We start from the raw sequence: 54,402 nt of genomic DNA on the forward strand, positions 1-54,402 counted from the left end.
TTCATTTGAGGGCTATGCATGTTAGCCTCCACTGATGCAAGTTACCCTTTCTCACGGTAGTGGTCCATTCAGACGTACAGTCGAGAAAAGTTGAAATGCGCCTAATTTTTTTAAAGTGCATAGTACTTTTTCATGATGCAATCTTTTCTCCAAGCTAAAAGGATTGAATCCATTAAGATGATCGCAGCACAGACAATGAAGAGACGTGCCTTCAGGAAGCTAGACTTTTGAGTTTATAGCTATATACTTTCACTTTATGGTGTTTCTGTATGACTGTCTGTGTACCTAGTCTAACCACCGTTAAATGCCTTCGGGAAGGTCCCTCCTAACTTGGAAAGCCAGAATTGGAGCTATTTCACCAAACCACTGGAGCGTAAGTTATTTTAGGCTATCACAACTGCATGAAAAAGTTGAACGTGCGCATGTAAAGTTAAACGAATGTAATTGTAAACAAACTTTTTTCAGGTTTTTGAAAAAGATTTACCACACTGAAAAAACAGTGAAAACACTCTAAGTGAGGTAAATCTATTTTGAAGACCAAAAGAAAAAGTTTGTTTACATCTAGACAGGAAACCCGCCTATCGCTTCACTGTGGAAACCTCCAAAATGTCGAATTCCTTGTTCACTTTGTAAGATAGGGAAATTTTAGCTAGTGTTTCCTGGCTAGTTTACATCCTATTTTACATATTTATACAGTATTCAACTTTTTTGTACTTTATCTTGTTTTAGGGACTTTTAAGGACTTTCTCGAGTTACGACCATATGATGCGATGGTATTTAAAGCTCAAGAAGCTCTATAAACAATAAAGGTAGCTATTAATAAAATAACAGACAAAAAAATCACTGTTTGAACAAAAATATCAAATGTACATTTGAAAAATTGAGCAAATTTCTTTAAAGATTCCAGAAAGAAAATTGAAATCATTGCTGAAGTGAACTTCTGACTAAATTACAGTAGTTAGTATTCAGTTTCAAAGACAAGAAACAAAATTTGACATACAAAACACTTTTCCAGTCAAATAATGAGCTCATCATCATAACCAGTCTGCCATTTTGTTTGTTTTGATTTGCACAAGTAATATTGTAATTCGTGTTATATCATACACTGTTATAATTATTTTTGCGGAACGACCGTTTTCAGGGCGCGAAGCGCCCGAAAGGGAGTTTTTTTTTTTTTTTTTTTCTTGTTCTCTTTTGCCACCAATAATCTGGTATATATCAGTATATATAATAAGTCTCTGAAGGTAAATATTTACATTTAAAAAAAAAGAAGAGAAAAATCCTAAATATATCTAGAAAAAAAAAAAATAAGTTTTCGTTTTTTAAAGTGCGTGCGAACAGAATAGTGATCAGTAGACCACTAAGGGCGAAAAGCGGGCTCTGGGAAGAAACAACACTCCGTTACGGGCCTATCCGCAGGTGAGGGTTGTTTCTCCCGAGATTACGTTCCGTCCGGACTGTAGGAATCTCCCTCTAGATAAACAAAAACACAGTAGAACCTAACCGATTGAGAGTGTAGCATCCTTTCTCTAGATCTGGGCGTGTGGCGTAAAAAATTTGTATATGCACGAAATTTTCAAAAAAAATCGTAGGGTGACATATCGACTTTGCTTCGTGTTGGATGGGATCAATTTTCTGTAGCACTATTAAAAGTATCTGTTTTGTAAAAATATTTATTGCAATAGAATATGATTGATATCAAAAGTATTATAATCTAAGATCTTTTATGAAAATTGCAACTTTTGTACAAATAATAGTAATAGTACCAAAACTTTATCTCCTTTGCTTTTTTCCCGCTTCTTCCAGATGTCTGGGCCCAGTCTTTTTTTCTGCGTTTCATTTTCAAAACAACAAAGATGGCCCTGAAAACCAACGAATCTCTTCGGTTTTTGAGGTGCACGCATTAACTTTTGGACTGATTATGGCCCATTGAAAGGTAAATCTTAATTTTTTTTCACCTTTATAGTTTCAACGACCTTTGGAATGTTACATTAGTACTTTTTCTTTGTGTTGACTTTTTTGTATTAAATTGGATTTCATCTCACAAAACAAATGTTTTTTTCTCGGCCATGTGTTTTTCTTCATGGATATCATATGGCCATGTTTTCTTTCCACAGGCTTATTTTACTGTATGAACAGATTGTGATTGATGGAGAATAATAAAATGGTACTGCTGAATATAAATTGTGCCAGTTCCATGTTATTCCGTGCAATGTTTACGAGACAAAAGAGAAGACTGTACTGGAAAGCAGAATCAAAATGATAATTACTAGTTGCTATTTTCGTCATTGAAGATTTCTTCAATATTTATTCGATAATGGAATCATTTTGATTTGGCTTGATTGATTGTTGATTCCATTATCGCTTGCCGACTCTTGAGAGATTTTTGTTTAACATTGCATTGGAGCTTGATCATCATCAATTAGAATAATGCCGGTTTATATGTGTACGATAAAGTGATAACAAAAGCATGATTGATGACTGTAGCCCAAAAGACAACTTAAATGATAAAAGTACCTATATGTTACTTTTGATGCTAGCTCGAATATATTTTCAAACAAGATATCTTTCGCAAAAAAGTGTTTTTTACTGGCGAATCAACTTATATTTTCATAAACTCTTTGACGTGAGATTGTAGATAACGCTTGTTATTATTACCGCCTAATAAATAGTAATGGCATTGCTTTAATATACTTATATGAATTATAGAAGTTTTCGAATTTTATTTTGCAAGGCAAGGTTCTTGAAAAAATTAGTTTGGACTGGTTTGGATTGATTTTATAAAATTGTTTTTGAATTGCTCAAAACCCGGCGTATTTAATTTTTGAGCCTCGTATTGTTCTTATAAAATTCTTATAAAAAAGAGTTGAGTTGGAAAACATTATCAATAAAAGTTTGACTTATAAAAATAATTTGTTAGTGTCGAAATTTCTTCGCTTTGCGAAAACGGAACGGTCGTTCCGCAACCCCTTTTATGTTGATTTCATGTATTTTCTTTGAGTGGCTTTATTTTTGGTGCTATAATATGGGGCATTTTAGACAGATTAAAAGCTGAAAATTGAACTGCCGGCGCAGACCATGGTTGCGCCTCCTTTGTTCAAAACACCTTAACATTTCAAATTACAAAAAAACAAATTCCAAGTTTATTGACTAAAAGATTCCGGGCGTTACTTTCAACCATACTGCTCTTACAGTTTAATATTTTCACTTAATAATGGAGGGCGCAAATAAGGACAAAAAATACCAGGGGCGCCAATTTCATAGTTTGCACCCCCAGAAAATTAAGCCAGGTCGCTACCATTGAGTTTCAAGCCCGAAGGGCTAGAGGTCAATCTCTAACCTTTCTCAGGCAAGAAAAATTGAAGCCTTAAAATATGCGCCGTATTTTTGATGACGGATTGAATCTAGCAATTCCTTTGTTTTCGAGTGATATATTTTTCAAAATGAAGCGGTAAATTTTAGTTTCAATCTGTCATTTGTGTAAAAACCAGGCGGGTCGCTCAAGGCCGCGCAACTTTGGTAGGATTTGTTGGCTTCAAATCCTACCAAGGAGATTGACCTCTAGCCCTTCGGGCTTGAAACTCAATGGTCGCTACTGGGGAAAATAAACCGTATTTTTTTCCAAATCTTACAGAAGCTCAGAGAAAACCACTTGATGATTCTTGTCTTAACCCTGTTATACTTTAACTTAACAGGGCTAAACTATCTCCCTTACCTTATTTTGACATAAAAAACTGTCATACAAAAAAATAATACTCTTTGTACCGCATCTGTATGAATTCTTTTTCGTGTAAAAATGTTTCTAGTAGGGGGGGGGTGCGAAAAAATATTGGCCTTATGAGGGGGGGTTCGAAAAATTTTTCCAGGTTAGGGGAGGAGGTGCGAAATTTTTTTTGGATTTCTCAAAATATCCTCCACCCCCCCTCTAGTAGATACTTTATGACCGCTCCCTAAGGTAGTATTTGCTCTTCATCTTTGATTCTTTCTATAGTGATTAGATTGACACATATGCGCGATAAAATTTTTATTATTGGTCTTCAGAGGTTAATATATTCTTTGAAAACTTAACCTCTGATACTCAGGGTAAAAAGCCTAGGTTGAATAGGGTTAACCCTTTGAGCATTTTGATGGATGGGGTAAGGCCCAAATCGAACTTTTTTGAAAACTAACTTGAAAGCAAATTGACTTGAAATTTTGCAAGTGTGCACCAAATATGAAAATTTTGACGTTATCACTTACGTGACCAAATTGAAATTTTGCACAGTCTATCCTTTAACCAAGAACATACACGAACAACTTTGATAAGTCTAAAAGAACAAATACATTTGCAAAATGATATTGCACTGCCAAACATATTAACAAATTTTATTAAAAAATCAAAATTTATTTCAAAGTAGAAGCTTTTCGGCTACGCCATTGCCAGTACAAACATAGAATGGTAAGATGAAAGCCGAGTTGAATATACATCCCCGATGGCTGGGCACTCACATGGTCCCACGACATGTGCCGCCCCTAAGGGAAGGTTTTTCAAGACACTCGAAATGTACAGGGTGTACTTTTGATAGAGTGTACTAAGGGTCCCCTTTTGGCTGGATACACCGTAAGGGTGTGTTTTGTGGACAATGATACATCAATAATGTTGAAGTATAACGGTTTGCTGAATTGCTAGTCTAATAATAGTATCCTTTTGACTCACACCAATTTTTCATTTTTCATTTGTCTGGCACACCGTGTGAATGGTCATCTTCGGCTGGCTTCAGCAAACTACACTGTAAGGATCAGAAACGTTCGATAAGGTCAGAGAAAGTAAAATGCACTGTAAGGATTCCTTTTCACTGCTCAAGAGCTGCACTATAAGGGTCTGATTTTGAGAGCCAATTTTTTGGTAGACTAGCATAAGCGCCTCCCTTTCATTGGACAATGGAACGCAGGGAAAAAGTACTAGTCTAATTTTTTGGAGGCACGTGCCGTCGTTTAGAAATTGAGTGCGCAAGCCCCCGCGGGTATACATCACCGAGAAAATAGGTTTAGAAAGGCATCAAAAGAAAACAGAAACTTATTTCATGGTGTAAAAAGTTCACGGTTTTTCAAAACGAAAGTTACAGTAAAAATTAAAACATTATAAAGTAGTAAGCAGAGGGTAATAACTAATAGAAAATAACAAAAAAAAAAGCCCGCGGTAAATAATTTTGCGAGTTCATCTTATAAATATTGTTGGTAATGAAAATTGTAATATTCATAACTTAAAGTTTGTTAGTTTTGGGGAAATATGAATTCCTATTCACGGACATGTCCGACATACAGAATTTAATATTGCTCACTTATAGAGAATGACAAGATATACGACAAAAATTGTTTGGTTTCTACCTATCAAAGAATTTCGCTATACAAATCTAGTATATAACAAGTTAAAGAAACAATATGAAATAAAAAATGGACTACTTGATGACCTTTTCATAAATTACGTCACGAACATCACTTGCCTCGTATTCAAACAATTACAATGGTGATTATGTCCCTTGAGAATTAAATGATTCTTTTATGAATTTTATGAATTCTTTTATGGATTCTTTTATGAGTAGGAAGTAATTTCAATAAAATCCACTGGGAGTTAATCACCATGGCAATAATTTCAAAACGAGGCATTTTTGTTAAGAATTGAAAACAATGTAAGCTGAATGAAAAATTATTCTCACCCTGAGAAAAGCAGTATCCTCAAAAGACTCAGAGATAAAAACCGCTAATTTGTAAGAGGTACACTAAAAAAAAAAGACGAAAAAAAAAACTGAAAAAAGGACTAAAATTTTTCATTGTAAAATTGGATTCATCAAAATAATATATTATAAACAACTGGCCGATGAAACGTGGGCGAGTCAACGTCCCACAATGCACCGTTTTCATCGCCTCCAAGAATATCCCAGGACCCATAATCCTTTTCTAGTCAACATGACGTCATCATTTTCATAATATTTTACCGAGCTCCGATCACGTGATTTATTGGTAAAAGTGATGTGTGGATACGATGCAAAATATAAATTCTTTCAAAAAATGTTTCCAACGTCTGCTGCGATGGACTCGAGTCGAGGTAAAGTCTATTGTCGATTTTTGATTACTATCAACAAAATTTCGCTTTAAAAAAATCCACCTTTTGCTTTTTTCTTTTTATCTTTGTCGGCGACTCTGTAGAGAGACAAATAACAAAACAATGTCAAAAAAACGTTCCGGTTAATTCTAACTAGTCTATTACTTCTGAAATTCACCAGCCATGATTATATCATTTCTCCTATCGGAAAACTAATTCAGGGGGCTGAATGACGTACTTTAGCCGGAATAATTTTTGCAAGATTTAATTTATTTCCGCGAATTTTTGCCTTTTTCTTGAAAATAAGATTAGCGAAATCGCATAAGATCACCGACTCGCGATATTATATTCACGAAAAGCTTTAAGATAAGGTTTTCGGCTAAAAAGACCCTCTGAATTTGTCAGGGCCATTTACAAATGATTTTCGCCATTAGGTCAACGCAAAATATTTGAAGACGCTGATTTGCAGAAATGAATCGTAAAATTAAATCTCGCATAATCTAATCCGATGAAAGTCACATTGGCACATGTCATGAATTTCAATCGAAATAATCATGCAATAAAATAAAAATTAATCTCTCGATCACTCTACTCGACACACCGACACGAAAAAGGAGTTTTACAAAATGAGGATAACCCAGTCACTTTAATTAATAGAACGAACTAGGAGATTTAAAAGGATAATCAGAGAGATATTTGGCCTACAGAAACTCAAATGTTCCCGAGTAAAACCTCCAAATATTTTTAGCTAGCAAATTTCCAACGTTGAGTTATGACAATTTGAAATCTCTTAACATAGGTTATTACACAAAAAGATTTGGAGGTCTTGCTCAGAACTTTTAAGGGAATACCCATGCAGAGAATATTACAAACCATCTGATTATCCCTTTAACCCTTTAACACTGCCGTTCGTATTTTTTAAGGTTCGACCTATTTGCCACGGAAAAAAAAGAAGGTTCGACCCATTTGCCAGATGTAGGCATATGCCGACAAAAGCGACCACAGAGTTTACCATCACATTTAGCTTTATTTTCTGAAAGATATCAGACATATAAGTGATACGTGTTTACTTTGAGTTGAAAAATGTATAATTATGAAAAACATTATTTACGTATATTTTTTTTATTATTCAACTGTGCTATTTAATGAAATCTAGTTCAAAATCTTACTTTCAAAAAACTTAAAGAAAAAACCTCTGGCAAATAGGTCGAGATCTCTATTATCGGCAGATTCGATACGAGGTACCAACATTTTCTTAAATTCCAAGGTACTAAATCTTGTGCCTCCTATTTGTGATATTCATGACGTAATCTTTTAAATTCAAAATCATTGGCAAACATCAGGTCTTGTTTGGGTGCTTCTATATAAAGCATTACGTCATAAATATCACGGATAACTTGTAAAACTCCTTTTTCTAATGAACATACTCAAGAGAACAAAATGCAATTATAAATTACGTGCAGGTAGTGCATAATCGTGCAATTTGATTGGCTGATCAGTTTTGTTGTCCAAGAGAAAATTGTCAGTTTTAGAGTCTTTCCAGAAATAGCTCTAAAACTGTCTTGGACAACAACTACCACCAATATTCCATGTAAATCTACAGAAAAAATCTCGTGCACTAGAAAAAAAGTGCGCATGCAATGTTAGATTTTATTTTTGCAAGAAAAGATACCATGAAAGAAATTGGTTATGATTTTGTTTAGCTTTTTTTTGTTAATCTTTTTTAGTTTTTGATGGTGTTTTTGAAACATACATGCCTGGCATGGGAAAATGTTCGAATGTGTTTGATGGTTGGTCGTACGAGTAGTCAACGACACTTTCTCTAGAAATACGAAGAAACATAAAAAATAAAATGAAAAAAAAAACACTTCTGAGATTTACTCGTGGTACCATGAAGTGATCTTTCGTCTTAAGATTGCCTCAGAAATTCGGCTGAACTTTACGTTAAATAGTCCTTTTAATAGACTACATTTATGAAGCAAAAGCTTGTGTCGTTTTTGAAGTAACGCAGTTAAAAATTTGTTCTAAACGGGGTTTATCAAAAGGTGTTCTCTACCTTTACATCGTAGTATGATGGGAGATACGTAAACACAGGTTTAAACGTTTCAGAAAAAGCTTAATAAATCGTGAGATAATTGATAGCCCATTAAAAGACTGTTCAGGATCTGCCGACTTGAAAAGACCACTTCATTGATATCAATTCTAGTACGTGCACATATACGCATGTATGAATGGATTGTATGTTTTTAATGATGGACTGTTTGTGAGATATTTTGTTGTTTCTTTTTGTTAGTATTTGTGTGTTGTTGATTATATTTTGTGCAGTGGAGTGCTATGGAAAAGCATTTTGTTCTCCCGCTGGTTACCCCTGTTTTGTAGCTTTCTCTTCGGAAAGAGACTTTCAAAAGAAATATATTCGCTCTCGGGAAAAAGAAACGTTTATCGAATGAGGCATCTACTGGATTTTAAAATCATTTTTCTGGAAGTCTCGTTCTAGTACATTCCTCTAAGTCAAGACTCGTACGTGATTTTTTTAGAGCTAGAGTAAAGTTAAAGCTACAAAGCATTGTTGTTTTTTTATTTACAATTTCGATTGCAGCTAAACGCACGTTGATATATTTGTTTACCCAGTAAACTATGGTACGGTTTTCATGAATAAGCAAACATAGCGCATGCGCAACAACAATCGAAATCGTACGATACAGGGGGTAACCAGACCACTCAGACAGTCGTCTCACTTACTTCTGTAAAGAAGATCTACTACTGGACCTGCTACTATCCAAGTTATGTGCTGATTGGCTGTTGTCGAACTGGTTGCGTTCTTCTTCGAACTTCCTACGTTTATCTTCTAATTCTTTTTTCGTTTGTTCCAATGTTTTCATGGTGACGTCAAATTTACGGTTGAACTGAAAACAGGAGTCAAAAAAAAAAAGAAATAGATTTGAAAGAATCATTCATTAACCATCAAGATCTTGTTTAATTTGCTCATTTCTATCTCTAACATCTTTATTTATCATCACGTTTCTTTTGGTAGGCAACTAGGGCTGTTTGAAGAACTTTAAATCGTGGAAGGTATAAAAAACGCCAAGAGAGTTTCATTACATATAAGAAAAACTATTTTCAGAAGCTAAGAACATCTACTATAAAAAAATGACTGCAAAAACATTTTCTTACCTCGGCTTCTGAATCTTTGAGTTTCTTTTTCTTTTCTTTGACTTTCATTTCGAAGACTTGTTCCATCTCTTGTTCCATCTTCTTCAGTTTTTTCTCTTGATCTTCGCGCTCTCGTTCGATCTGTTCCATGGGATTGATGTTCAGCGCAGCGCTTGAAAGAGAAAAGTTGCGTTATAGATAGGTAATGAAAATTAGCAAATGAGTTTTACTTTACGTATGAGAAGGCTCGAGTTAAGAATTTGACTTTAGATTTGAGTAGTACTCAGAAAATTAATCATACTCTCGGACTAAATTTTGGCTCATCCGAAACAAAACTTTTTGTCTGAGTGATAATCATAAATTCACTGAATTGATTTATACTATGCTTATATTGAAGTGACACGGAGTTCTATGCTACTGCATACCTTGTGATGGAGTTACCGCCTCCAGTAAGTACCGATAACCGTTCGCTGCGGAAGTTCTCATAATGTACGTCATTGGTGACGTCAATTAAGTCTTGCATATGAGTTCGGATGAGTAAGTTCCTCAGTGCAATGAAATCACAATGTTCGATATTTTCAACTGAAACAGAATGAAATAAAAACGTTCAAAACTTTAGCAGCTATAGCGGTGGTAGCCATTTATACTGTTTCAGTATTACCTTTGAGACTCTACAAGCTCAAGTATTATAATGGCATATTTAAATTAAACAAAAATAAAAAACATCTCACGATTGCTAAAAGCATGAACATCTAAATTGGATAAATAAGGTAGTTATGCCAGTTCTTTTGCTCAGCAAACAAGTTATTGAAACAAAACATTCACCTGATCAAAGATATCACTTACCTTCGACGATACCCCATGGATATTTACGTCCGCGGATTTTTTTACCGCCGACTTCTAATACTGTATTGCTTCCAACCACTGCGAATGGGATACGCTACAAGAAAAGAGATACATAATAAGGTAATCTGCTTAGTTGATTGGAAGTCAAAGTCATGACTCTAACAGACGTTTGCCTGGTTTGTTGAAGATCTTTGCGAAGATTGTAGGAATATTGCAATAAGATAAAATATGAATGTATGACAATACCAATCTTATTTAGACGTTGATGTTGGCAGTCGATTTATGAAAAGAAATCATTGTACCAAAAAAGCTTTCAGGGGAGAAAGATGAGATTTGGAGAAAAAGATAAGAGTAAGCACACAAAAGATGAGAATTATATCATACGTAGCGACGAGCGATAATCATTATATTTACCCTTAGTGCAGCGAGGTCATTTTCGGACTCATCGTCACTAAGTGGAGGGAATCTGTAAATGTTGATCTGGTGGTCTTCGATTTCTTTTAAAATCTAAAAACAACAACGTAGAAAGTAGAACAAAATTACACATAACACTAGTTAAAGCCAGCAGTGCTTGCTTTCACCATGTGTTTTATCTCACCGTTGACTCAAACCAGAAAAGGCACAACAAAAAAAGTCATCGAATGAGCGAGAGGTAGCAAAGTGCATTGATGGCCAGATTTACTAAGTACAAATAATTGTTATCTATTTGAGATGAGTTGTTATGAGGGTCACTTACTTGTTGTTTGAACCTATTACATTCATCTCCGGTCAGCGTATCTGCTTTTGCGATGACTGGAACGATATTGACCTGAAAAGAAAAAGAGCGTTGATGTCAGGTAAGAGTGCCCAGATGAAAAGCAATGGTATGAAGAAGAAGTTCAGGGCATCGTGTGATTAGAGTGATACACAGTATGGTAAAAGAAGGCGAATTTCTTCAGATATTGGTTGGTTTATTGAAACATGAAATTTCAGAAAATATTCTAGGTTCGAAAGAATGTGGAGAATGATGGTGGTCAAGTCAAGCAACTCATTTTGAAAACGAATATAAGTAATTTAAAAAACCCCATGACATCATTTTTCCAGCCTTCTCAAGATTAACGTAAACATAGTATACTTACTTTATTATGTAATTTTTTCATAAATTCTACATCCAATGGCTTCAACCTGAAAAGAAATGCGAAGGTTAATTGAATGACAATCTGACTGGACACATCGGACGTTTTGCTACATCAAAGAAATGTACAAACATCTAAGCAGAAAGTTTTTTTAGCACAAGACGTCTTGCTGATCTGCAACCAGTTTTGCGAGTGTCAACATTCAGTTCAGTAATAAATCTATCCGCAGACACGTGTTTCGTCCTTCTCAGGACTCGTCATTGCTGCTCGGGTAAGCGAGCATAGACTGCTCTGTTGTCACCGGAGAGCTCAAAACACTAAGTGTAAAGCTAAGTTCAATAATTGAATTTTCACTTCCTCGCAAGACGGAAAAGAGAGTATATTTCCTATGAACTGGACGAAATGTTCATGGTTAATAATCATGTTTAGAAAAGAACAAACAGTAAGCGTGATACCAGCTGACAATTTGAAATAAAACAATATAAAAGATAATCCAAAAAAATTTTACCATCATTATCTTTTATATTGTAAGCATGATGAAAACAAACTTTGTTGGAACTTACCCATGGCCGGTAGGTGCGATGAAATATAAACAACAATGAACACGCGTATCCTGTACGGTCGTCCTGTTTACGCGTGATTCTGCATTCAAATAATCTTCGAATTTCGCTTCGATATTTTGTATCACCGAATTCCAACTGTAAGAAGAAAAATTTGAGGATCTAGAAATTATGTTTACTGTTATTGTTAGTATTCTACCAAAATAATTTCGAACTATGAATTGGTTAAACACTGAAGAGCTGATAAAACTTTCTCGATCCAGGCTACTATGTTATTTTGAAAAGCAGTGATTTTTCTTAGCAAAGAAAGAAAAGGAATAGTAGGAACTAGAACATGGGAAGAGATTATGATGAAGTCATCATTAACTCAAGCCAAGAAATCTCGTGGAGTGGGAAAAAATTTAAAGAACTTAAATCATCGATAGAGTCTATAAAAAGTTAAAATGACTTAGTCTTTTTCTCACCATCAAATGGTTATCGATAAAATTTCTATATTTAGATTACAAATTCGTCAAACAAAAAACGAGTTGTGTTATGTATCTTATTTCGTCTGTTGGGGAACTTCACACCCAAATATAGGAGAAATTTTGTTCTCAAACCAATATCATTATGTAAGACTTAAACCGATACTATATGGTAAGCGACCTCAAAGAAATATGATGTGAGAAAAGACCCTTTAATTATAAGCATGCCGTAAGCTATTTTATGTGTTAAAATTTGAAGTCATTTTTAAAGTATTTGTGGTTTAATATTATTAATCAGTTGTGATGTAATATCTCTCGTCATTCATTGAAGGATCAATCAGCATCAACGTATTGAGACTAAAGAGTTGGAAGGGTGTGAGTGTCGGAGGGTAAAGTGAAGAGTTAGCATCGATTTTCTCTCTTCAAATACATAAATATAATATAATATAGTTTTTCTTTATTCAAGAAAACGACTTTTCAAACCGGCATGAACTTATAAGTCCTGACTATCAAAAGTAAAGTCATAAGCAGCGAATTTAAAAATCACTTAGCAGCAAACTGAAGTCGGTCTGTTGTTATTAAGAAAGACGAGTATTAAAAGAAAGTTCAAACATCACTATATGCCTACTGCACTAATGTAATGATCATAAGATTGATAATTCTACCTTTCATCTTCAATAAAAACTTGTGGTCAAAGCAAAAATTTTCGTCTTAGACGGACGAACTTTTAACAACATGCAGTATTTCAGTAGTAAGAAGTCGTCCAATGAAATACCAATACCAGTTTGAAATGTCATCAAAAAGGACTGACAAGGGAGGAGGGACATGAAGAAACCCATTATCTTACCAGTCAGTGTTATCAATATTATCACCGAATCCTGGCGTGTCCACCACCGTTAACTGTAGACGAACGCCTCCTTCTTTTAATTCAAACGTCGACGCGTTGACCTAAAGATAATCGAGAAAAGAATTTGCAGTGAAAGGGGTTGATACTATTCACGTTTCACTGAAACTCCTAAGGGGCCGTTATTTTATTCATTGATAATTTTGTTACATTATAATGTCATTTCATAACTACATCAAAAAGCGCACTAGGTCGGAAGGAACATCACTTTAAGAACTAGCCATGATTAATTTCCTCTCTATTTACTCTCTGAGAAATAGTGTTCTAATTGTGCTAAACAGTTCGAGTTATATGAATCTTTAATTTGATTCTTTCGTTTAAAAATTAGAGACTTTGTTTTAAACACAAATATCACACGGTCTAAAAAACATTTGGTACTTAGAACATAGAACTTTTCGTCTCTAGAGAGTTGTAATATGATCGTATCAATCATCGATAGAAGACATAATGTATATCCCATACCACGAATTGCTCGCCCTTATTTGACATACAAATAAGATTATAACTATGTGTTGACCGCTGCCTTAAATACAGACTTTTCTTTCATGTAATGCTAAATAAAATGTTTCAAGTCCTCTAACATTGTCTGTTTATGCAATCCCATTATATCTTTGATGCAGAAACACTGAAAACTTAGCCGGAGTTTGCTGATAGTATAGTTTTAATATTTGAAATTCTGAACTGGAAGCCCTGTCTTTTTCCGGGTGTTTCTGCATCAAACACTACGCCATGAATGATAAGGATAGCGGATGAGATGTTGGCTTTTCCACGAGCGTAAAGATAACAACAGTATCTCATCAAAATGACTAAAAACGTTTTAAAGATCAACTTACTGTCATAGTTTTACCAAATTTGGCAGCAGCATCTTCGTAGACGGTGCTCGTGTATATATCGGTGAGAAATAATGAATTGATCAGCGTTGATTTACCCAAACCGCTTTCACCTGTAATATAAAATAAAAGACAACTTTGAGGAACATGAAAACTTTCAAAAACCATTCATGAAGAAAAGGGAAGGGTCCGACATTTTGATAATCATATAAAAAACCTGCCAGGTTTAAATCAAGAAGCAGGCATCTTAGAAATTTCCTGTCTCCTTATTGAATTATCGACGGGCCACACAATCTTTTGTTTGATTAATTTAAAATCCAATGACCCATTTCATCAACAAGTTGAATTTTCAAAGAAATAACGTAATGTTGAAAGTTTTTTATATAATGCAGGAAAACAAAGATAGGAACAATATTTTAGGAATCCCCTAAAGATGCTTAAGTGTATAAAATTCAGAGCAATCGAAAAGTCAAAAGTGTCAATTGATTCAAAATTAATGTGTCAGAAATAAAGCAATGAGGTAAAGTTAGTCACGAAATAGGAGTTTAGATAGGCATCAGAAACAATGCGACGAGTGACCCATAGAATTTTTCATGTTTATCAAGTAAAAAGTAATAAAATATCTCCATAGTAATAACGATCAGATAAGCTGAATAACGTCTTTACACATTTATAGATTAACTTTCTGAAACTCCAAATAGTTTTGAAACATCAATATGAAAAAAGTCACTGCTGACAGCTCACAGAAGCTTTAGAAGACATAAAATACGTGGCTATAGTATTTATCAGGCTTTAGGCTGTCAACAGTTTGTCATCCAGGAAAATAAAGTTGAACCGAAGAAAAAAGCTCTCATTCTAAAATGACAGAATGTCAAAGACTTCTAAAACCATAATATCGAAAAGAGTTTTCTATTAATTCCAGGAAAACCCAAACAAAATCATGAAGTTAGCTTTCTTCATCCATCAAACTCAATGGTGTTTTATCCCCAAACATCATTATTATTTAGACGTCACTTTTCAAAAAGACAAAAACAATGTTCAGGAAAATAAGTGTTATGTCTCCTACCTACGACAAGCAAAGTGAACTTATAAACCTTCATTTCTCCTTTCGTATTATTTTCATCACATTATTTTATTTGGTAGAAAAATCATACTCTAAGTTCGTCTTCTTGACAGTTGACATTTCTATGTCAGCCAAAGTAAATTGAAATGTAATATTCTGATCAAAAATCTATTCTTTTTTTCTGTGAATAAAATTTCGCTAAAAAAGCTCTAGGGGTAGTGTTCAAGCTGTTTTATAGTGAAAGATAAATATATTGTGTATATATTGACATATTGTTTTGATGAGAATTAAAAGAACGCTATAATAAGTCCAGTTCAGTAAATAATCTACGGATAACGGATTAGATTTGAACTGTTTAAAACGAAATTGGAGCTAAAGAAAAATCTCTCAGTAGCCAACGGTTGTTCAATTATGAAAAATCTCACATTGGCTCACTTTCTCAGTCAGCATCTTTTGGATGTAAACAAATTTGATTTCATTCAATAAAAATTCTTAAAACAGTTAATTCATGTTTGATGACAGGGCAAAGCAAGTGTGATTACATTTTAAAATTGATTTTTATTGTCAATGAGCAAAATGTTTAGCAATGTAATGATATATTGATTATGATTTTGGAGTGAATTGATTTCGGGCTTTTCAAGGTACACTTTGCTAAAGTAACATTTATAATAAAAGAGACATTTTTATAATGAATAAAACATAATCTTAAATTCGTGTTGTCACGTTCTGCAGGATTACAAATTTTTTCTTTGTGACTTTATTAGAATTAATATCCGTTACAAGCCAATCTAATTACATAGCTGGAGCCATGTGAAAAATTTTCATTTTGTCATTTACTTTTGAAAGAGTGTGTACTCAGTTTCAGAGAAATTCATTCAGGAATTTTTGCTAATGACATTATTGACATAATTTTGTACTATTAAAAATGACTTGAAAAATTGGCTAGCACATTATGATGACAGAAATAGTTCAAGGAGCTGCAAGGAGAAAAAAAATCTCATTCCAATCCACTGCAGAATAATATAAGTCCCACTTCTCAATAAAATAACATTATTTTCGATTGACTAAATCAATACGATCATTTATATTTCAAACTTCAGATCAGGATCATAACTTCATGGAGAGTGTAAATATAAGAAAGTCAATGTCACTGTCAATGTCAAACTTGACTAGCATCAATACCTAATGGACATCAAATACCTAATGGACATCAAATACCTATTTCGAGAAAAAATGAAAATCTAAAAGAACGTAAAATAGAAAATAAAAACATTTTAAAAGACACATCCAGTAAAATCAACCAAAATGAATGAAAGAAAACAAAAAGATCTTACCAACAACCATTAACGTAAATTGGAATCCCTTTTTGACGCTTTTTCTGAACACTTGATTGGGGAGGTTTGCGAAACCAACATAGTTCTCCAAACCCTTCTTTGGTGTAGGCTGAAAAAAAAGACTCAATAAATTATGACAATGCTCAAAACTGAAAAATAAAAAGCAGTAATACTAATAAATGTTGTAAAAACATTCTAAAAACAAAACACAAAATGATACAATGTAAGTATCTGACTAAGGAAGTATAATGAATTCATACATACACTTGGATTTGGAGAAGGACTATTTGCAACTGATGTAACTTTTATGACAGGCATAGTTGACACTGCAACACCTTCAACTTCACTACTCATGATACGAATATTGATATTTGAAGCACGAAGAAAATTAAAACTTTTAAACTGTAACCACAATCTGATAGCATATACAAATCTCTATCGTAAAACTGATGTAGATGATAAAAACTTTTTGTGAGATGAAATAAAACTTTCTCTCGGTTTCGTAGTAGCTTGATGTCAAAAAACCTCAAATGTAATAGAGAATTTTAAAATTCTTTGTATAATTATTGAGGATGAGAGGTTAATAATTTTTACAATCTTATATTCACAAAGAAGGTGTTTCAAATAGGCTAGTGTGGAAAGGTTTTTTGAGAAACCAACATATCATTTAATTTGAGGTTAACATATTTGTTTGTTTGTTATGAAACAAGAAGTAAAATTTTCATGACTTAAAAGTGAATATTTTAGTTTTATTTATCAATGATAGAAATATACAAAAGTGTAGTTATATTTTTTACTATATTTTCCCATTTTAATTTACTAGATGTGAGATTCCTCAGGATTAGACAACGCTTGTTTATGGATTTGCAAACAAAGGAAAATAGATCCATACACAGACAAACACAAACTTAAGTTCTGACAAAGTTAAAAAGGTTTCTAAGTCTCAAAAGTGAAACTTGACACTGGTAATTTCATAATTCTTTATCAAAAAGGACAGTTTTCTTGAATGAACATGTTGAATCCAAACTTTTGAAAGTAGATTTATATAGTATATAATGGTGAAGACTAGAAATCTGGCCTCAAGGAAAGGAAGTGTTGAAACTACTAAATAAAATAAAAATGAAACATAAAGAGACTACTTAAAATTAAACAATGCGACTGGAAGGTTTCAATAAGAAAGTACAGTTGCTTGGTCTAGTCCAATAAGTTGTAAATGTAAAAGCTGGAATAAGGTGATAGAACTAAACAAAACAATTCAAGAAATTTTGTAAAAATAGCCTTGGGGGGTAGTGGGTTTACTGAGGGTGTGTGCAGCGAAAAAATTGGCTCTCAGAATTCATACCCTTACAGTGCATTTCTGCTATCTTAAAAAGCATACCCTTAACCGCTGCACATAGCCATAAGTCAATTTACCCCAGGCAAAAAAGTATTGTAAAGCCTTTCAATAATTGCTTATAATACTAACTAAACAATATCTATATAAATTAAACCAATTTGCAAATTTTCAATATTTTTATTGAAGAATCTTTTTGAATACTGTAACAACCTACTAACTAACCTACTGTCTGGGGTAGGAATAACAGTCAGTCAGTCGGTGTAATAAAAATAGATTTCTCAAAATCTATATACAGAAGGTCAAGATCTAAAAAAATATTTGAAGCAGAAGATTTTTTTTATTGTGACTTTTGTGCGATTTCCATTGTGGTATTTTAAATTGATAAGCTCTTCAGATTCACACTTTTCAAATTGTTCAGTTAAATATATCTGCAAAAAACCTATTAAGTCCATCCGCCATTTGCTTTGCAAATTCAATTTTATCATTTTTAGATTTTGAAAAAAACAAAGTCAGTCAGGCACGTAGAAGAAAAATGGGGGTGGCAATTGCTTAAAGAAGGGGGGCTAAGATACATATTGTAGATTACTTTCAAGCACTGTTATTAACTTTGGTCTGCATGAAAGGAAGCTTTCTGTTTGATTATTCTGAATCAAAAAGAAGAAAGAAGTTCATTATTTCTCTTTCTCTCTATGAGGCTATTTCACATATATTTGTTAGCTATTTTTGTCCAAGACCCTTGGAGGATATGCATTTTTAAAGGTTGAGGGATGTCAAGAGGCATCGTTTTAAAGAAGGGGGGTCAAACCCCTTTTTGCACTATGGTTACACTAACACTATAGACCTTTTGTAGAACGGTCGGTGAATTTATTCCTTGACATACTTTCTACGGAAATCTTTTCAGAGTTTTCAACCTTTTGACAGAAAAGGACGCCAGAAATTGCACCGACTCATAGTATGGCTTTTTCAGACTTCGGCTTTTCAGAATTGTAGGGTTATATAAAACCTGGTTATCCAGACTCAAAATTTTAGATATAAATTTTCTTATCTCCGACATGCAAAGTTTCTAAAATTTTAGAGTCTGGCGTCAAAAGTCTAATAAATACAGTTTGTATGACACAAACTGTGAGTGAAACCTTGTTGAAAGGGTTAATCAAAACTTTGGTAACCCAGGTAGAATCACATAATCAACTTCTTTAACAAGCTCCTAAAACTTTCAAAACTATTAAAAACATCAGCCACATTTATAAAAACTCTCAAACACTAGCGACTTTGTTTACAAATGAGCTTTGAGTTTTCACTTTGATTTGTTTTACTTTTTCTGCCATTTTATGGAAAATATGAAAAATACTGTGAAAATTCTGATTAGTGACTGGGTGCATATTGAGGAATTAGATGCACTTGCATATGCAGGGTCAAATATCCCTGTAGACACGAGTTAGTTGGACTAGACAGTAAACAAGAGACAAGATTATAAAAAATTGATTATTTTTTTTGAAATAATATATTTTGAATTAATTGTAATTCAACATAAAAACATACACGAAACATTTCTCAAAAATGCCAGAAATTTTTCAGCGATAGTTCTTGAGACAAACAATTGTTTTACTTGATTTCCAATAATCCAGAAATAACATCATTACTCAAGATTCATTCTCCCACTAATCAGATTAGCTGTGTATGATATATTAAAAACAACATCATAACATCATCGTTGGGATTTCATTTTGTCATAATTAATCCTGTGCACACATGTACGTAACGCAACTTATGCTTTTTTGTTATCAACAGCAAGATACATTTAACTGTAAAAAATATTACCCCAAGCCCCAAAAATCAATTTTTATTCATTGGGTTTGACAATGTTATCCATCAATACAAGGAAACAAAAGAGGTGTGTTGAAACAAAACAGAAATATTTATTTTACGACACAACACTTACTTACGATAAAAACAAAAACGGAGAGTGTATGAGGGATTTTGAAGTGATAGCATAGCCTTATTAGCTAAAATAACAATTTAAGTAGTAGGCCTCTTGTCTAGTCAGTTTACTACTATATTTTAGTTTCTTTATTCTTTTTACATACAATAAATTTATCAAAATATTTCTCTGGTGGCATTATCTTCATACATTTCATTCTATCTTTCAAAAAGATAGAGATTTCTAACAGGGAAAAATCAGCTATGCTTAAGGAAGTGCTAAAGATATTTTTCTAAACTAATTGTAATCAAATCATATCCTTTGTAGATAGTATTTAAAATCAAAATAAAGAGATGTTATCTGATAAAAAAAGCACACACCACATGAGCAGTCAACTTTACCTTGGTTTCTTCAGCCATTTTCATGGCTTTTGAAAGTAAAACGTGTTCAAAACTCTTTCAGACTCCTCAGGATGATATCCCAATAGGTAGATAAATGAACAACGAACTATTATAAAGGTCTTTTTAAAAATTTTCTAAATACATAAAATATGTTGTTATTTCTTCGGGCTACACCTCCTTCGAAGTTTATTATGATGTTTTTAACAGTTCTCCTCCATCTTTGAAACAACGATGCGCAGAAAAGTCGCGGAAAATGTTCTGTGCGCGCGTACAAAAATGGCGTCATTTTACAGTTTACTAAAAGATATCTGAACAAAGAGGAATTTTAGAGAAAAAGCAATTAAAGTATTCAAATATGACATCATCGTAACTTTTGAAAGGAAAAATTGGCATGTATTTCTTTTTCTGTAATTTAAACTGAACTTGCGAAAAGACAAACAAACGATTTATAACGCCTGCCTCTCACGCCCTTCTGATTTGGCGGAAAACGAAAGGCACTTCTCCGTAGAGCTTTTTCTTGAAAAGGCGCGACTTTCGTTCTTCGTGCCTCGCACCGCGATGATGACGTAGTATTTATGACGCCGATATAATATGACGTCACAGAAGCTGAAATTCTGTCGTTTATCTCTCCCTCCAGTCATCCGCTGGCGGAAAGCACCCGAGCACCCTTTAGGTTTCTACTCAAAAATTCTAAAACGACAGGCGTGCTGGCTTTACTTATGTTGAATTAAAAGGCTTGATATTCGGAGGAGGATAGATGCTAGATGCTTATACACAACGTATTTGCTCAGAAAAGAAAATATCATACCTGTCTTGAGACTATATTGTCTTCGTCATTCATGTCCCCATGCTCACCATCAGGTACATTTTCAGTACCCTCCTCTCTTTCATCATGGACATAATGGAGCTGTATAGTTTCATCTTTTGCTTCTTGGGTACTGGACCAACTTTCTCCACCCTCGGCAGCTTGTTGTTCTTGTCCTTCTTCAATTATTGTGCAAATTTCATTGGCTGAAGAGCTAGTGTCATCAGTACTAATTAGTCCTTTTTGTACTTGTTTCTCGTCAACATCATCATCAATTTCTGAATTGTTTTCAGTCCCTAAATTTTGCCCATTAAATTCATTTGGGTCTTGCTGCTCATTTGATTCTAAGCTTTTTGATTCTGGGCCGTTTGATACTGGGTCGTTTGATACCGGGCTGTTTGATACTGGTCCAATGTTCTGTTTCTCAGTATTGATAATGATAGATTCAATCTCTTGGTAATCATGTTCATCATCCTCACTCGATCCATTGTCACTGGAAATCTCGTCAACATTTGCAACATCCTCCTCATCAGAGTCAACCACAGTTTGGTGATCATACACGTCATCATCATCGAACCGAAATGCAACTCGTTTCTTCTCGATTCCACCAGGGGAAAGTGGTGAACCAATACTTTCAATGCTTTCAGATCTTGCCGATAATGCATCTCCAATACCACTATCATTCTCTTGGTCAAGTTCACTCAAGAGATCCTGAATCGCCAGACCTTTCTCTTTCAGCATAAGTTTATCTCCGTCATCTTCACTCTTTCGTCTTCTATTGTTTTTAGTTGAGAAAACATTCCCTTGATCAAGCTCAGAAAGCAGGTCTGAAATCTCAGTTTCCCGACTCTTTCGTGGTGAAGATGACATTGGTCGAGCATGCTTAGGGCTTTCATTGTTATTTTTTGTCTTCTGTGGTGACTCGTCACTGCTTTTAGTTGAATTTACATAATTCTCAAGGTCCCTTTGGTTCATCTGTTCATTATCATCATTTGCAGAGGATGAACGAGTGTATGGTTTTGAGGGAGTGTATGTTGTACTGGAAGTGTAAAGCCTTGGTTCGATCAAAGCCATTGCCAACAAATTATGTGTCTTCAAAAGAAAAACTATCCAAAAATATCAGATTTGAAAATCTCTAAAACTCAAGCAGCTGCCTCTTTCATCCGTGCAATAATTGAAAAAAACTCTATATTTACCCTTAACGTAGGACCCAATCCAAGTGAATTTGTATTCTAAATCAAACTTCAAGCATCAATTTTTCCAAAGGAGCTGGGATAAATTTTTATACTTCCAATCGTTACGCATGGGTGGTTCAATAATTATAGGTATGTCATTAAAACCCATTTAGCATAGAGACTTGTAACAGCGAAACCACTAAACAATCCATTAGTGCAATTTATACAATATTGTGTTTTGACGACAGTGTAACATCAGATTCTAATATTGATTGAAAGGTAAGTTACAATGAACAATGAAAGGTGAAAAAATGAAAATTGGATATTTGGGTATTGTATGTTTTGAAAATAGATATATATTCCAAAAATAGGCCAGTAACTCATGAAATGATATGAAACCAATATTTTGACGGTACTGCGCATAAAAATATAGCACATTTCTAGCCTGTATTTTCTAAAATATTATGTTCAGTCTGTCAATTCCATGTTCTGCTCTAATGGTATGTGGCAAAATATCATTAATCTGAAAAACTCTGTTTTCAACCATATTTCAGAACAATCGGATCGAGTACTTTTTGATTTAGGCAATATTGGTTTCTTCTGGTGTAGATTCTCATTCGGAGATTATCAGTATTGAAGAACTAGAATTTGCTTAAAGAATTACAAAACATCTGAAAAGGCATTTGAATTATCCAGTCTGACAAGGACTCTACGGCCTTGCATCCCTTCGTGGTGCATAACGAATCACTAGAACGGACCTTATTAGAACGTTGTGCTCAAAACTAATATTGAAGTAAAAACAACTTAATTTGCTCATATTATTTTCAATCCGGAGTTTTTGTGAGAACCACGTGAGCGACGCATTTTGAATGGAAATAGTGACTTCAAGTTTTTGACTTTCCGGCACAACAAGATTCTTGTTGTAGAATCTTCCGCGGGAGGACTATTTATCTCAGATGGTAAATTTCAAGTGCCTTCAGAGGTTTACCGTGCGCGTAAGCAAATTATAACCAGCTGTTATCAGGTTAACTAAGAGTTGTTGTTATTTGAAAGTGTTTTGTCCGATGTTTGGCATTTCACTTTCAGTAGCATAATTTGCCATGGAAAGCCGATAATGTGATGCAATACACACAATTAGTTCTTTTTACCACAAGGGAGGTATAAAAAGAACTATTTAATGATTCACAGCGTTTCAATAATTAAACCATTAATAGAGTTTACATAATACCTCATAAAATGCATCAAATTAAAATAAACTATTTCATCCAAAAGTTTGTAAACTCCAAAGCCTCAATTTTTAGTATTTTATGTAAACATCGTAAGCTTTAATCCCGACATTATGAGCTTTTAATGCTAATTAAGACCATTAAAATATGATATGGCTATAAGTGGATGAAAGAGAAGAGTCGTTATTCCATTCATTTTAACATACACACGGAAGCTGTATTGTAAAAAAAATGCCGATGATCCATAGAGGGTCGAATTATTCAGAGAAACCGGATAAGGAATATGCAGCATGGTTACTAAGAGAAGACTTGGAAAGTTAATTTAAAGGTTTTCTCCAGCGTCGCACACTACATTTAACATACGACTCGTTCTCTGCGTACTATCAACTTTGTGATGCTTACTGATATGTAGCGCCAGAAAATTCTCTCAACGTAAATAAATCCTGGAATGAACAAATCTCTGTTTATCAAACATCTTATCCTGGAATGCACGGGGACGAGATTGTGCGTACGGTTGACCCTTGGCTGCCATATGTCTCTTTTCCCCTTTCATAATGCTACTGTCTTTAGTTTATCAGGACAACCGTGAAGATAAAAATACTGTCATGATACTAGTGAAAACCTAGAGGCAATAAGACATCGGAAAGAATTATAAGGCATTTGTAACTTCATGGATCGGATATTTATAAGCATCTGACAAGCTGGAAGAGGTTTTTCAACACTGTATAATATAATTACAATAAAATAGACTATTCTTCGTGCTATCAAGTATAAACTACGGTTTTTATTGTTTTGGGTTGGTTGAAAATTCAGCTCAACTCTAACTAAAAATTTCTTAAATCACTACTCATAGCGAACTCAAACGGGAAATTCTATTTGTTTAGATAACAGAGAGATTCGAACTACAGAAAGTATTTTAAGAGAGTTTCTCCTTGACGGGGGCTGAAAACAAGTTCAAATTATAGAAAGATTCGAATGAGAGAGAGGTAACTGTACGAATAATTATGAAATATGTTAAACTTCAAGCTTACAGTGGCTGGTCCTCCGTCGACAACAGAGCTTCCTTCCGATCCATCGTCATATATCGAACTGTTTCCGTCATCTGAGGGGGACTGGGGAAGAATTTCACGAGGAGCACGTGGTGTGGTCGGTGAAGGTGATCCGATACTGTTCTGTAGAATGAAGAAAGAACAAGAAGAAATTGATAAGAGAAGATGAAATGTTCTAACCACGCAATATGACTTACGCCCCTAAAAATTCGTTTAAAAACAGACCAACCTGAAAACCAACCTGAAATTTCAACCATATTTGGAAGCTCCATTGGAAACTTATGTCTACACTGGGAAAAGCAAAATAACATTATGAATCCATTAGCCGAAAATGTTAATTCATGCTTAGGTAACCCTGAATCAGCCCTAATCAGTTTTGACTTCTCGATTATTGTATCAATTGACTTTGCACATCAGTAATTTCTGCATTTCGCCTGTTTCAGTAACCCCTGCTTCAACAGCCCTACTTCAATAACCCCACATTAGCGGTTTCTGCTCTAGAAACCCCACAACAGTAATCCTTCATCACTGCTTCAGTTACCCCTGCTTCAGTTACCCCTGCTTCAGTTACCCCTGCCTCAGTTACCCCTGCCTCAGTTACCCCTGCCTCAGTTACCCCTGCCTCAGTTACCCCTGCCTCAGTTACCCCTGCCTCAGTTACCCCTGCCTCAGTTACCCCTGCCTCAGTTACCCCTGCCTCAGTTACCCCTGCACAAGTAAGTCTGCTTCAGTGAGACCCATGCTTCATTAAAGCGGTGGTTTGATCGGTTAACTCGCATGCTCAATTCGACGCTAAAATATCAACAAAATCATCAGCTTACGAAAGAAGTAACCACAAAACTTTAGCACTGAGCAAATAAAAGTATTAACAGAGGCTTAGTAATCGACATTCAAACTATTCCTACTTTTCACGTTGTTTTGCTTAGCTTTGAACGTAAACAAACACTTCTAGGAGGAAAAAAGGTTCCACAATTCTGATCCTACTGATGCATTTTCCAAACGTCAATGAAACGTTCATTGTTTTTTTTTGACAGGGACGATTTGAGCAAATTAGCTTAATTGATCCGCTTACATGAAAATTATTTTCCCGCCAATCTTTCCCAAAAAGTTTAAGAAATTCTGAGAATAACTGATTAGTTAATTATTGTTGAAAAAAAGATGTAAAAGTGACATATCGTTGGAGAGATAATTCAAAGTGGAATCAATTTTTTTTCTTAAATTTTGAACCTGTTCCTGAAATCCTTTAAATACTTTCATAGGTTCATAGATCAAAAGGTAAAAGAAATACAGGCCTTCAAAGTATAGTCTAAAATAGCCAAAAATGGACAAGAATGACCCAATTAATGCACGAATCTTCTGCTTGGTCTCTTTTTCGACTTAAATTAATAAAATCTTCAAAATAATTGAACCATAGAGTCATCAGAGCTGCCAATAATTTACATACTTAAAGATCTAAAACAAAAATGTGCAAGATTTATCCTCAGAGTGGTTTTCAAAAGAAGTAAAAATCTATGCGGACCACTGGCATGTAAATTGATAATTCTCTCCGAAAATAACCCGTTTTTGACCCTAATGGTTAAATCATTAAGCCTACTAGTGTCTTATTCCATGAACCGAACCCATTACTGAGCAGTTTTAAAAACCCTTGAAGCAGATTCTAGTTTGAGCGACGGTGTATTGTACAGGTCTTAGTTTTGAGAAGAAACAAGTATTCAAGTAAAACTTTGGAAAATCTGACCATAGACCTTTTGATAGTCAGGATGTCATGTTGAATAATTAAAGTTAATAAATAAATAATCAAAATTAGTACACACAAAATAATTATGCATTTATGTGTCATTGTTTTAATGCTGCAGTTTTTTATAATTCAACATGACATCCTGACTCCTGATTAGCAAAATGTCTGTAAATATTTACTAAAGTTCCACCGTAGGTAAAATGCAAACCCTAAAATGTTCCCTGCAAGGGTCCAGATCAGAGGCCCTAATTTTCTCCCAACATACACCTCCTTCTCGGAGACCCACTGGGAACCCTTCCCAGATGCTTTCCCACTGGAAAAATTGGACAAAATACCATCCCCAGTGGAAAATTATACTTTAATTTGTAATTTTTGCAAAATATTGTGCTATTTTTCCCATATCCACTGACTTTTCTCGAAAAAAAATGGAATTCAAATCCCCTGTCATAAGCAAACATGGAAAAATCAATCCCCATCGAGTTTTGATCCCACCGGGTTTGTGAGAAGGGGGTGTTAATACAATCGTTTGCAAATCGAATGTCCCCATGGTGTCTTAGACAAGAGGATTTCTGCTCAAAGATTGAGTTTCAGAGAGAGTATTTAATCTATCAGTCATAAATGTTAGTAAATCAAAAGCCACAATTTACATCAAAACGTGTCATAAAGGATATTAAAAGTCAAATGTGAAAAGTTCGAACCTTATTTTTGCTTCTTTTTAAACTACCAACTGGAAAACCAAGCCGTTTCAAAGTGCCATGTCCTTCTTTTGAAGCCATTATATAATACCATACAAATATTACTACCTAACACTATAAAATTCTAAAAAACCAATAAAGGAAAGGGGTGTCCAGTTGATTTAAATCAAACAAAAACGTCAAAACAACCAGAATAAAAATGACGATATATCTTTCAACAACAAAAATGTTTTACTCCCCAAGATTTTTGTGAAACATAAAATGTCAATCTTTCTTGATCAAGAAAAACTCTTAAGATAACATTAAAAATCGTTTTTTGAATAAGCGACTGTGTTGTAAGGTACGTCAAAAATAACAAGGTTTGAAATATTCTCCTCTCGCCTCCAACAAATCGTTTCAGAAAGTCAAAACATCACTCTTAAAGAGGGAGAACAGTGTTCTGTAATGGTGTCATGTTTCATAAATTTTATTTCGCGCGTTTTTTGTCTTTCACGCAAAAATCGTTTAAAATATCATTAAACTGTTTCATTTATCCTTAATCGGGTTATCATAAAACTTTATGGCCTATATACCCTAGAGAGTGTTTAAAGCAAAAAGTTTTAAATAAAGTCGTTAAAGTGATTTGAAAATCCGCATAAATTCACAAGCTTTGAAGGATACTTTAAACGTGCATTGGAATTAAAAATTTTGAAATAACTTCAACATGAATACAATTTTTTTGAACAATTTTTTGTGGAAACAATGCAACACTTAACGAGTCGTTAACTATCAAAACATGGTTTGTCATCAAGGGACTCAAGAAAACAATGAAACCATCGTAGAAAGGACTTTGGATAAGAAGGGGGATGTGGCTCATGTTACACGATCGATGAAGGTATATCACTTCTTAATTAGTTGTAGAAACGGTATGGTTCCTCTGAGGTATCGATGTCTTTGTCGAAGTTTATAGCAGATATGTATCCAGTATTTCAAAGTTTTACCCAAAACAGGAGTTTGACACTTTATGTGTAAAATATGAGTAAAAGGTAGGTACAATTAAGGGTAGATCCGCTGGATTGCAAGATCGGGATTCAAGGATTGGGATTCGGATTATTCCCAAATTAACGTGAAGGCCACGCCCAATTTGTCAATAAGTTTTGCCCACATTTCATCATTGATGTGTCAACCTTCAAGATCTGGTGTTTTGATATTGATCGAAATAGATCGAGAGGACTGGGAACTAGCCAAACTTTGCCGTTTGAGTGTTTTGAAACTAAAAAATGAGGAATTACCCAAATTACCATTTTGACCCCGCCTATTTTGATAACAGTTTTTGTCAAGATCTTTTGGTTTGATGTCAATATCTTTTTTCGATTTTATACAAAGCTTTTTTCGAATCTTAAATCCGATTCCAAATCCTTCAATCCAGTCGATTTACCAAAGTTAATTCCGTCGCTTTCTTAACTTCTTTTTTAGGTATACAGAAAGAATCATCAGGGCATCATTAGAAAATAATGCTTTTAACCCTTTAAGTGCCACGGTCTTTTTTTAAAAGTTAAAAAAAAAAATCGCTAGTTTAGACTTTAGGCTTATATCTCCGGATCTAGAAGGAGTTAGAAGCTCATTCATAGCTCGTTGGATAGCTTAGAGTCTCCTCGACATTTGGAGGTTCTTGGATCACTCGTTGACCAAAAATGGTCAAAAAACGGTCAAAAGTAGATTTTTGTCACATTTTTGCATTTTTTTTTTACTTTTTGGCTTAAAATCTCGCTAGAAAGACTCACTTTTGAATTTTTTTTGCTTGACCAAAAAGCGCAATCCAATTTCTACGAGTTAGACTAAAAATGATGATTTCTAACTCAAACTGGGTGTTACAGGAGGGCTCCCACCTCCTTTAAAATATACTTTATATATACTGGAGTTTATCAAAGATAAACGAGTTTTAGTGTTTTGTTAAAAATACAATGCTTTTTTGGGCTATTTTCAAGTACCTACTGTCTCAAAAAAAAAGTCTTGTCAGCTTAGAGGAATTATTACTTTGAATCCTTACTAAAGTGGCACATTTTAACTCATAGTACATGATATTGAAATCAGCAGGAAAAGAGACGCGTAACATCTAAGACATAAATGAGCCGTCAGAAATTCAATCAATTTATGAGTGAAATGTGAGTCCAAATTTATAAAGAAGGCACACTTTATTATTATTATTATTATGATGTATACAAGCTCACAGGCCCGAGGTGGACCTCTACGAACCGATTTCTAATTACAATATTAATATGTCAAGTATCTTAGTTGGTGTTTTTCCCACGCTTTGTTTAGGCTTTCTTTAAACAATTTGATTGAGGTCGACTCGATGACAAATCGCGGTAGTGCATTCCATGTTGGGATCGATCTATAGTAGAAAGATTTCGTCTGGGCCCCACGAAAACCATCATCAGCAAAGTTTGGAACAAATTCATGATCATGGAATCTGGTTGGACGGGATTTTTTAACAAACTTGTTCCGAGTTGTCTGTGGGTCGTAAAAATGAATATGCTTATATATTTGCACCATATCACTGAAAAGCCTTCTGAACTCAAGAGATGGAAGCTTGAGTCTTTTTAAACGTTCTTCGTAGTGGAGATTACGATATTGAGGAATCAGTCTTGTCGCCCGTCTTTGAACACCTTCAATCAAGTTTATACTACGACGTAATTTTGGCTGCCATACTGATTGTGCATATTCCAAGTGAGGTCTGACAAAGGTGGTGTACAGAGTACAAAGTGCCGAAGGACTCAAGTCGTTAAAACTTCTTTTGATAACTCCAAGGATTGAATTTGCTTTGTTAACCTGTTTGGATATATGCTCCTCGAAAGTTAGTTCCGAATCGATCAAGATGCCGAGGTCTTTTTCTTCAAAAACATGTTCAAGTTCATTACCTCCAAGCTGGTATCTGTGTGCATGCTTGATGTTGGCGAATTTACCTATTGTTAAGACATGACATTTATCAGGATGGAACGTGAGTAACCAATCCTGAGACCACTTTTCCATTTCATCGATATCTCTTTGTACAACGATAGAGTCTTCTACCGAATCTATAGTCTTCACTATTTTCGTGTCATCAGCGAAGAGAAATGCATCCGAAACTACTTTGTCTGGCAAATCATTGATGTAAATGACAAATAGCAGAGGTCCAAGTACACTTCCTTGAGGAATCCCACTTACGACAGGGTTAGTTGTTGATTTGGCTGAGTTGACTTTGACCAGCTGCTTGCGATCTGACAAAAACGATGTTATCCAGTTTAGTAGACTTCCACCTACCCCGTAACATTCCAGTTTTTTCTTTAACCTCCTGTGAGGGACGGTGTCAAACGCTTTTGCAAAATCAAAATAGATGCAATCGACAACTTTGCCTTCTGCCATCGTTTCACAACATTGGTCAATGTAGTAAAGAAGTTGAGTGACTGTTGATCGCTTACCAATAAAACCGTACTGTTTTTCAGATAAAAGGTTTTCTTCCACAAGATGATCCATAATTGCTTTTCGTAGCACTGACTCCATCATTTTTCATACTATAGATGTTAAACTGACTGGACGGTAGTTTATGGCTAGGTTGTGAGCACCCTTGTTCTTGTAGATTGGCGTGACATGCGCCATCTTCCAGTCATCAGGTAATACGCTATCTTCTAATGTTTTGTTCATGATTATCTTCAGCGGTTCTGCAACGAAGTCAACTAGTTCCTTCAGCATCAACGGATGAATCTCATCTGGTCCAAATGATTTGCTGGGGTCAAGCTGCTTGATCTGTCTTATTATTGTTTCTAGAGAAATTTCAGGGATATCGACTTCAATTGATTTCTCACATGCGACCAAAATCGCTTCGGGTTGTTCTTTGCCGATCTGCTAATTTCTCGTTCATGGTTTCTACGCGTGCGTCTCATTATACTGTTGACTCGGTTTCGCGCCGAAACATATTTTGCTCTATTGAACTCCTTGTCAGCATCCGAAGAATTAATCCACTTCCTATGTAGGCGATCTTTTATCCTGATTTCATTTCGAATATCTTCCCCTATCGGAATATTTCCTTTTTTCTTCCAGAAGGAATTTCCAACTTCTTTTAGCGGGACGAATCGGCTCCTTAGATCGTTTAGATCAGTTTTGAACTGTTCCCAGAGCTCACATACTGTCTTTCCGTTTGATGTCGCGATAAAGTCTTGCGTCCAATTAGCCGCTTGAAGAAAGCGTCGCATTTCCTGGAAGTTAGCTGAATTGTAGGAATACTTTTGGCAACTTGGCTTCTGCTCAGCACAACACTTGAAGTCAAAGACAAGTACACTGTGGTCACCTTTTCCAAGTGGACTAAGATATTTGAGATTGTTGACTTGGTTATATTCACTGGTTAGAATGAGGTCTACTAGAGACGGATCGTCTGTTCCTCTACATCTCGTCGGCTCTTTGACGTATTGGTAAAGAAATGAATCTCGTAGTGCATCCAAGAATTTTTCTTCTTTACTGTCCTCATGGGGGGTTGTCCAGTTTTCCCAATTTATTGTTGGTAGATTAAAATCTCCAACTATACATTTGTGTGAATATCTCTTGTCTTGACTCAATGACTTCAACAGGCTGTTCAACATAGAATTGTTTTCGTGCGAGTTAGCTTGCTTCGTAGGGCTTCTGTATATACACGCAAATACAAGTTTGTCTTTCTTTGCTAGACGAATCTCGATAATACAGGTTTCTTCGAATTCAACAGGACTTTCGATGTCAGCAACTAGATGGTCTATTGATGAGTGTGCCAATATAACGATTCCTCGACCTTTGTTGTTATTGGTATTAGTGGAGTTAACAACTTTGTAGTCTTTCATTTCGTATTCGTGGATTTGCCATTTTTCACCATGTTTGGGTTTTACTTCACAAATTGCGATTAGGTGCGGTTTCTCGAGCTGATTTATCTTATTTAATATTCCTTTCTTTGCTTTCGTAAATTGATCGGCATTTGTTGATAGGATTCTTATTTCAGGTATAGTTCTTGGGGTAGGGTTTGCTTTATTGCTAGTTGATGCTTGTTTATAGTGGTTTGTTTCTATTGTTGTTTTTTGATTTTCAGCTTCTTTACAGCGAAACCGTTTTTTGTATCACCTCTGACTCGATAAATTTCAGTTTGAGATTTTTCCTCAGAGTTTAGCTTCTTTGCATCGTTCGATAATTCCTTATATACTTTCCGTTGTGCGGGTGTTAGGTCCTCTGTAATACTGATACCTTTGTAGTTTTCTAATCCCTTTAAACTTGTTAAATTTCCGATAACGGTCCATTTTTCTTGTTCATTTTTGAGTGATAACAACAAGGGTCGCTTTTTATTTCCATCTGCTACGCCTAATCTTCTGACACGCTGAATGTTAGCTCGGGCATGGGTATCCTTGATAAAATCTGATGCCCAACTTTTGTCATTTTCTTCATCTTTCTCTGGTAAACCATGAACGATGACATTTGGTGCACGTCTTCTCTTGTCTGCCTCTTCTGCTCCCTCTTCACGCCAGGCATCTTTGATAACTTCCTTTAGTGAGTCTTGATTTGGGGTAGCAAGATTAGTGGTGTTGGAGGAGGTAACGGAAGCATACGTTTTTTCTGAGAGTGCTTTACACTCTGTTTTGATTGTTTGTTCAATCATTTCTTTGATAGTCGGTTTGAGTGACTCGAGTTTCTCTTCAAACTTTTGCTCAACGTACTCTATGGTGTGGAAACCCGGATCTTCATTGAGATTTCTCTTTAGGTTCGCCAGTTCTTTCTTTTGGGATGCAATAGTAACTCTATCGACTTCGTTTTGCTTGAGAAGCCCCTTACAGGCTTCTAGCTCTCTTCGTAGGTTTTCGACTTCCTGTTCAAGTTTAAGAGATGATTGGGCTCGTCTTGAAGGGATGAGGGCTGAGAGTACAGGTTTAACTTCTACACAATTTTGGCAGGTGTACCTGTAATGAGTGCTTTTCGTCTTGTCGATGAACTGCTGTATCTGGTACGCGGGAAGCATCGTACATCTATAGTGAACACTCCTCTTGCACTTGACACAGGTCAAGCGGTCTTTGTCTTTATCAACGATATCGTCGGTGCATTGTTTTAGTGTGCAAACCAGCAATCGGCCACCACCTTCTTCTGGCCTTGATGGCATCATGATGCCGGCTTCCAAGCTCGGGTAAACCAGAAGGATTGGTGATTTTTATCGAAATTTGATGAATTTTAGTGAAGTTGTGCAGAAAAAAAATTTCAGATCCAGAAAAGCGTGTGTCTGCGAAAATAATTGACGTCAAATAAAATCACTCTTTATGATAAAGGGTTCAATTATGAATTAAGTCAAGGTATTCATTTTTTATTTGTAACACTCTACTCGAATTTCTATTACTGTTAAGCTCTTAAATCACCGATTAGATCGGAAAACAACATTTCATCATCAAATTTCTACAACTTAAAGCTGATTACATTATCTTGTACGGAAAAATTAGACATAAGGCTTAGATCTTAGGGCTTAGAACTCAAAAATGTTCCTATTAGTATGGTTGGTTTTTGGTGTCAATATTCATCAACAAAACTTTCATTCATCAAAAAGAATTTTCATTCATTAAAAATTATTTTTCATTCATCAAAAAAAAAATTTATTCATCAAAAATTATTTTTCATTCATCAAGCAAAATTTTTCATTAATCAGAGCTTTTTATTCATTAAACATTTTTCATTGATCAGAGAAATCGCCTATGTTTTAAGCAGCCTATTCTGTATGTAAATTCACATATAAACGACATTTATCTTATAATCTAGTGTTACGTGGTTATTACATGAAATGTTATATACAAGCATTATTATACAACGATACTACAAAGTTCCCACACCATGACCCAAGGAGGGGGTACTAGCCTGGTGGAGGCACTCAGGCGAAATTGGGAACGGGGACATGCCGCTGGTCAGGGTCCCTTTTTTAGGCTCTGAAGATATCTGATAGGGTACCAAATTTACTAATGTCAACATTAGTACCTGATGATAGGGTCGTCTTTTGGTTATTTTTTGACATTAGAAAAACTTTCAATCTTTTGTCTATATCTCATCATTTTTGCCACTTTTCAAGGTGAAAATGGGAAATTTTTTTTGATTTTCCTACCGACAGGGTCCCAAATTTACCAAACAATCATATTTAACAGGGTCCACTTTTCAAACTCCAACGGCACGTCGCCGTCGGCCGTCAAGGTCAGTGCCCCCCTCCCCGGGGGTACTAGGTTTACGAGATGAAGGGTATGTCCGGACGAAAGTTCGAAAATCGACCTTTAGAAAATTTGAATTTCGAAATTGTTGTCCATTTTTTAAAAGTTTTTTCCATCCTTAGTAGAGAGACTTTTCCCCAAAAATTTTAGCCAAAAATTGATTACGTGATCAGAGGTCAAAACGTTATCGTGATTTGAAAGATCTTTAAATCGTGATACGTGACGTGATTTGGACTTTTTTCAAAGAGATGCCTGATCATCCAAGTCCAAATTGAAGACCAAAAATTGCTTGATATCGTGATAAGAGTTATCGCTTGGGGAGCCTCTATGATGGGGGATGAAGATAACAGGCAAGATGCTAATATTGATATTCTTATTATGTAATACTGCTATAACATCATGTTATACTTTTTATGTAATATGCAAAATAATGTCATCAATTTGTTATATTACATATAGACCAGGCTACCTAATAGCATAAATCTAACTTTCATATATGTTAATAGATTGTTTTCTTTGATAAATGAAAAAAATTTCTGATGAATAAGTTTTTTTTCTGATGAATAAAATTTTTTACTTAACGAATATAATTTTTCATTTGATGAATAAACTTTTAGAATTGATCAATAAAAAATTTAATCAAATAAAATTTTGTTGATGAATATTGACACCAAAAACCAACCATATATTAGGCTGAGAATATAGTCTGGAAGTCACTAAAATGATTAAAAAATCGAAATATCGATTGAAAAAGGTAGAAATTTTGTAATCCCTATTCTCGCCCAAACTTTAAATTCTAAAAAATATTGAACACCTGGAATATTTTTGCCTAAATTATGACCAAAAAAAGCAAAATGGCCTTGACTCTGAAGAAACTTTCTTTTTGAAAATAAAACAGTTTTTTCAAGCTGATGTGAGGACACTTGTAATCTTTCCGTTAACATTTTATAATTTTCTCAAATTTATGAAAAATAAACTTTTACTCGAAGAATTTTAAATTGCCTAACAGTGCCAGGCCAGTGCTCACGATCTAAAATTATATTTTCTTATCTTTGCTCGTTGGTTTTATAATGGTTTATGTCTCAAATTCTATGGTAAAATTTCTCTAAAGAATATCGACCCTCAGTTGAAAATTAAGAAATGCAAGATTTTTTTAGGGGGAAGAGGAAAATGTCCGGGTGAAATGTCTCGGGAGCTATTGTCCGGAGAAAGACTAGTTATTCAGTAGACGATGCTATCGTCCGTGTAATATATTATTATAATATTACGATATAACATAGTTGTATATTATGAAATATAATATGTTGTGCGGCGGAAAATGGGATGCCTTGGAGTTTTTACAAGATGCTTAACTGATTGGTTATTTCTAAATAATAGGGATGACGCGTTCTTTAGAAAAAGTAATAAAATCGTTTGTCTCAGCATTTAACGACCAATAGAGACCATCAAAGAACTTGTAAAAACTCCAGCTTGACCCCGGAAAATAGAGTTTAAGACATTGAGCCCCTCCGACTATTTTTCACCTGCGCGGACAAAATTTCTGCCCGACTGCTAATTTGCGTGTTTCCTAGATTATTCTTTATTTTTCGAATTCGTCTTAGACTATAGCATAGTCTAGTTATTCAGTTTTACACCCTCTAATCGCGCCAACTCATGGCTTCGATCTTGATTTTTCACGCCTCCTTACGGGATGTACCGCTAGGCAGGGCCATTTTTCACATTTGCCAATAAAAATGTAGCTTAGCGACTTGTTATTTTGCGACGAAAATGAGAATTTAAACACTCTTTAAAAAAATTTGCGGTCAAACGGTGCCGTTTGCGGTCCGTCGTGTCCGTCTTTAGTCCTAGTTCGGCGTGTTTTTAAAGCAAATTTTGGTAACTGAATTCAAAAAATGAGTCTGACGTAGTTAGTAAGGTTCCTTGTCGTTTATCAACAGAAAACCCCTCCCGTCGATTGGCATTTCAAAAATAAGGAAAAAACTGAAAATAGTTAGGCTTTGGCTCATAAAAACATGAAGATAAAAAGTTTATAGTCAGGCAACGTGCAGGAGAATTGACCCTTGCTTGCTCATTCTATAAACGAGCAAATAAAAATTTTGTCAAGATTAATTGATGATTTCTGTAGATAGAAAAACCCAAAATTTTGACAAAATATGAAACCATGCAAAACCAATTACCAAAAAGGTAAATATCTTGATTAAATTTTTACTTTGCATTTTTTTAATGTATGCGAATTCTGTGCCCGGTTCTTTGATTATTCCTTCTTGGACTGGACGGTTGGTGGACAGTGGAAGACTGACCGGCGTTATTTTGAATTGTATAACCCGTAAAGGAATGCTTCAAGAATTGGATTACTCAGGATGAAGACGCTCAGAAAGTTTTACTATGTATACTATTTTTCCTTTGCCATCTACAATCTGCTACTCATACGCTTGGTTGGAAGCCCAGGGGATTTTATCTGATATTCCGATGGTGGATTGGCAGCCACCCACGCTAAAGCTCTAAAGGAGCGGGCCAATTTCCCATCGAAGATGATTGATAGTCACCCTTTGATGGGCCGCATCCTCGGTCAGATTCAACTACATTTTGCGCGTAAACTTATAAATATAGATCCACTAATTCCCGAAAACGAGAGCTGGGTTACCAGGCATCCCGATGCAAAATCCATTGTCCTGGTCATGCAAAATTCTGCAATCTAAACCTTCCAGACGTTGAAAAACTTCCCGACTTTCAGAGCTTGAAAATTTCTGCATCTGGGTGTCAGATAGGAGGGCACTCGATTCAAAACCGTACGTGCGGTCCAAAATTAGACCTTTAAAATCGGACCCTTACAGTGTAGAGAAAATTTAGCCAAATTTGAGTAAATTTGGGCGAAAAATCGACCCTTACGGTGTATTTTCTTGAAAATTTTTTATCATTTTAGACAAAGTATGATCAGATTTTTCCGAATTTGCACCTTTGAAGTGCACTTTTCCTTGGAAGCTTGGAAAATGACTCTTAAGGGCTGCACGTACGGTAGGTCGTTTACCTTGAGTACCCCCCCCCCTCAGGGCTGGAAGCTAACGTGTTAAGCAAGGGGAAAAGAAATCGCACCTAGAAAATATATTATCAACTTACATCACTCTTTGATCCAGTGGGTCCAAGCGTAGGTGAGGAAGACGAACTCCCCTCATGTATATCTTCACTGCCATTCAATGAAGGTCTCCATTTTTCTTTCTTCTTACGTATAAAGGCTGTCGCATTTCCTAACTTCCCTTTTTTCATTTTATCGCCACTATTACGTAAGCCGTCACTCATACGTGCTGTTATGCTACGTTTACGGAATGGCGTACTCCCGTCTGATGTTGCAGTAGACGCCGCAGAGCTCTTACGGCTTACAGATTCTTTACTCTCCTTGCGTGGTGTTTGTTCGACAGAGTTTTTTCGTGATAATGTTTTTACCGATTCATCAAATGAGGCTTCAAGGCTTTTCTCTAATTCGGATATTGTATCACTATTTTCCAAACCACTCTAAAATGAAGAAACGTATTGAATTACCCTATTATGGTCTTTTGCTATTCTTTTGCAAGCTAGGAGGTTGCTGTCAACTTAAAATTATCTACAAGGAGACAAATTTGGAGTCCAATCCCAGTGGGAAAGCTTTTTGAATTCAAATGCTTGAATACGGGAGATTCCCATAATTTTACTGTGTTTTTAATGAAGGGATGGGAGTTGATAGTGTATTTTTCTAATCGGGTATTTCACAAATGGGAAGAGTATCCTGATAGGCTTTTGGTACAGGGATGCTAGTTATCACAAAAGCATTTGTAAGAAATATTTTGCATTAAGAAGCGTTAAACAAATGTAATGACCGATGATTTGTCAAAAAGTTTTGTCTCTGGACAACTCAAAAAGTTGCTATCCCCATCTGGATTTCGATTGAAATTTTCACCCCACTGTGGGAAAAATTCCACCGGGAAAATAACACAGCATTAAAAGTTACAGTCCTGTATATAAAGTAGAGCTAAAACGGCCAAAATAGACCTACTTCACAGGGATGTAGCTTTCATCTATAAGATGGATATGAAAAATCTAATGGGAAGAAATCAGTCATAGCTTTAGAACTACATGAAAAATTTTTAATTTTTTCTTCATTTTTCAAATTTTAAAAATCTTTTAGATTATTCTCCTCCGAAATATCTTTCCAACCGTACGGTGTAAAACTAGCTTTATACAATAGCATAAACACGGACCCCTACCCCACTGAAAAATTTGGCCGAAATTTCCTCCTCGGTGGGAAAAATATCATGTATACAATTTCAGCCCCATTGGAAAATCGACTTTGTTTTTATCCCCATTCGAAAGTTCAATGGAAAAAAATTGTACTCCAAAACTGGATATACCCACTGGATATTTTGACCTGGGAACAATAAAATTTCTATCCATATTGGGATATCAAAAGATTTCCATCCATACTGTGCAAAGAAGCTCCAATGGAACTTTGAGACAGGGGTGTATAAACAGGTGGTGGAAAATTTCTAAAAGAGTTGACTACATCCACTTTTGAGACAGACTTTAAGTATTCAAGAATAGCTGCATACAGCAGTAATCTAATCGATTTTATTTCCAGTTGGTGCACTCAAAATTATATTTCCAACAACATATCTGGTGACCCAAATCTCGTAATGTATTATCAGAATGATCATATAACCGAAATAACCGAATTTTCACGATCTAACCTAAAATGGTTTGACCGAGTTGACCTAGATTGCCGAAAATGATTCCTTAATCAATCATTGTCAATAATAAATCAATAAACCAAATCAACCAGCCAATAATCAACCAATAATCTCATCAATCAAATACCAGGCGTTAAAAAAGTCCAAACCTACCCACAAAATTAAAGAAAATCATTACAACCTATTCTGTGGTTTTATATTAAAACCCGTCAAACTCTTATAAACTAATCATATCAAACATTATACTTCAAAGTCAGACAATCTCATAGCTAAACATAATAATCTAGCAAACCATCGACTCATATTTTTGGATGTTTTAAAAATTTCTCCTTTTTGCTATTTTAGCGCGGAGTTCTCCATCTTAGAGAGCATTTTAGAGTAAGACTTTTTGCATATAAGATGTGATATGACTTAATAATCCATTTGTAAGATAAATAAACTTTCTCGTCCTTTCTCAATTTGTGTAGAAAAAAGGGGGTTTGTCACTTTTGTTGGCAATGATGACTGTTAACTTTACTTTTACTTTAGCGTATTCGTTTATTCATTATTTTGTCATCTTTATTCAAATGCTCAAATTTTGGTCTGAACGTCACTGATATATGAATATTTCCTGGATATATTATCCAGGTTGCTGAAGCTGAAATCGTCCATTCAAGATCGTCAATAAAATCTAATATGGCTGACAATAGCAACATATTTCTTTCTGTCAAAGATTTTTTTCATTCTCATCCATCACTTCAAATCAAAAGCTAAAAATCTAAAATCGCGAAACAATAGTGTAGTTGAATTTCTGTTAGCCCTGTTAGAATTCAAAAATTATGCAACCGAAAATAGGTTGCACTGCCGTAATAAAGTTTAGTACCAGAATTTTTAGTATGATATTAATTTTAACCAAGCTTACAACTTACTGAACAACATATATAACACTACTTCATAATATAACACAACATATAACGATGAAAAGATGAGAGAATTCACATTTGTGATAGCTAGCCAAGCTAGTAAACATTGAACATAACATTGACAACTTAGTAAAGAGAAGATGGAGGAAAGCAAACAATCTAATATGCAAAATGTTGATATCCATTTAATTCTGAAAGCTTTCTGTTTACCTACTTAATTCCTCTGATTTTTTTTCAATGTTGAATCACTCCACACACTATATAAAGCAGTCTTTGTTTGTAGGTGTTGATTCGTCATCATAAATTGTTCTTATAAGTAACTAAAATGAGGCCACGGGCTTCCCAACAGTTTAACCGAAGGTAAACGAGCTGACGGGGGTGTGCCGCCCGACTTTCGACCCTTGGACCCTTACCGGGACTAAAAAGAAGAAAACAATGAAATTTTGTGAATTTTATGACCCTTATTGAGACAAATTTGACCAATTTTGATCAAATTTCAATCTTTCCGGGGGCAAAAAGTTGAAATTTTCCTATTTTTCCGACTCTTAGTGGGACTTTGGAAATCAAAAATGTACCCATAAGGGCGGCACATACCGTACCCTTCATTTGCCTAAGTACCCCCCCCCCTCCGGGCTCGACCCAAAGCTGAATACTTTACTGTATCTTCGTGCTAAGGGGGTATAACAAAAAGGAAGCGTTAACAAAGCTGTATACGGATTACAATTTCAGAACCTATTAAACATAATTCTCTAACTTTTTACATCTTTTAGACAGCTAAAGGTATGGAGAGCATTATACAAAGTTTTACTGGAGATGAATCAAGGAAATTTTGGAGATTGTTGACTGTTGTCCTTAGGCCCAACCACCTCCTAAAATCAATTCACTAGAGTACAGTTATGCAGCTCAATATGATGAGTAAAGCAATCTGCTCTATGTCATAGCCCCCATATAGACCCCCTACCCATCAGTTAGATACCCCTTCCTCATTCATTTCCGTTGAAGCACACCGGATTCATTCAGCAGAACTTCAATTGTCGTAAATCGAAGCAGGGCCGTGTCTATATTAACATAGCATTCAATGTTTTCAACTAACATATAGAGCTTTAGTTTGTTCACAATTGTTTTTCGAATATACCCACCCTGACACACCACTGTCTCACAGCCTCGGTGGGACTTCTTCCCAATGGTGATAGAAATTCTATTGTTCCCAGTTAAGAAAATCCAGTGGGGATGATTTTGGAGTTCAAATTGAAATGAAAAGTCAATTTCCAAGTGGGGTTGAAATTGTGAGGCATTTTTTTCCATTGTAGGTTAGGGGAATTAAAGCAGTCAGGTCCGCGCAGCGGACTGAATGACGGAAAGGCGCCCAGTGGTGGAACTTCGAATCAATTCGCTAGAGGACAAAATAAAGTAGAACAGGGAAGAATTTTGAGGTTCTTGGATCCCTCGTGATCAACGAGTGGGTCAAAATCTCAAAAGATTTTTGTCAAAATTTTCCACTTTTTGACTTTTTGGCTTAAAATCTCGCTGGAAAGACTCCTTTTTGATTATTTTTTTTTGCTTGATCATGAAACCCAATCCAATTCCTACGAGTTATTCAAAAATGATTTATAACTCAAACTGGGCATTACAGGAGGGCTTCGCCCTCCGTTATAGTCCATGCCCAAAATACTCGACATTGGCACTTAAAGGGTTAACGACAATTTCAAGGTCCCTAAAGGATCCTAGGCCATACCCGTACCCTCCGTTTGCCTAGGTACCTACTCAGGTGATGATCAACCTACCTTACAAACTTTGCAAAGATCTTCTTCAACACTGGTTCTTTGTTGTGGAGTAACCGAAGCTGTCGAGGCTATTGATGCTGAGGATGTTGAAGATTGTGCCATCATTGGTTGATGTTCTTCGATAGTGGATGGTGGTGTCGAAGATTGCTGTGAGGTATCAAAAAGACCTTTCGCTTTACGTTGTAACTCTTTAAAAGAAGCTTTACGACGTGTACTGTGCATATAAAAAGAGCTCATTTCATATTTATCAAGTTTTGTTGTGTGATGTCTGTGCTGAATGACTTAGATTGACATTCTAGCGTGATTTTTTACAACTGTTGTATGCAATACATTCCTCTTTTTTAGCACTTTGATTTTACGTCCATCACGATCTCAGTCGCCTCAAATTTTTCAGAAAATTTTTGTGAGAGTTCGAAAGAAAGAGAATTTTTTATCGAAATTTTCCTATTTATTGTTTTAATGATTCCAGTGCTGACTTTTTCATTGAAATGAATGTTTGTGAAGTGATTTTCGATCAATCTTTTTGACACCAGGAAAGTTCGAGAGGTCAAATATAAAATGATAACACGGAAATTATCTAAACGTTCGGAATGACATGAAAAATATCCAGAAGAAAACATCATAAAACACCTCGTGTACGGCTATTATCATAGTTCTTATTCGCAAACTGGAACAGTAAAGATTACTACTTAACGACGATCGGGATTGTGATGTCTAAGGGTGCAGAAACTCTAAGGAAAATAATAAGGGTTCACGTTCATCTCAAAAACTTTAACATACTGCAATTGAAAACACACAAAATTTCCACAAAATGTCAAAAAAATAAATTCTCGCTCTTTTATTTGGGTATGAATCTTATAAGAACCAAGTCTGGAATTGGGCTAAAACCTGAGTCCAAACCTCTAAGACCGTGTACACGTTTCAGCCTTTGCTTTGCTGAAATTTATTGGTTCTTATAAAAAAGAGTATTTGAAAAACAATCCTACCTCCACTGGCACTGGTTGTTGTTGTTGTTTGCACCAACATATCCAAGAAGATTTCATTTGTCAATTTGTTGTCACCACAAATAAACATTCCCGCAATGAAATAGCATGATGAAAAATTTCAAGTCCCGTACTAATAAAACGTCTCCAAATTGTTTCTGCCGTCTATTTTACTGAACCATCATACCCATTAAAGTCTTCGTATCAAAAATTATCGCTTTCTTTCCGAGAATTTGTAAAGAAAAAGAATCCAAGCTGATTCAATTTTACTGAAAAAATGACCAATTCCAAGTCACTTATTTAAAGAGATTTCACACTGTGTTTCTTCGCTGATGTTAAGTCTTTAACAAGTTAAAAGCCATCACGAGAAAAGGATAAGAAAATCAGATCGACATTAATGTGTCATTTTTCTTTTTTTATTTCCTGAATTGTTATTACAGTACAGAGATTCATGGAGAGTAATTTAAATATCCCTTGGCAAATACCAAAAGTTGACAAAAAATAGTCGACTTTTTAACAACATTTTAATGTTTTCTTTTGATGGTGTTGTTACACTGCTTTGGATTTTTTACAGATACTTTCGAAGTCCGAAGAACCATATCACAAAAAGTATAGTTCTGGGCATCTTATAATAACATTTGATAATGAAATTTGAAAATCCTCTATTCTGGGACTCGAAAAGTAAACCAGGCACTATAATTGGACAGAGCTATTAAACAATGCATAAAGCAACGGAAGAAAATACGTAAATAAGAAATTGATGATCTCCTTGGTCTCCTTGGTTGGTCTTTTTTCTTCTGAAATTTTGAATCCCGCGTAGACTTTCTTTCTTTCCAAGCTGCTAGGTCAGTACTCTTGGGGAAGGCTTTGTACTCTTGATAAATTGATATATGAAAAAATGAAAATCGTCACTTAAAGTTTATAGTATGTACAGTTGAATATTTAAAATATGAAAAATGTTTGTAAGATTTACCCTATCGGGACCTGCGAAACAAAGTCTTCTTTGGTTTAAAACGATAGACGATACCATTTCAAATAAAGACTTTTGTTGCTATGGTCACTTCAAGCACCATGAACAATGTACGGATTCCCAATCACCAATGCAGCTTTATCGTGGTCGGTCTCATTGTTGATCGGTGTTCTACATTTGCGATGATACAAAATGAACACAAGGCAAACCAACATAAACACAAAAATACAACCAGCAGAAATCAAAATGACCAAATAATCATTAAGAACGCGTTTGTTACTTGTTTTTGTTTTACAATTTTTCTCAATCCAAAATGTTATCTGACCATTTTCACCACACAATTTTCCTGAACATTCTCTAATCTCTGGCTTGTAAATTTCATCGAATGTTTCTCCAGCCCGATGAATCTTCAAATCTGTTCCTATACATCCATTGTAGCCTTCAGTGTCGGCTATGATAAATGCTGCAAACAAAACCAGTAGAAATATCAACATTGTAACCACTATATTCTGTTAATCTTATATTATGGAACTTCTAATACCTTCGTGTGTAGAACCACTGCTCTTAGCCTGCACACAAGTGTCAAACATACAAGCTTTACACAAACACAAAAATCTCTTCCTAGATTTGGCTTCGAAATGAAACCTTCCAAAAATAAATGTAAAATGCTGATTAGATTTCTAGGTAATTAAAAGTAAAACAATGTAATCAATGAACTTTCAGTTGACCTTTCTCTTTAATGACGTTAATTGGTCATTATTTTTTCCCGAAAATCAAAAGTATCAATAAAGTAACTTACCGCACATGTTTTCCGAATTTCGGGCCATCCATTATTTGAAACGATTTGAAGAAAATATTCAGAAATTCTTGAATAACAAAATAATTCAATTTAAGAAATTATAACTGACCGGAAACAAATTTTGTCAGACAGCGTACGTATAAATGAAATTTCCTCTGTCAAAAAAAAGAAGGGATACAGAACCTAAATTTTGGCTAAAAATCAAAAGCGCTATTTGATATAAGGAAATATCAGAAATATACTTACAGCCATCACATTTATTCAGCTAGAAGAAAAGTAATTGTGATAATCATGCATCGAGGATTTTGGAAAATCCGAGCCAAATCAAGAATTTGAAAAAAAGAAAATATTTAAGGGTATTATGTCAAAAGATATGGTAAGATGCGCACTTACTCACAAATAGTTTCATAAATTCAATGGACATTTGATTCGGTCGACGCTCTCTAGTTTGACGTTCTGTTATTTGATAAACCCCCATCTTTTCGACCAAATTGAAAGCCGCCATCAAATTACTAAGATTAGGAAACTCTCATAGACGACGCTCCACTAATCGACATTTCGTTTTTCGAGTTCCTGCTGTCCTGAGATCCCTGAAAGGTTTTTCCGCTCTATTATTCGATTTCCAGTGCTTTAAAAGGTCTTTCGGAAGGGGTTCGGAAGAAAATTGTCTTCAAATTTTTCGTAATCATGATCTAAATTTTGGTGGAATTCGATTACTTACACACGTGCAAATAATATCAACGATTCTTCTTGAACAACTTACATATGCCCCACTGATCCAGTAAGCAATTAGAACAGACAGGCTGATCGCTGTTTCGCAAGCTTAATAAATTTAACAAAAAAAAAAAAACGATCGCGTTTGAAAACATTTCTTCTTAAATTTCCAAATCATTTTGTTTGGGATTTAGCCGGTGGACAATTTCACAGCGAAAGTACAACGAAAGATGCATCCAGACGCTTTAGCGTCGGGTGGTGGCCGCCGATTCACCACCACCAGAAACTTCCAACCGACGCCTGCATGCGTCCGCCGAGAGAGTAGTCTGAATCGCAGACCTCTACAAAACCCCTGGTAGTATAGGTCTGCTTAATGATCTACCAACCGCTTTCCGATTCGGTTTTTTTTAATTCGATGTATTTTACAGAATCTTAGCGAGTAAATAATTTGATTGACATTGATGTGCGCGCAAAGACGACCGTTTCGAACGTTTTCAATAGAATGTTTACATTCGAAATTCGAATCCCAGACCAGAAAAACAAAACAGAAAGAAAGATAAAAAACAATTTGATGCGCGCATTTTGTACAGTCTGTAGATTTATTTTTGACTTTTGCTTTTATAAGATATCTGGTCTGTAAATTTATCAAAACTTTTCCTTCAGCTCTTTGGTCGAAGCTCAAAAATACAAATATGAACAAAAAAGTGAAAGAAAACAACCAAAAACACTCCAATCTCTTCAAAAGGATTGAAGCTAAGTACATGAAAAAGTTAAACACAAAGGCCACACAGTATCGAAAAGTGGAATGCCAAAGCTGAAGAAAAGTTTTTTGTTTGTTTTAACATTTAACAAGGGAACAACAACATTCCCTTTTGTAGAATCATAATGAAGTAATGTCAGAAATATTCAATACAACCCCCAAAATGTACTGTATATACAATTATCTGGAGCCAAAGTGATCAAAGAATCCAGTGTGGTAAAAAAATATACACTCATACAAGTCCAAATTCAAGCATCAAAATGTAGTTTTATGAAGCAAAATTTTGTTGGTGCAGACAGAAGATACATCAGGGCACTTAAATTCAATAAATTTAATTTCAAATCTTTTACAAAATCTCCACATTAAACAAGAAAGGAGGAAGAAAAAGAAGCAAACTTCCTTCCGCCTACTTTTTTTTCGAAATCCAAATATATTTTCCAATCTATGATTCGGTGCCTCACAGAAAATGTAAACATTACGTAATGTTATATTTGTAGACACTCGCCAGCTAAAAATGTCTTTAGCCGTATATCGGCTAAAGGCGGCAAATCTCTGGACAAAGGAAATATCGCTTATTAAGCATCCTCTATAAGGAGCACGAATCCGTTAGTGGATGCCAGCAGCCTACCGAGAGAGAGAAGCAGGCATCTCCCCCAACCGCCCTGCGGAAAGGTGGGCGGCGCGCACGGTGGCGGAGGTGAAATCCATGGTTAGCCATTACCAACACCAATATAAAAACAATTTGAAATATTTAGGGACTCGCCCTTACCAAGAATTTGATACAGGATTCGATATTTTCTCGTTCACGGCAAATCTCACCAAAACAAATATGGCCGAAAAAGAAAGACGAAACCAAGTGATTGGTGATTTTTCTATTTTCAGCATTATTGGTTGGTTTTCAAAACGATTCTGATCTGTGCAGTCATGGTAAGGTCATAGTAAGTTAAATTAATACAAATTTAATGTCAATAATACTAGGTATTTTCAACAATTATTTGATGGCACACCAAAGAATTTGGAAGGTGTGATGCAGGATGATGTCTACGACTACGATGCGATGATGGACTACACTAACTACATTACGACCCTCGACATGGCCCGAGAATTCTCGGGCCTCTTCGGGCCATGTTCGGGCCGAGAGACCCTATCAATTCTTTTGGCCCGAACATGACCCGAGTCATTCGGGCCATGTTAGGGCCATGTCAGGAGATTCCATATTTAAATTGATTCAGCATGTCCAGTCAAACAAAATAGTACAAAATAAGATTTGTCTGTTTTGTTTATATCGCTCAAAAAAACTTTACGAGCTTCCCGTGGACACAATGAAGTATAAGCCCGAAGGGCTAGAAGTCAATCTCTTTGGTAGGATTTGAAGCCAACAAATCCTAACAAAGTTGCGCAGCCTTGAGCGGCTCGCCTGGTTTTTTCACAAATGAAAGATTGAAACTAAAATTTACCGCTAAATTTCGAAAAAAATATCAATCATAAACAAAGGAATTGCTAGATTCAATCTGTCGTCAAAAATGCGGTGCATTTTTTAAGGCTTCACTTTTTCTTGCCTGAGAAAGATTAGAGATTGAACTCTAGCCCTTCGGGCTTGAAACTCAATGCTTCGGGCTTTAAACTCAATGCGTGGACACGCTTCAGTTTAAAACCAGGACCAGAAAATAAGACATCTAATATTTATATGAATTTACAACATTCATATATTTAAAATATAATTAAGAGAAACCAAGTTTTTCTCAAAGAAAATGTTAAAAATATTCAGTCCTGAAATTACACGCCTGTTTAAATTATGTTTTCAAAAATTGGCCCGAGTGTGGCCCGTGCGTGGCCCGCGTGTGGCCCGAACACGGCCCGAATTCTCGGGCCAGCTCGGGCTATACTCGGGCTATACGCGAATTCCAATAAAAGTTTTGGCCCGAGAATTCTCGGGCCATGTCGAGGGTCGTACTACATTCTACCAGACCCGATCAATCGAACTTGTTGAACCATTAAAAAAATTAATCGAACCTAATCGAACACTCACAATTTTTGAAGCAATAGCAGTTCGATTAGTTCGGTCAGTAAAAAGTTGGATTAGTTCGATGATATTAAATCCTCGTATCTTCCCACGTTTGCAAAAACTTTTTCCTGGCACGCGATTGCCATTTCGACAGTTACCAGACTTAACAGCTTGACGAATATTTGTCTATCCGGAATAAAGTTCGTAGCCCCTCTGTTGCGATTTCGCGCGCGCGGCCGAGTGGCGGAATACTATGGTATGCCCTAGCAAACCGCCCCTGGCGCTAAAAGGATACAAGAAAAGTGTGTAATCCGTTATCGGAAGTAATTTCCTGACTTACATTCCGAATTTGCAGTTACATCAATATGCCTTCTTACCTGTCTTTAAAAATATAAATAAAAGTAATCACGGAAAAGGACGCAAAAAAAAAAAGACATAAGTGTGAGAACAGAGGCAATATGGCAATATTGCAGTTTACTTCCGGCCCGGGAGTGAAATTCGGTCCCGGATTTTTCGACATGAAAATTTCGAAATTTTTGAATTTTTATTACACTCGTTATTCTCGGATCGAAAATGATAAAAGCCTCTATATATATACTACTTGCAGTTCACTCCCGTATGGAAAATCATATTAGTATCTTTCTATATATACTTGCAGTTCACTCCCGGTTTGAAAATCGTATTGGGTTTCTCTATATATACTTGCAGTTCACTCCCGGGTTAAAGATAACGTAAAACCGACCCGTAGAGAAACCCGGGAGTGAACTGCAAGTATATATAATAGTAAATGGTTATTCAAAGTTCGTTGTTTTTCAATACAAAAGAAGGATTGGAGGCTTGAAATTGAAATCAGGGAAGTGCGGGGCAGATGTATAATTATACGTATAATTAACACTCAAAAATTTAATGTGTAACGATTTTATTGATTCCGTGCCGGGAGTGAACTGCAAGTATATATAGAAACTAAATCATATTTTCGACCCGGGAGTGAACTGCAAGTATATATAGAGTAAATTTGAATTTTTGAAACTCGACTTTATTCAAAACCCGGGAGTGAACTGCAAGTATATATAATAATAGGTTTTTAGTCAAGACATTTATTAGACCCGGGAGTGAACTGCAAGTATATATGTAAAATACAACTCGACTGGCTCATGCACAATTTTGAGACCCACAAATCCTGATGGTTCTACTTTTGTCTACACCACCGTAGATTATTTTACTTCAATGGAAATGCAAAAGACGTTCCTCAATGTGATTAGAATAAATAAAATTTATAAGCATGTATTGAACCTTCTACAAGCTTTTAAAGAACGACACATGATGTATAGGGATTCAATTCATAACATCATATAAGTCGTTCTTTAAACACTCGTTATTCGACTTAATAAGTGTTTAAAGAACGACACATGATATATTGTGGAAATAAAAGGAATTCAATTCATAATATCATATATGTCGTTCTTTAAACACTCGTTATTGGACTTAATAATTGTTTAAAGAACGACACATGATATATTGTGGAAATAAAAGGAATTCAATTCATAATATCATATATGTCGTTCTTTAAACACTCGTTATTCGACTTATTATAGTATCATATTTGTTGAACATTGTATTCATATTTATTTTGTAAAAATGAAACTTGTATATCTCGAAACTTATTTAAATAGTACATGATTAGAAATCTAAATGAATCACTTCGATTGAAGAATTTCCCAATATCCTTGATCATCATACATCTATATTATATTTTCGAAACTATATTGTTTTCGACCCAGGAGTGAACTGCAAGTATATATAGAGAAACTATATCATATTTTCGACCCGGGAGTGAACTGCAAGTATATATAGAGAAACTATATCATATTTTCGACCCGGGAGTGAACTGCAAGTATATATAGAGAAACTATATCATATTTTCGACCCGGGAGTGAACTGCAAGTATATATAGAGAAACTATATCATATTTCGACCCGGGAGTGAACTGCAAGTATATATAGAGAAACTATATCATATTTTGGACCCGGGAGTGAACTGCAAGTATATATAGAGAAACTATATCATATTTTCGACCCGGGAGAGAACTGCAAGTATATATATAGAGAAACTATATCATATTTTCGACCCGGGAGTGAACTGCAAGTATATATAGAGAAACTATATCATATTTTCGACCCGGGAGTGAACTGCAAGTATATATAGAGAAACTATATCATATTTTCGTCCCAGGAGTGAACTGCAAGTATATATAGAGAAACTATATCATATTTTCGACCCGGGAGTGAACTGCAAGTATATAACTATATCATATTTTCGACCCGGGAGTGAACTGCAAGTATATATAGAGAAACTATATCATATTTTCGACCCGGGAGTGAACTGCAAGTATATATAGAGAAACTATATCATATTTTGGACCCGGGACTGAACTGCAAGTATATATAGAGAAACTATATCATATTTTGGACCCGGGACTGAACTGCAAGTATATATAGAGAAACTATATCATATTTTCGACCCGGGAGAGAACTGCAAGTATATATAGAGAAACTATATCGTATTTTCGACCCGGGAGTGAACTGCAAGTATATATAGAGAAACTATATCATATTTTCGACCCGGGAGTGAACTGCAAGTATATATAGAGAAACTATATCATATTTTCGACCCGGGAGTGAACTGCAAGTATATATATAGAGAAACCAATACTATTTTCGGTTATTTAATAATGTTTATGTTCGTTGTTTTTCAATATAAAAGAAGGATTGGAGGCTTGAAATAGAAATCAGGGAAGTGCGGGGCAGATGTATAATTATACGTATAATTAACACTCGATAAACGACGAATTTTAACGAAGAAAAATTTTGTTTCCGGGACGGGGCTAAAGTGCAAGAATGCCGAACAGAGTAATCAAACTCGTTAGAAAAAGTACCATTAGAAGTCATAAAAAATCAACCTGAATAAATGCAATCGAAATTCCAGAGAACTTCATAATCCCCCAGACAACATTACATTGCTATGTCAAACTCCCATCACATAAATTTTACAATTACGTCAGAGTAGACTACGCTCGCCACCGAAGAGGTTTATTTGGAAAGGGCAATTATATTTTATTGTTCGCTTCTTTTTTAAAGATTCGCCGGGTTGGAAAAGTATGAATTTCTTTGTACATATTTTACCTACCCCAAATATTTAGGAGGCTGAGTTTTAAACGAATTGTCAAGTTGAAACGAACGATAAATGTATCAAGGTCTGTTTTATTTACCCCTGGTGACTTAAAAAAAGGGACTTAACTTGATGTTACAATCCTATTATTGAAAGTTTGTCTCGGCCTTTTTATAATGAGCGAGACATACGCTCTCTGATTACGCAATTTTCATATTGACATTTTCGAGGCATTTTGATGTAACTGATTTGGCTTTGAAAAGAAGCTAATATACGGTGGCGGAGCAGCACAAACTTGTCGAACAAAATTGGTTTATTGAACTGATCGAACCGAACCCTATTGATCGAACTTAATCGAACACTCACAATCTTTTAAAAAATGTTAGAGTTTGATTAATTTTTTTAATCGAACTTTAATCGTTCTATGGAGTTCGATTAGTTCGATTGTTCGATTGGTTCGACAAGTTCGATTGATCGGGTCTGGACTCTACAGCCTTGAATTCATCACTCTTTCATTGGCCAAGGGCAAGATAGCCTGAATAAATCCTAATACATAACCTAGGATCTTCATGTTAATATATCAATATCAAAGTACCTTCATCTTGTCTTGTCGATGGTCAGGCTTCAACTCATCCTTGCTGGAGAGAACAGGCTCTTATAAAACCACATGACAGGGAGGAGAGCTCACTAAGGCCCATTCTTCCAGCAAGGACACAAAGGAGGAGTGCACTGGGGACAATGGAGATCAAGACTCTTCAAAATGCAAACATGAGATCTCCATTGTAGAGGGTAACATAATACCATAATATAAAATATATAATACATGTAACAAGCATATTATGTAGATATAACATCTTCATATTACATGAATAACATTAAATCATAAAATTCGACCTTCTTATTATTCCTATCTATAAAGAAGGATGTCGAAATTAGAAGACGGATGTCGACATTAGACCAACTTACAGTAAATACTGTAATCAACTGTGATAGTCGTTTTTGGCAGCTTCGAAAAAATACTGTGTGTTTTGTTTTTGATATAGATATAAAGTAGTAACCACAACGACCCTTCAGTGTTCAGACGCACACCGGACAGTCTAAACTTAAACTCCTATATCAGTATTAGAAACTAGGCTATTCTTACCTCTTTTATCTTTCCCTTCACAACAATACAATGCTGACAAGTTGACACAACACATTGAGAAGTAATCCCTGACTGACAGTTAGGAACATTTGGCAAGTTCCTGTGTACGCGGCCGCAATCAAAAAAATCATAACATCACTTCATTAAAAAATGGCGTTCGTGTCTTTTCGCACTTTTTTTTAGCCTAGACAATGTAGCAAACATGTAAGTATAAGCACACTGTGCTTTTAATAGGCTGAAATTTTTTTTTATAGGTATATATATGGACCCCAAAAACCGCAGTAAAAAGTGGACGGCTATAAAATTCTAACAGGCTTAGTTAGGTGTAGTATTGTTAGTTTGTATACTCAAAGTTTTGGCCAATAAAGACTCTTCCTGATAGTTACCTTACCTTGAGTTACCTTGAGCTTGTTTCGTAATATCTTTACGCATCCATCCTGTGAGGACCGATGTAAATTTTCATACTGATGATGCTGTTTGTTTCAGCTCGTCTCATCATAGTGTAGCCAGTCACGAGTGGCTCGTCGGGAACTGTAAAAAGATATTTATCCAGCTCAGTTTTGAATTTCAATTTCTTGCACCCAGTGAGATCCCTCAGACGTTTTGGCAGCGAGTTGAATAGCCTTGGTCCTTGGACTTTAAAACTTGAGTATATGACTTTTTGCCAGGGCCCCCTTTTCACTAGTGGTATGTGACATTTTCTTCCTTGTCTGGGATTGGCATAGAACGTGATTGTCCCAGGATTTGGGACAAGCTTCTCAATAATACACCAAGTGTATATGATAATATATCTTTCACGCCTTCTCTGCAGTGAAAACAGTTTTAATGTTTGTAGTCTTTCCCAATAGTTTTGGTTGTGTAGGTTTTTAATCCTCCTTGTGAATGATTTTTGGAGATCTTCAATCTGCTGGATCAGATTAACTTCATTGGTTGACCATAGTTGAGAACAGTTGTCGATGTGTGGTATGACTAAAGACTTCCAAAGAGTGAGCATGACATCATGTTCTCTTGAGCTGAATGTTCTCAGAATCCAACCAATGAATATCTGTACTTTTTCTACAATGGTTAGAATATGTTGGTTGAATTTCGCATCGTCTGACATGGTAACACCAAGATCCCTTGTTGAAGATTTGGTTTGGATTATCTTTCCTTCACCTGTGAAATAACTGGTGGCTGGTCCGTTTCCATAATGGAGATGCTCGAACTTTTTTCCATTTAACATCATTTTGTTTATGGTCGACCATTGATAAACATTGTTAAGGTCGTTTTGTAGGTGAAACTGGTCAATGATGTTTTGGATTCCTTTCTTTACTCGTGTGTCATCAGCAAAACTTGCAAGTTCTGATAGGTATCATTTATTTTATTTCTTCTCCAAAGATTCAGCAATGTTTCAAAGAATTCATATTTTTACCCCCCGTACCACCCCAAAACCCACACGCACGAATATGGCTGCTGCACACAGTGCATGCAATCAACATAGAGCATTGATTTTTCGCACCTAGCTCTCTTACTTAATTTATTAGCCATGTGTAATGTAGTTGCAAACTTAAGCTTTGAGTAACCACCTAATGTACTAATTTTTAAACCTAATTCAGCTACAGGTCTATTTACCCTTGGAGTACAATCTATTATATACCAGCAGAAATTGTGACTGAAAAATTGGAGAAAAAAAAGTTGAAAAGTTGCAAAATTTACAAAATTTACTTTTTCAAATTTGTAGAAAATTTTATTTTTTTGCCAGCATAGAGTCCTCTGCTGTTTTTGACCAGTCCTAGTTTGTGACTGTATGTCTTTGACCCCAGAAAAATCTACAAAAACAAACTTCTGAAGAATTTCTTTTTGTTGTTATCTTCCATGACCTTAACCTATTTACCAGACTCACTCATTTGATAAGTCAGATTGGATATCAATTGATTTTGATAATGGATATTGATCAGTAATCAGTATTTTAAGGGAGGCTTCATATCCCATTGATTGATTGATTGATTGATTAATGATCAATTTAAAACAAAACAATGCAATTTCATTCTTCAAAAATATTAATAAAAAGTTGATGCAATCTGCTTTAAAATTAGAAGTCCAAAGTGTAACAATCACCAAAATTCTTTTTTAAAGACTCCCATAGATCGCTACCTTCAAAATAAAACAAAAGCAAAGTTATAAAAAATGGTGACCTGAAGAAAAAAGCTCTGGAAAAGATATACCAAAGGGGAATGACAATAGCAAACAAAAGAAAGAGTGAAAATAAATTTGATTCGAGAAAACTTATTTTTTTCATCCTTATAGCTTATTTTTTTCATTCATATTACCTAGCCTGTAAGTAGGGCACTGATTTTCCCTTCTGAGCAAACGGTCACAGTCTGGTACGTCAGTAGGGAAATGGGAACTAGTACCCTTTGCTTCGCTAATTTTTTTATCCAAAGAAGATTGCTTCAAACAACAATCAAAACAAACGTGAAGAGCCTATTTGAAAGGTTCTCTAAAAGTTGGCCTAAATAGAAAGATTTTCAAAAAAGTCGAAAATAAATGCAAGTGAAAAAATTTCCATTTTAAAAT

General features: G+C 35.2%; 1 protein-coding gene across 6 annotated transcripts; it reads right to left on the bottom strand.

Annotated features, from left to right (window-relative positions):
* Positions 1–5,069: 5,069 nt before the first annotated feature.
* LOC136824589 (septin-7-like) lies at positions 5,070–42,368 on the bottom strand. Of its 6 annotated transcripts, XM_067080579.1 has the most exons (16): positions 42,290–42,368; positions 41,304–41,450; positions 37,017–37,409; positions 24,244–24,384; positions 16,352–16,460; positions 13,958–14,067; positions 13,068–13,168; positions 11,760–11,894; positions 11,200–11,245; positions 10,818–10,889; positions 10,496–10,588; positions 10,082–10,175; positions 9,661–9,817; positions 9,257–9,407; positions 8,825–8,988; positions 7,763–7,904 (listed from the first exon to the last, which is right to left on the bottom strand). In XM_067080579.1, the coding sequence occupies exons 1-16, from the start codon at positions 42,344–42,346 to the stop codon at positions 7,796–7,798; spliced, it is 2,079 nt and encodes a 692-aa protein (XP_066936680.1). In that variant the 5' UTR covers positions 42,347–42,368; the 3' UTR covers positions 7,763–7,795. The 6 variants fall into 6 exon arrangements, with proteins under 6 accessions (XP_066936678.1, XP_066936677.1, XP_066936676.1 ...); XM_067080578.1 differs by lacking the exon at positions 42,290–42,368 and having other exon boundaries at positions 7,762–7,904; positions 41,304–41,689; XM_067080580.1 differs by lacking the exons at positions 37,017–37,409; positions 41,304–41,450; positions 42,290–42,368 and adding an exon at positions 26,698–26,929 and having other exon boundaries at positions 7,781–7,904.
* Between the last annotated feature and the right edge of the window lie 12,034 nt (positions 42,369–54,402).

This window comes from Clytia hemisphaerica, unplaced genomic scaffold (genome assembly GCF_902728285.1).
Source record: "Clytia hemisphaerica strain Z4C2 unplaced genomic scaffold, Clytia hemisphaerica genome assembly, whole genome shotgun sequence".
Lineage (NCBI taxonomy): Eukaryota > Metazoa > Cnidaria > Hydrozoa > Leptothecata > Clytiidae > Clytia > Clytia hemisphaerica.

What these genes read in the sequence shown, in the direction of transcription:
- LOC136824589 (XM_067080575.1), bottom strand. Translation starts at nt 21,885, where the DNA reads ATGGCTTTGATCGAACCAAGGCTTTACACTTCCAGTACAACATACACT. An exon ending in TCAAAGATTCAGAAGCCGAG is followed by an intron (nt 8,989 to 9,256) that starts GTAAGAAAATGT and finishes TCCTGTTTTCAG; the next exon opens with TTCAACCGTAAATTTGACGT. An exon ending in AGTAGATCTTCTTTACAGAA is followed by an intron (nt 7,905 to 8,824) that starts GTAAGTGAGACG and finishes TCGTATTTCTAG; the next exon opens with AGAAAGTGTCGTTGACTACT.